Source organism: Zosterops lateralis, assembly GCF_965231275.1.
Source record: "Zosterops lateralis genome assembly, chromosome: 1".
NCBI lineage: Eukaryota > Metazoa > Chordata > Aves > Passeriformes > Zosteropidae > Zosterops > Zosterops lateralis.
The window spans coordinates 112,280,720-112,352,808 of NC_139762.1; the positions used below are offsets into that span (position 1 = coordinate 112,280,720).

Genomic DNA, 72,089 nt, shown 5'->3' on the forward strand with positions numbered 1-72,089 from the left:
GGCCCCCAAACTGAGGCTGGGGCCAAGGGACAGGGGAACTGGAAAGGCTAGGGAGAATATCCAGCTAAAAAGAAATGCTGAAGAAAAGGTGAGGCTGGAAGGCAAGTCTGAAATATTACAGTTCTAGGAACAGGGTATTTCATTGTGTCTGACCATTTATCTTCATTGAAACTGAAAGGGCTGAGCATTCACCTGATAGAGGCTTGTACTGCTCCTTTCTCATGAAAAAAAAAGTGCAAATGTCAGCACTTTCTTTCCTCAGTAGTTGAATTACCGCAGGAACAATTTTCTAATATTTTCTCTGCTGCCCTGCGGGAAATATGCTATACTGGTGTGAGATATGGTGTGGTCACTCTGAGCCTTGGCTAGGGAAGGGCTGGCCAGACCCCATGACAAAGCAGGAAATGGTGGTCAAACCGGCACTTGGTGACTGTGAGTTCATCCCAATCCTCTTTGGGGGCAACCACAGCCCTTCCTTTCCCCTGATCTCTGCTCCTTTTAGCCCCCCACCTGTTACCTTTTGCCTGTTTGCAGTCAGGAGGCAACAGCAGAGTCCTTATTGACTTGAAGGGAATCAGGACTTCATCTTTTTCAAATACTCTTAAGTAGACTGTTGCTTTTTGTTCTAGTATCATTGATGTTATAGGTAAAATCCAATTTAGAAATTTCTATTCAGTCTATTCTACTCTGAGGGAAAGTTTCTAAAATATTTACTTCTAGGATGTCAGAGAACAATACAGTGAGAAGCTTACTGTTCACTTATTTTCAATAAAGATTTTATCATCTCTTCTTAGCCATATCCCCAAGTTCTAATTAGGAAATGGCTTTGACACAGAGCTTTAAAAACTGTCAAAGCAGCATAGTTGGTGTTTTTGCCATTCTTGTTTGTGACTAAATACTTTCAACAGCTTTTTCAACCTCTCTTTTTTAATATTGATCCTGAAATCTCCAAACAGCTTAGCAGCAAAGCAAGGTTGCATCATTAAAGGAAATTGACTTTCAAACACTACAATCTCTGGAGAGAGGAAAAAAGAAAAAGATTAAATTTGAACCTAACACAGGACATGCGAGCAAAGTTTTGCTCTGTGGTGCCAAGACCATAGTGGGGTTTCTTTTCCTCAGAAGGATTAAATAGACGAACTGAGACCTGGTGTCCTGCTACCTGTCCATTCCACATCCAAGATAATTTGTTGGGACAGCACAGGATTCAAGACAGTCAGCATGATGGCATGGGAACTACTAAAACCAGCCCCATATATTGAAGCCTAAGAGAGGAAAAGATGGTTGCCATTCACTTCCATAAATTCTCCCAGCACTGAATTTAGATTTCTTACCTGTCACAAGGGAACTTCCACTGAAATTCTTTGTCTTCCTGGTTTTGTGAGAGCACTTGCACCAGTATCTTGTGTTGTTTGCAACAGCTTCAATCACCTTCTCCAAGGCCTAACCCAGCAGGAGTGTTTTGAGCTTTCAGGACAAAGTAAACCAGGGGACAGCTACTGCATGATCCCTTGCTGAGACTTGGGTGAAATTTAAGTTACGTTAAGCTCCAAAGCAGGAAGGAGGGAATTGGAGAAGGTATGGACATGCAGTATTTTACTTGAGGTACCTCAAGAGGCAACTGGACTCTTGAACACCATTGTGGACCTTTGCCTATATGATTTATTAATCTTTAAATCCCGAGTTAGTATCATTATCACTACCTTATCCACAAAAAAAGAAAAAAACTTTTATAATGGGATATACTTCTGTGATAAAAGGGAAAATAGTCTGCTTTATATTTAAACCAAATTACTTGAAGTGAGATCAGGTCCAGGAGCTACATCCTGCATGTCATAATTAAGGAAATTTAGGAAGAATTAAACCAAATCTAAAATCCTGGTTCTTCAGTGTGGAGAAGTCACTTAGCAAAAGTACTTAAAATTATGATCCTGTAACACCTTTCTACAACACATTCACACAATCTGTATTTTGGGGAATAGAAAAGAAGAGCTGTGGAATGAAGCACTGGAGGTTTTCACAAGGAGATAGCTCATTACCCATTTTCCACATCCCACATGTTGTTTACTGGCATTTTGTGTTATTTGGACTAACAAGCCTGACATTTGTGCCCATGCAAATCCCCTCTCTGGCCTTTGAACATTCAGTATGTCCTTCCTCTGCTATTACAATTGTTTAGAAATATGCTGGTTTCATAGCTTTTTTCAAGAAAAGTTGAAACTGCACCTGAGCAAGATTGTTGCCAATACTCATCTCAGCACTGGTATCATTGGCAAGCCGAAATCAAGCTGTGGAAACATGATGATAGATCTGGTTTATGCCTTAAATATGACACTTGCTTTTTTGCCCACCATTTCATATTTTGCCCAATTTTCTGCAAGTAAATCAACAACTGCCAGAAACTATAAACTCTCAGGACTGAAAAGCTGCCAGTTTGCTGGATAGTGAGGTTAGTTGTTGCTGCAAATACTGAAGCTAGGGGCTGGGATCTGTTTGTGGCACAGCTTGAGTATCTGGAATGGACACAAAAGTCTTGCTGGGGCCCTAGGCAGCAGAGCAGCAAGCATGGCTCTGAAGCACTTTCCTTCAGGTTACACCTCTGTCTCTGAGAATGTCCTGCAGGGGCCAGGCTACAGAGCCACAGGCTTCAGAACATATAATGTGTATTTGTTCCACAACTCTGGCCTCCCAGTGTATGCCTCTGCTCCAGGCAGGGAATGAGCAGCAGCACTGTGCAGCAGGAAGAACAGCTACTGTGTTACATGTAAGTAAGTCATGCACAGGCATGGCCTGTGTCAGCCACGGCAGTTTTCTGCACAGCTGTGCTTTCCTCATGTGCCTGATACCCAGTTCTCAACACAAAGTCTCAAGTAAGCATTAGGATGAAGTCCAAAGTAACTATGGCAGCTGAAGACATCAAATGCCCAATTACACAGCTAGTCAAACCCTTACTGACCCTTTTACAGTGTGGCACCTTGAAGGGTTATGAATGAAAAGCTTTATCCACACCATCAGTTCTGGAAAAGTCTCGGATTGCATTAAAGCACAACTTAGAAGAAAACCTCTTATACTATACACCTAACACCAGAATTTCAGAAAATTATTTGGAAAAATCATAAAGACTCTTCTGAGACTGACCCTACATTTTACAAATATGTATTGGTATCTAAGCAAGTTACTCAAAGAAGTATTTCACCATAAAAACATCAATGTAGATCTTTTTGTCTTTCCTAACAGTTGCCAGCACCCAGCCTTTGTTCCCAAAAGGCAATGCTGCCCTCTTCTGGTATCCTTACACACGTTTTAGATAAAATTCTTCAGCAAGGTAAAAAAGCGTTTTTTAAGGATGTGTTACTTTTGACTGTGTAGAAAATAGACACATCAAAGTTTGAGAAAAACAAGACAAAACAAGAAAAATGCCACAAATAAAAAACTAATTTCTGTAGGTTGTTGATCTGGGCTCTACTGTTAAGAGATTACTGAAAATCAGTTGTAGAGATTTGTTAGATGTGGAGCAAAGAATACAAAAGGAGTACTTTACAGTATTGCTTTTACTGACTACAGCACAAAATCACACTGTGCCATTCAGTAAAGGGAAGGCCAAGACAGACAATAAGGTTAGAAAGATTAAACCAGATATTAAAAGGGTTAAAACACAGAGCAGAATCTCCTTACAAGCTAACATATACAAAGAACGGATTGTACAGACCTGGTAAATGGCAGAAATGAAAGATTTTTAAAGTGGAATCAAAACTCGCACCTAATTTTATTACATAAGCTGCTCTGTTTATTTTTATTACTGTTCCTCTTTATTTACCAGTAACTTGCCCATGACAAATTATCCATCTCTCCTTTATTCCTGCTTCTGTTCTGACCCTAAATAAATACTTTTTGATCACTGAATTGAGATATGAAAGCTTGTTTTCATGCTTGTGTAGCTCTGTCTCAGTATGTATAGTACTGACATCACCCATGGCACAACAAACACATCAGTCTCTCTGGCTGACCTGTTGTCTATAGGTAACCCATTCACTCATTCATGCTTCTGTGGCATAAGCCTTGTTCTATAAAGGTAATAGTAACATGCTTCCATTGTTGTTAAAAAAGGGCTATTTATAATTCTCAGACAATGCTGTATTGCAGAAAATGGAGCCCCAGTCTGAGAGCAGAAAAGCAGAGACAAAAGGAAGCAGCAAGAGGATCAAGGTGTGGGCCACCCTTGGTACTGAGATTTTCTAGAGCTATGCACAGCTCTAGAACAGTCAGTTTTAAAAATATGCACACCCAAAACTTGAGACAAAATACATATCTAACATATGCAGATTATCACATACAGATAATCTGAGTACAAGCTGGAGATGCAGAACAACAAATGAAGATGCAAAAAGCACATTATCTGACATACAAATGACTCCCAAGGTGGTCCCAGGAGGGTAAGAAGGAACCATCAATGTGAATATTCTGCTCATGAAAAATGGCAGAAGTGCAGAATGCTGTGTTACCCTCTCTAGGTGCGGATTTAAAACTCAAGGGAAACAAAGGGAGATTGAGCTTAACTCCAAGAGGAGGATTAGACATGAAGAGCTTCTGCTACAGTTTTAATTGTATGACTGTAATATAAAGAATGCAATTTAACTCTTCATATCTATTTGCCTGCAAAGAACATTTTTCAGTTTGCGGAGATTATCCATGGAACACATCCATGGAAGCAGTAGAGCAGCAGGAAACCTTAATGAATTATTTTTCAGCCAGGATAAAAAGTTACCAAAATGGAAAGAAAATGTTTATAAAACAAAAACTGTCAGCATTTAGCATGTACTGATATCTACAGTTTTGCTGTTTTCTCTTTATGCTAAAATCATCTCTAGTCATGAATGCATGAAGAAACCAATGCAGTGCCTTTGCTTCTCTCTAGCATGGAGGTATTTTGTAAAATATCCCAGCAAGATACTACATAGATTCCTTGCTTGCAGTAGAAAAGGATAGAGCTTTAAAAAGGATCTGCAAGTTTCCTTTGCACCCCTGACAATCCTCTGTAAAGCAATTCAGAATACGAAGGATGACAAAATTCTAGAAAGAAAATGTTACCATCATGCTGATAAGCACTGATAAATGAACATTAGATTCTTGCTTTCATACTGACCATAAACATGGTGTAAGGCTTGTGGTTAAACAACCCAGCTTTACTTGAACAGAATAACTCAACAAGTTGACAAGTACACTGGGAAGCTAGAGAAGAGAGACGGGCACTGATCAAGCCAGTCATCTAGATTTTACTGAAGTTGTTTTACTAAAACATCTCAAAAAACATATGCCTTTAAAGCCTCACTGTTCCAGTTACCCCCCAATGACCATCTCAGAATAAGTTTATAGAAAATGCCTCATACATGATTCAAGCGTTGTCAAAATAAGTAGCAGCTCAATTAAGTGAAGTTCAGTATATACACCTCTAAGAACACAGACCACACCACTCCTTTATCTTTTATAATTGATTAGTAAATCACAAAGCCTTCAGTTTTATTCAATTACATGAATGATGGAAGGAGACACTCTTGAGGACATATGGGTAAATATTTAATGAGCTAAAACAGCTTTAATCAGAACATAGCATATTTGATTACATTCCCTATTTGTTTTCAAATTGACAGGCAAGGATGCATTTTAAAAAGTAGTTTAGAGAAAAAAATTACAGGATTAAAAAAAAAAAAAAAAAAAAAAAAAGAAAAAGGAAGACAGACTTAAGTTGCCAGCACATGAACAAGCAACAGAGTGCTTAGCCAAGCACAGCTGTTCAGGCTCACTGCAATGAAAACTGCTCTTTTCAAGTTTTTGGGAGGCAGCTGCTCAGTTTTTCCTGAATGACAGGGGATTAAAAATTCACATCTTTTGAAAAGACTGCACTGGTCTTGGGTCTTTGTCCAGAAGACAGAAGATAAACCCCCCTGAGGTTCCAATTCATCACACCCATTCTCATAGTAGCCACAATTATAACACTGCTCATCAGCCTACCTGACCCAGCTTGAATCTTTCCTCTAATGGCAATAAAATGAAGCTGCCTCAAGAAGGAGTTGCAGTAGGAAGTGTGACTCACTGGTTGCTCACTACCCTTACAGCTATTACCTCCAAGTTCTCCTTATTTGTTTTGACCCATTTATTTGAGGATAAAAATAATAACAAAGAAAAAATTTCAATACTTTGGAGAAAAACCAAAACATGGAAATGGTCTTTAGTATATAGCTCAAGTTTAGCTTCTGGGCTCTACAGAGGAAACTCTCCACCCAAGTACTTCAAAAGTAGTGCTGGGACCAAAATAGCCTGCCCAGTGTCATGAATAACATCTCATCTTTCAACCTTTGCAAAAATTCAAAATTTACTGAGAATATATACTTCTGAAATTCAAGAATAGCCTTTATTAAGAGATTACTGACCTAATTATGAAGCAACTTGTACCTGAATTTCCAAATAACTGAAAATACGTCCACAGAAACACAGAAATTCAAGCAAGCAGAAACCACAAAAAAACATTTTATTGCAACAATGTCCCCATCATCAAGTGAGATGGCAAAAATTAAATTTTAATTAATTTTGCGTTTCTACCTTTTTATTTATGTAAATATAAATTCAAGAGTGTAAAATAAATCCACATATAAAACACAGAGGAAACATTCTCTTTCAGTAACTCCAAAAAAAACTTACATACTGAAGATTCATGACAAGTCATCCACTGTCCATTTTTCCAAGTATACAGGCAGGAAAGAATGCAGAAATTTATTCTCAAAAAGCATCCTGTATAAAGTCCTTAAAGTACTTAAGTAATATTTAGTAATCTCATTCTTGAACTCATGGATGTAGATTCCAAGAAAAGAAGAGACAAACATCGCAAACTTCAGATTATTTAACCTCCATCTAAAATAACCCATTTAAAACAAGATTATGTTCAATTCTTATAGCTGAAGCATCACAATTACTTTATTAGTATTGTTATTTTGGAAAACTATTTCCTATAAGGTTTTCCTGCTTTTAAAATAAAGTCAGAATATTTATTTCAAATACTTTAGCTTACTGATACGGTAAATATATTGCGGAAAGTAACTCCACATGCTGGTACAACAGGCCTTCATGAAATTCCATTTAAACATTACTATGATGTACCTTAAAAACAGGGACTACAGCATGAAATGCACCAAAAAGAGTCAGTGTCCTGGGATTGTGTCTGACATTCCTTCTCAGATGCAAAAAAATGCTAATGCAATTTAAAGTGAACATTGGACTGCTAGACCATATGAATACTAGTTGCTTATAAATATTTGGAATAGGAACATTACTGCTTTAGAAATATGTGATTATTTTGTTCATTGTTTTACACAAAAAGAAGTGTCACCAGTGTTATAAAATGTATCACGGGGGATATTTTAATGGGAATGTTTTTCATTGGGTCTAACAGGCATACATTTCCACATTTCCTATGATTGTGGTTTTTAATACATATCATGCCAAATTCTTAATGAACTGTTTACCCTCATGGTTATGTTACAACAGAATGAAGAAATTAAGATGGTAAAACCAAAGTTAAAAATGAGAACTGCAAATAACTTCACAACTAGAAGAGGAAAAATCATTGAAGGATTTAAATCAGCACTATCGTGGGTCCCCACAGTTGCACTGCTACTCTTAGGTTTCCAAAAGATGCATATGATTTTATAAATACTTTTGTGCTAAGAGCCATGCTCAGAAACAAAATATAGGCTGGCACAAGTCTACCTTCCTGGAGATGCATGTTAAGTATAAAATTCACTTACTAAAGTGCATTTGCTGAACAAATTCTAAGTTCTACTATTATAGCTATCCCAATAAGCAATACAAACTAAACTTTGTTGAAATTCTACTTCTACTTAAAAGCAGTAAATATAGATGACTGAAATCTAAATTACAATCCTGAATTACCAAACTTTTTGACTCAATGCTGTGAGCTCTAGAAATAAACAAAATGTATTGTCCTATGCTTCCCACAAATGAGGAATTGCCTCTAGTTAGAAATACTGACAGTGTAGAATGGAGTTAAGTATAAGCAGAGCTGAAGTAAGCATTGCTTTGCTTCCTATTCAATATGGTGTTTCTTTAAGGCTCTGAGAGAAGCTGTTAGTTGTTGCAAGATCTTTTGGCAAAAGATAAATGCAGAAGTAGCAGGGTCATCTGACATTTCAGAACTTGTATTTTCATATTTCACTAAAGCCAGCTCATTCAGTGTCTGTATACATTTATTGCACTTGTGTTGTTGGAATATATCTATACCAACATAGTAATAATGATTGCAACAAAGCCATAGTAAAATAAACTTTAAAAGGGTCAGTTTTGGACATTAGAGGATAAGTGTCTGCATGTTTAAAATGTTTCCCTAATAGTAATAAATACAGACAAATTGCTCATCAATTCAGATGCACATGTTTAACCAATTCTTTAGCATATATAAAATTTCACTCATTCTTTTATCAATACAAATCTGTTAGGGATCCAAAAAAGACTTACCATGCAAAATATTGATTAGTGCTGCATAATGGAATATATATTTCTATTAGAGTTAAAACAGCATTTTCAAAATTTAAAGAAAAATAGACTTTTAAAAAGGGATTCTACTGTCGAATGCAAGTCTTCCTTGTAGCAAAGACAAGATAGAGACAAGTTACCATTTATCGCTGTACTTCAGTCTTGATGAAAGACTAATAATAATTTGTCCACCTACTTCTTAATAAATGCTACATTTTCAAGAATAAAGGAACTATCAGTAGGCATTATTTCTACTTAAAACAAGTTATTTTTCTCTGTAATAGGTCAAGTATGCTTTTAAAGATTCGGGTAATGGTAGACTCATAATTTTCTCTCTCAACAGATTTCGAGGAGGCTCTTCTGGCTTCAAGGCCTCAGTGTGATCTTTTTCCTCCTCCTCTTTGTTATCATCTTCCATTTTTTCATCTTCTTCACTATCTAGAGGCTGAGGAATGAGCTGATTACCAACAAACACGTAGGTGTTAATCCTGCGTCTACGACATCTCCGGCGTTTGCGTTTCGGAGGAGCCTTCTGAGCAATGCCCTTGGCTTTCATCTCCTCGTTTATGAAGTTTCTAAGAGTGCGTCTGATATATATTCGAGCTAGGTCCTGGAGGTTCCTAACAGCACATGGAGCTAAAATGAAATAAAAGTGAGTTATACGAAGTGAAATTTCCCTCTAGCAAAAAAAAAACAAAACCCAAGCTAGCTGCAAGCCAGTGAAACTAATGTTCAAAAATAATTTATTTGGAATTTTAGTAAATGATACACTATGCAAATGACACAAGGTTAGATAGTATCACCTTGACAAACTCTGTGGCACACTCCAGGAAACAGAGAGGTCTTTTGACAGATGTGCAAGAGAGAAGTAGAAAGCATGGGCAGATCACTAAAATAAATTTAAGAAATTATATAACAATTACTGTCACTTTTTAGCACCTGGCATGTCTTGGCACCTACTGCTACCACTGGTAAGATCCTGCTGTGGGAAAACAATTTCTGCCCCTGTGCCACATTTGTTTAGGCAAGTGCCTTTCTTCTGCATCCTTCTTCTGCTCGCTTCCTACTGAATCTTGATGAGGGAGGGACATGTCTAATTCACAGGTGATGAGCCAGATAAGTCACCTGCATCTTTGCAGCAGAAGAGGAATAAAAATTTCTCAAGTCCTTAAAGGAGAAAAACCCAAACCAACAAGTAAGAAAAAAGTCAAAACTTTATCTTTTCCTATAACAGCCAAGTGATGACAAAATACTGCTTGGCTGCTGACATGTGCCCTAAATGAGCTATAGATCTCTAATTCCAAGGAGAACAAAACCAAAAAAGCACACCAGCCACGACTGAAGCTTGTTCAACTTTCTTACTTGTCACTTTCCTTCCTGTACAGAATGCCATAAAATTAACAAGGACTACAGCAAGAAAGAAGTTACTGAAAAAATAATTTCAAAAATTACACTTCCAGAAAATCCATTCAGCTATAAAAGCTCCGGATGTAGTTTAAACAAGATCTGTTGCTATATAATGACTCCAGTTGCAGACTAATTAATTTATCTGAGACAGAAAGGATATTAAGACTGACAAAATTGATTTCAGGTCATGCCAATGAGAGGCGGGGGGGAAGAGTCACATTTCTTTAATAAAAAATCAGCTCAAAATTCAAGAACAAAACCCTATCTAACTACCCAAAACACATTTATAAGTTCATGGAAACAAACTATGATTGCAGATTGTATGCTAATTTTAACACATGTAAGCATTTTTTAACGGGAGGAACAGGATGCAAAACTTTGGATATTTACTGTCCATATATTTCCATTTGCCTACTTTCAGTGAACTGCATCCTAAACAATAACTACATTGATAAAATGAACCTTTTAACATCATCTCTAGTTTTCTACAAAAAAAAAAGTCTCTACTTTGAGCATTGGCTGACAGATATTTTACATGTGAGAGTTATTTTAGTCTATATATAACACTACATATGTGTCAGAAAGCATTCAAGGGTTTTCCAAAGTAAGGCACAGACTCTATGCTTACTTAATAATGACATCTTCAACCTCTGACTAAAGTTTACATAAGAAACATGTTCACTAGACTGCTTTGAACTAAGATAAATTATAGGCCTGTGGATTTGAAACGAATAGAGAATGTTACTATAAAAGAGAAATTAGCTAAAAATTTAATTCACTGAACTTCAGCACACTCCTTTTTTACACTCCCACCTCTTCTATGTACACCCAACACACCCACAAGAACACTTTTACTTTAAGTTTTCAAATAAAACCAGATCTGCCTAAGCAGTGGAAAGAAGTCTATCTCACTGATCTCATTTTATAGTGTAACTTCAAGACTCTAACACTTTTTTCTTTTAAATATGAACAATAGCACATTTGGTTATTTTTTCTTCTTCTCACTAAAAACACATTTTGAAATTATAACACAGGAAACACCTTTCTTGTACTACCATTCAGCTCTGAATGTCCATGGTCTGCACTCCTCATTGTGAAAATTTAAGAATGTTGACAGAAAAATCTTCTTTTGTTCTAGGGGATTAGACTGTATCATAAATCATCATAAAGTTTGCCTAGTCTGTATTTCATTGTTACATTTGACATAATCCATGTATTATGGATGTAACAGAGGAAAAAAATCTTGAATTAGTAAGTTAATTTCAGGAAATTACTTCTGAGGGCTCAAAACAAGTATTAAAACAACAAAAATTAATTATTTCTGCATAGGAATAGATTACATAAGGAAATGATCTTTTATACTGTGTATAAAAAACGTAAAAGTACCTATCATAGCAAGCTCACACATACTCAAAATTAATAGCCAGATCAGTAGTTACAGGCAACAGGACATCCTGGACTCCTGAAAGTCTTATTACCATCTTCACAGTTAAAACATGTTATCTTTTAGGCTCTTTGTTGGGCTTATTTAATTTCCCACATGCTACCATAGCTCTGTGTTCTACTACTAGCACCCTGACAACTCTGACAGAAAACTTCAACTCTACGCTTTTCTTTGTCACCTTTTTCTCCACCCCTGTTATCATCCTATCTTACCATTTGGCAACAGGTGTACTTCCAAAGACTCCCTAAATACCTTTACTACCTCTGCTCAAAGCATTGCAGCTAGAAAGCCAATCCTGATGACTAATAGCAAACAGCAAGGTATGACTACAGCCACTGCAGAGAGACATAAAGCACTACTTGGGTTTATTAATATCCTACAATACCACAGCCCCAGTTTAGACCTCTTCCTTCCAGTTCAGGGGAAAGAGAAAAAAAAAATTCTCTGGTAAACCATGAGAAAATCAGCACTGTGAAGGACCTAATATTAGCTAGCTATTTGATCTATAATGCTGTAATAGAGAAGCTGAACTTAAAAGGAAAAGGTGGCTGGAAAAACAAGCTGGAAATATTCTATCATCTAAAATCAGAATATTAACTATGAAGCAACACAGACCATGCACCAGAACACAAAAACGTATTGGTGAGCTACTGCTTTGTTAAATGGAATGTTTCTACAGCACAGCCTCTCAACTTCCAGACCTCCAACATCAGGCACTGTAACATCCCCACATGCCAAAGGGAGGGAGCATGAACTTACGCAGTCCTACAGTGTCATGTTTGCCGTTGTCATTTCTGTTTGGTTGCACTAGTGGAGCAAACGAAACAGCAAGGATGTTCTTACTTTCCCATGTGTTCTGTCCTGTTCTCAAGATCTGTGTTAGCTGCAAAACAAAACCAAAATAAATCAGTGGTTACAATTTTGTCATAGTCAATACTATTCAGATTGGTTTCAAACACACTGCTATTTTGTTTTGCTTCAAAATTAATGAATTAAGGCTGTTTTATGAACAGGAAGGACTTTGATAATCCTTGAAATATCACTCGGCCACTAGAGTACTGAATAAGGCTTTTTGGTAATGGGAAGAGATGCAGCTGGGAAAACCAAGGCCCTAATATAAAAACTAAGGTAAGCTGGGTTTTCCTCTCATTTTTTCAAAAGATCAAAGAATATTTTAGATTGGAAGCAACCTCTGGAGTCCTACCCTCCTCCTTGAACACGGCCAACTTCAAAGTGACATCAGAATATTTTCCGATTAAGTGAAAAAAGATCTAGGACTCAGATTCCCCACCTGTCTAGGTAACCTGCTGTGGTGTTCAAGCATTCTTACTATGAAAAACTGCTTTCCTTATCTGCAAGCAGAAATCTCCCTTGCTGCCAATTTGTAACACTCATTCCAGTATACTGTGCACCTGTGAGGAGAATTGGACTCCTGTTTACCAGGTAAATTCTCCACCCCTTCAGAAGACAACAGGAATTAAGCATTCCCTTGGCGTTTTTCTGCAAGCTAGATTATCTTATATCTTGCAGCTGCTCTTCATACTTTACATGCTCTAAGCCCCTATCCATTTGTATGTAAGGTAAAAATAGTCAGAGTTTTAATTTTTCTCTTGAATTGTGACTACTTTTAAGTTGGATTCCATCAGTTTCAACTGACAATATCCTAGTTGAATAAATAATAAAATTATGGAACAGAATCATGCAGGCTATGCTTAAATCCCTTTGGTATTTTAAGAAAGCAGATAGATAACATGAGACCGCTTTTTTTGAAAGTAAAGTAACTAACATGCTTATCAACAAGCATTTTAGTGATTATCTGTATTTAGGAGGACATCGACTTAAGTCACATGATGTGCCTTTCTCAATTTCCCTATTAGTAAAATAGGGAGAATAATACTTACCATTGAGAAGCCTTTTGAGGTCTAAGGATGAAAAGTGATAAAAGTGCGAAGTATTATTAAAATAATATGCTCCTGTCTGCAAAGCATTAAATCTAACATGGAAAAGCAACACTGAAAACTGCTGCGAATACAGACATATTTTTCCCTCATTTTTTTCTTCTCCTTCCAATATCCCACTAATCATAGTTATTTTGTATTCTTTGAAATCAATTCTCCTGGTTTAGAGGCAGTTTCTTTGTTTTGAAGTACTGACTGAAAATGTCTGTGTGGCAGGGAGATTTCAAAGCAGTTCTGCTATAACGAACAGGAAATAGTATGAAACACACATTGTTAAAAGCAGGATATTGATACTTTCCTACAAATATAAGAGAAAAATTTCAAGACTTCACTAAAAGGATTAGTATCTGCTTAACTGCAACAGTACACCAAATCAAGGCATTGTTAGTTGAACATTAACTTAGTCAAATATATATTCAAAAGCATTCTTTAAATTACGTATTTCTTATACTAGAAGATAAAAAGGGGAAATTGTCACTAAGTCACCTGATCTTCTATAGGCATTACTAAAATGCCTCCAACTTTCAATAAAATTTTCATGTAGTTTTCATGGTCTTTCTGGACTCCAGCTCCACAGTAAATCCGGTCATATTGATGACTGTCTGAGGCTATTTCCAAACAATTACCAACCACAAAGGCAGGTTCACAGAATTCAAATCTAAGGGGAAGAAGAAAAAAGGAAAGAGGGAACACATTTCAAATTAGGATTTTCAAGAAAAAGCAGTCCAGATAAAACCAGAAAAAATATATTTCATATCTTCCCTTATATAACAAAGAATGATTAGCAAACATAATTTAAAAATTTGTATTAAGACATTACTTCGAAAGTAATCTGTTTTTTTTCTGCCGCATCAGGGACCACTGAAGAAAAACTCGTAAGTAGTTACAATTATACCTTATGCAAAACAGAGAAAGCTTCAAAACATCACCTTCCTAACTACAAGCAAGTAAATCCATCCAAAGAAATCTTAAGCCATACGGTACAAGTGCCACTAAAACAGTATGTTTACCAATGAGTGATATCCAGGCTGTTGAATAAACATAGAAAAGTTTCATTTCATAGTAGCTCTCCTCCATTTTCTATTAGTTAGGATCTTTTTAAAGACTCATTTTTCTCTACCTCCCCCAATTTTCCACCTTTAGCCCAATCCACTTTTCCCCAAAAAGGAATTAAATGGAAAAGTCTGACTTTTTTTTGACCACACACAAAGAAAAAAAAAGAAAAGTATTTGTTATCTCAGAAACACCTCATTTTCATCATTAAATGGAAGTTATACAACTGCATTTTAGTGGACCTATTTTATAACACAAGTTACAAGGACTGTAAGTGTTCTCTGTCACTGCATAAAATACCAAAGGAAAAATGTACAAGGCAGTACTTTATTGCTAAAGCTGCATATGCTCTCCACAACACTGTTATTTTCTGACATTTTTTAAATCTCTGAAGCATGTTACTGCTTCAGCTGTTAACACCATAATAAAATTTACTCTTTGGTAAAAAAATTCCTTGAGTGAATAACTGTACATCTTACCCAAGCACTTTATATATAAGAAGAGAGGTTACAAAGTAGCTCATAGAAAAGAATTTATCGTTTTCTTTGAAAAAAATATTACATAAAACCTAACAGCCTTGTCGTTGCATGAAAAAGTCCATAAACTTCATCTGGCAGTATTAAAGTCCAGTGCATCTCAAACAGCATCCAGATGGAATGAATTTTTCTAAGAACTTCAAATACATGTAGCCATTTTATGAACTTTATGGCTGTCAATGGAAAGTAATTCTTCTTTTTGCTTGGCTAGCATTAGCAAATCCCAGTACAATACCTGACAACATTTAAATCAATATTTTTTCAGTTACAGTAAAGTTGGCATCTTTCACTGCTTGGGGATGAAGCCTGTAAGGCTTGGCTGACTTTGTGATCTAGAGTGCTGACATTAACAAATCAGGAAATTGAAGTTTTAGCTGGAAGTATATTTTTCCCCTCAAAGATGAGATGCTTGATCTTGAAAATACTTCAGTGCTTCTTTATTTGACTAGTCAAGATAGAATCTAGAATCTTTTAAGAACTACTGCATGGTTCTCTCTCATGCTCTTCTTGTGGTCAACAGTCCATGTTTTCTCTTCCAAATCCAGAGGGGGGAAGGAAAAAAAAAAAAAAAAAAAAAAAGCTACAAATAACACTGGTCGATTGAAGAGAAAAACTGGAGGTGGAATCAGAGTGGGGATAAATGGTCTTGTTGCACAAAACTGAGCAAGTGAAGTTTGACTGGCCTGAACCATGGTTGAAATAATTCCAGATTAACACAAAACTATCTAGAAATACATTAGACAAGGCTAAATACTGGAAAGAAAATGAAATCCAAGACACTGATCAATCTGCTGAAGAAGCACATCTCATTTTAAAAGCACTTGTGCTATTGCGTTATTTGCTACATTTTCTACATTCCACACATAGGTCAATCAGGCAGATTACACTATAGTTTTCATTTCAGATTGCCTACAGTTTAAATCAAGCATTACCACACCAATTTAATTTGAAAATTTGAGCAAAGTACTTTTGAGGGCTTAAAAAGTAAAGGAGGAAGGCAGAGGAGGCAGGGAGAAAATGAATATGGTACTTTTCCAAAATGCAGTGTTAGATCTTGACAGAGTCCCTGGTTAGTTTCAGAAAAATGAAGATAGCCTCCCTGCCCGCCTGCCCCCACAGCTTTCACCACTTCTCACCTTTTCCAAATGCTCCTCTAAAACCTACCAAATTTATTATCCAAAATCTTGTTTCCTGTACTAGAAATTACCCTAAAAACTCATGAATACACTGGTCACACCCTCTTAAAACAAGGAGGAACACCAAACTGTCCAAGGAATATAAGACACAACAAAACCCCACAAAACATTCCCCAGACACAAAATACTTTATGCATAAGCTGAGGACAAAAATCCACTATAGTCTTTACTAATATAGTAAAAGCTGAAGATAATTTATCATTTAGAGCTGCAGCTAGCAACTGGAAGAGAACAAAGTGCAAATAAAGACAGAGAAACAACTTGTTAATGCACTTGTAAGAATAAGATGGGTTAAAGAACTAGAGATCAGATCTGTCCATAGGCACTTGAAATTGTCTGGACTGTGCTCCCTCCAGCAGAGTTTTGTGAAGACACAAACTTCATGACCAGAACAGCTGTTCATTTATTATTCCATTTACTTCAAAAAATACCTTCTTCCTCCACATAGTTTTTCAGCTAGTTTCAACCCAGTCTGTCAACAGGTGGTCTTCCTGACAGACTCATTTCCCACAGCAAAACTAAACACTTTATGGACTAGGTTACATATAATTTCTGAAGACACCTCTTTAATCCTTGTCAGATGAAAAATGAAGTCTAATCAGCTCACCTGGCCATGCAATGCTCACCCCCAGCTGGCCTGAATTAACGTACTAGCTGCTGGTGTGCTGCTAGTTCAGGAACTGCCACATGTTACCCAGAAACGTAGAAGGTGGTAGAAGAAACGGGAAGAAAAGGTGATAAACTGTCTCTGGTAACAGCAACATGCCTGTTTAAAAGCCAATCTCTCTTCATTTGGGCTTCTCATGAAATTACTCAGAAATAACTGCTTCATGTGTTAAGAGTATGAACAGTGACTCATAGCAGATATACCTGAAATACAAGAAAAGTGTACTGCTTTCCTCTTTAGTAGAAAACCATGGACTTTTCATGGACTAGTCAAGTTGTAGAACAGTGAATTTTGCTCTTCCACACTCCCATGAAACATAGATCTCATTAGTTATGCAACAAGACTCTCCCAGATCCCCGAGTCTTAAGATGATTTTCATTATGCACACACCACTGAATCAGAAAAAGCTGATAAAGGTATGTACCAATTTCTTGCATTTATCCGATCCAGTAATACGAGACAACCTTTGAACACAGACTGAAATATAATTCTGAAAATTCTTTCTGCTAACTTGCTTAAGTAATTTTCAAAAAAAGAGTAAAGTTTAGATTGGTTTTACTCAAGTATATGAGACCCACTCAATGACGAGGAAATTATTTAAAACTTAAATACAAAGGTTCTAAAAATACAAGGAAGTATTAGATATTAAGAATACCTACCAGGCGCATCACAAGCATGTTAGTCTTACAGCAGGAAAGAAGTATCAACCATATTAGGTCAAGTTCCATTTTAGAACAATCAAACCCCAGTTCTTTTAGAACTAATTGTCCTTACATCCAAAAGATTTTATTTTATTCCTGTTGCATCTGGGGTATCAAAACAGACCAGATATTACACTTCATTCTGTGTTACACGGAGTTACCTTTTATTAATATTGATGAAAATAAATTTGTTTATTGCTTTAACATGCGGTATAGATAAACATGTAATATAACTATCAAGGAGAGCTAATATTTCACTTAAATATTTTGTTTATTTCCAAGCTGAAATGGAACTAAGAATTGCCAAGTGTTCTTTAATGTCTGTTCACCTCTACCATGTGACTAGGGTGGCTTTACAGAGCATTATATTGGTAACATGAAAAAATCCAATTTCACACATCAAACATAACATAAAGAAGGGAATAAAGTGCTCGAACTATCTGGAAAAGTTTAGTCACTTCAGGTTCTTCAGTTGAATCTGCTATCTTGATTACAAGAGAACCAACAGCCAAGAACACAGAAATTAAGAGTTCTCATTACAGATAACATGACAACAGAAAATCTCTCTTTAAACAAACACTTGCCACAGAATAAATTTAAGCACACACAAATCACATGTAGCAATGCCCCAGGATAACCAAGCAGTTTCAAGCACATAAGACTTTTGCATGGGATGGGCATTTCAAGTTCGTACTTAGCGTGGCCAAGGTACTTTTCTTCCAGCTAAATTAAAAAAACAAAAAACAAACCAAAACTGTAGAATTTAAAGTGAGTTTTTGCCTTTGCTGCAGAAACTTAAGAAAATTATCAAGTAATAGATTGTAACTGCCCATGTTTTTAAGTTAGATTCTCTATAGATAACAACATAGCAAAGTATTACTACTGTAATAAAATAAACAAGCAACCATTTAAAACATTTACAGCAAAGACCTAAGGTTAAGTTTGTTGTTCTTGTATCCATATCCACCAATCTAGCATATGTGTCATAGCAAAACACTAAATAAAGAAGCAGGAGAGTATGGCACTAACCTACCCTAGTGGCTGGGATTTTTTACAAGGGGATTCACTGGTTGATCTTAATTTCAAACCCACTTATGAACCATACCTTTAATTACTTCTAGCTCTGAATATGTACAGGTCACTTCTTGGGCTAAGCTCTTCTACCTATACAACCTCCATGTGTGCAGGATGTTATGCTGATGTCTTGTAAAGATGAAACTAGGTGCAAAGAGGTATGGATTGTCTCCTTTTTTATTATTTTAAGTGGTAAACATAACTGATTTTTTTTTAAAAGAACAAGGTCAATAAAATTGGAGAAAAATATCAAGTAATTCGAAGGAAAAAAAAAACCTGTCAGCATCCACAGATTTGTATCTGAAGGACACAGTAAAATGTGTTATAAGATTAAAAAAGGCAATACTAGTGGACCACTTAAAGCTGTTTTTACTAAAAGAAGAATTATTTCGTTCTTAAAACCAGCACCACTCTAGCTACTTTTTACACCTCTCAACTACTACATTCACATCAAAATATCATCTGACAGTACACTTCTGCCTATCCTCATAATTACTAACCACACTCCCATCTCTCAGCTTACATACAGCTGTAAAGAAAGAAAATCCATGTCAGCATGAATTTAGTATGCATTTTCCAACCCACATACATTTCCTTTAGTTGGTCACCTCAAAGATCTAAAAGGCCTGAATTCACATTCAGTACCATCAAACTGTTTTAAGCATTTCCCTTCCAATGGGAAATTTATTTAAATTTATTTAAATTTGGGGCACAAAGGACTACCATTCAACTTTAATAATGTATAAGAAAAGGTTGGCAAGTTGTTAACATTTGTCATGTGAACTGCAGTGACACTACATTAGAAGAAAGAATTTCATACAAGTCTTTGTGGGGAAAAAAACCCCCAAAACATAACATATCTTAATAAATATTTCAAAACAGAAGAGTAAATCCAGCATAAGAACTCAGGGAATTGGCTTTATATCAAACTACCCTTAAACCATCAAATACATTAATAACCAGGCACTGAAATAAATCTGCAAAACATGTACAGTCTGAAAATATGTGATAAAACATTAAACAATTTTCCTTATTGTGATGAGGAAGTAACACTTTTGGCCTATACTAATGCACTTTTGTCCTAGCTCTAATATACTGCTGGCGATACTTTCCAAAAATGGACTCCTCAGGATTGTGGAACGAGAGAGGAAAGAAGGAAACAAAACCCCCACCAGTTCTGGCACATTTTTTGGCAAAGAGAAACAAACCCAAAAAGTGGTGTATAAAGCTACAGCAGATGTAAAATGAGCTCCCATGCTGACTTAAAGACACAGACTAAAAAGCTACGCACCATTTAGCCTAGAAAGGTGTGGGTTCTTTGTGCAGTTGCATTAAGAATACCATCTCAGAGCTTCCATTATATCAAACAAAAATTTCCTAAATCAGTAGTCTTACTCCAAGCATTCCTAGAACCTACTGTTTAAACACTAATGTATTCACTGAAAACTACTTTGAAGATGTTTCCAAATAATTTATTAAATTTGTCAGGTTTTAAAACTTTTCTTCTTTGAAAACAACAGATGAATGTGAATATTCACACAGCTTTATGTCATATAACATGCCACAAGAACATGCAACAGATTAATTAAATAATTTTTGATTTCTATGACTCCTTAGTGTCTCTCATTTCACTGGACTGTGAAAGTGCTTTAGAGCTAACACCAGTCAGATATAAAGGTAAACGATTTTTACAGTGTTAATTCTTTTTGTATTAAGTAGGACAGTATCAGATCAAGATTGCAAGTTCTTTACGCCTTTTCTCTAGTTCTTTCTCCATTGTTCATTCCATCTCATTTAAGTATTTTTCCAAGCTCTCTGAACTAGTCTTTGGTTCCTGTATAAATACATAAATATGTATTTCTAGCATGCTTTGCTGAAAAGTTACACACCTTTCACCCACTAGTATAGTTGATAACTTTTGCATGTATACTAGAAATACTAGAAAACAAATTAAAATATTAAATCTTTGAAAAGCTCTCATTGTAGACTTCATTTAAAGACCCTTACATCCAACTACAACAGTAATTTAATCAGCATTACAGAAATAGCCAAAAGTGATGCTGGCAAAATTTCTATTCAATACTTTTGTTGCTACAGTCCTGGACATTTTTTCAGTTTCCAGGCAATGCTATAGGGATGGTGGGAAATCTGTATCTCTGCCTCACTTGTACTTGTCATTTTTCTATCTCTGAATAAAACTGTCTTGCTTCTTAGCTATCTTGTCCATGATTTTTGATATTCTCATCTGTTTCACTGAGTGGACCAAAGCACATTATTCAATCAATTCTGAAGAAAAGAAGCCAAACACTTTTTTTGGCTCTTAAAAATACTTACAACTCATGACACTCTTCCTTCAACATGGATTTACAAAATTTAACCTTAATAATATAACTTCATTATATTATCTCTAAACTTTGGTAGTAAAGAAAAAAGTAATACTGAAGGAATACATTTTAGCAATTCCACAGAGAATCTTTAAGAAAAATGAACGGGCATAGGGAAGCAAGAAAAAGTTTGTCATTTCAGTTTACTGTCAAGGTCCTATGATACCCATGGAAAAAGTCAAGAGAAAGATTTGTCTATTAACAAAAGCTAGAGAAGCATTTTCTTTCTATTTTTAGTGAAGCAGAAAATGATTTTATAGGTTGAAAGTTGTATTTTCTATTGTGGATTTTTGTGAAACAACAGCTTTCATGGGAGCCACACACCAAGTATTGTCATCACTTGTTTTAATGTAAGAAAAATTTTAAGTACTATCAAAACTTGTAGACATAAGACATTTCCAAAGGCAGTGTCCACCACAGGATTTATTTTTAAAAGGTATTGTATTTGTTGTTCTAAGGGCAAGAATGTCTATTTTTCATACTATCAAATACTTGGAAAATGAAGGTTTAGTTCCTCCCCAGGTAAGAGTAGATTCAATTGTCTTTGACACTTTCTGGTTTACAAGGTAAAGAATGAGACGTAGTATTTCCCTCATACCTCCAAATAAAAAAAAAAAAAAAAAAAATTGCTATACTTCAAACTCCTGTTTTCCTTCCCTTTTTGTTTAACATAACCTCTGGCATCAAAGAGCCCACTGCCTGTGCTGCTCTGATTAGATTAAACCTCAACAAGAATTCACTCACCACTAAGTAAGCATTATTTACATTATCTGAAATTAAGCTATCAGTAAGATTTAAACTGAGAAAGCCATCAGTAAGGTTTGGAGACAGTTTGCTTTTCCTGCTTAGATTTTTAGTGCAATCACTAGCCAGCTGACCAGCAAGAAGGATCTCTTATTTTTCTTTGTGTGTACACTAGGGACTTGCCTTTCAAATCTATTTAATCTAAAAAGTGAGCCTTATAGTCCTACCAGTAGCCTTACATTTCAATGAAGAAAAATACTCTGCTGGAAGATGTTCTCTCCTTTTCTATAATGCCAACACAATCTACTGCACAACTTCAGGAAGAAGTTTCACTCATAACAGTTATCCAAGAATTAGTACTAGGGTTCTTGTCACTTACCATTGAAGTGGATTCTTTTGATCCTGAGAAGGGTTGGTGATTTTCTTTCACAGCAGGGACTTCACCAGCTTACCCAGGTTTGGGTTTTGATAGGGTGCTAGAAGATGGGCAACCTAGCCTTGCCCTGTGGCTCTCTCTCCGAGCTGGATATTCTAGGTCTAGAAGTTGAATGGGAGCAGAAAAGACAACACATTCCCCTTCAATAAACAGGTGAAGCGGGGCCTGGTACTTGAACATACGTGTTTTAGATAGAGCCATCTTAAGGAATGATTCTTTTCCCCTTAATTGGCATGCATTATCTGAAGGTTTCAAGAATGAAAGAGCCTTACATATATTTCAGGCCCAAAGAATTTAGTCGATATCTAAAATCTTTGTACCTCAACCATCATGACACTTTCAGATGTTTTCAAGACACAACTTCTCTGTTGCTTTTACTGGCAAACACATATCAAGTACATCAATGCAGCATTTTATCTTTCAGAATGCACAACTCCACCTCCATTTAGAAGAAAACTATTTTTAATAGATTGGTGGGATATGGATACAGATACAAGTAATTACTGAAATTATTTGAAACAGGTATCTGAGAGATCTTCTTCTAATGAACAACTCCAGAGACCGAAACTGAGATAAGACCAGCTATCAAAGATAGAGAAGCCTCCCTTCAGGCTGAGAGTCTCAAGTCCTTCTGGACATGCTAATTTTATATACTGTCAGGTCTCTGGTGAAGTACCTTACCTGAATCATAGAAAAATAAACTTTCAATTCTACTTCAACAACATTATTATCAGGAATCAAAAAAGCAAGTTAAACTGTATCACACAGCACTGCAACATTTCCCCCTACAAAGGGCATCAAAACAATATTCCATCTTGTTTTATTAGGCAAGAATCCACCTAAACCATCATGACCCAGGACCACACAAAAGTCAGGTGCAAAACCAATGGCCTATTACTCCAAGCAAAGGAAAAAAGTTAAAGTGTTTAGGTACGATCCATGCTGAAGCTCTCCAAGTACCTACCCATAATTTTCAAGTCACAGTTTTTGCTTCAAAAGCAGAATGCTTAGAACATTCAGATCAGACTGCAGGACTTAATACACTAAAGTAAGAAAGCAGGGAAGTGGCAAAGCAAAGCTTTACTGAATTTTCCATTTGCATAACTCCATTATTTCCAGGAACACACTTTTTGGTCTCTGTGCTCCTTATTTTTCCCTGGGTACCTTGTTAGAGCTGCTGGTCAAGTGAAAGTTATTTTTCACACACACATCCACTGAGACAATTAACTTCATTCATACCAGTCTGCCATGCAATCTATTCTCAAACAGTGAGAAGTCCTGCTTGGAATACACCAGTGTTCAGCAGCAGACAGATACCACACACATCTTCCCTGGGTAGTCTTTCAGCCAAATAACAAGCTGACCAAAGTAGCAGTTAAGTTCAGATGCTGCAGTCCTGTAACTTTGGGTAAAAATCTTTTCACTTATAAATGAAGATGCAGGAAGAAGTCACTGAAACAAGAAGCAAAACCAGACTTACTGAGTCAGAGCACATTACTTTGAGAGACAGATTAAAATTCAAGATATGATTTTTAATACTTACAGTAAAAACAAATGGAAAAAGAACCCTATCACAGAAAAACCCCACACATCATCTTCATTACCTACATTAAAATACAGAATATCTACAAAGAAAGCAGTCAGCCAGAATCAGCTATGCAGACAACTTGGAAATTCCCCCCGAACCACAAAATCCAACCAGGCAACCATTATCGTATCAGCTGCACTGCAGCTATTACAGGGGGATTTGTATCAAAAAGCACTTTCACAAAAGTGTAATTTTTGTTATGTTGATGAGGAGAGTCATATTTCCTTGGAACACATACAACACTGACATTTGCTTACATCATGCTTCACAGTTTTGTTTTGTTTGTCTCAAGTTCTTGCATGTTTTGAAGTGTAACCAACCCCCACAATGTTCTGCTATTCATTTACTAAACTATCATAATCAAATTTTGTTTCAATAATGACAAAACTTCATTGGTACCCTGATTTCATTTCACTTCTATACATGAACCTATCACTTGATTGGAAAGACATTCCAATCAAAGCCAGCTTTTGTATGTCTTGTACAGACACTTACAGTAATGCACAAGTACAGATACGTGGAGGAATTCACTAGCTAGCAGGTATATCTAACTTAACACAGTCATTAATGCACTATTAGTGGTGATCACAAGTGACCGTATTTCACACGCATTTTTTTAAGACACATAAATTGCATCATAAAGCTGCTCACTGAATCCATTTTTATTTGTTCTAGCTTGTGTTATAGATTAACCTCAGCCAACATAAATGCTTGTATTAAGACAATAGTAATGAAAGATATGCATATTCTCCTACATAATTTATTTTACTGGGCTAACACAGTACTAACAATCTAGCCAGTATCAGAATTACAAAATTAACTTCAGACACAGGTAACACTAAGATGATACTCTTCTGTTACTTAGGAGCTTGAAGAGAAAGGCTTGTGGTCAGACATGAGCTCCTGAAGTTTGGGGTATGGGAAAAAGTGGATTGAGCTCCAGCCAAAATAATCAAGAACATGGCAGTTATAAAGCATATTATACAGGTAAAAGGATAGGAAGAATTTTCTTTTCTGCATTTCCAGAAGGTACCTTATAATCATGTTTGGAGAATTCATTGCCTGCAAGGAAAAAAAGTCTTTACGAAGAACCGCCCTAGCCAGAACCTTGCCTTCCCTTCCACAGAGGCAGAGATACCCAATACTCTTACATGCCAACTTAAAATAATAAGCAATTGTTAAGTGGGTAGAAACAAACAGGTTCAGAGCCCTGGAACCCAGAGTTATACCCAGAAGTAAAGATGAGTAGTGCTACGAGCATAGATGACTACTTTTTAAGTCCATGTCTTCAGGAAGTAAACATGAAGGCAATCAGAAAAAATTACTCATGTCCAGATCAACGGGGTAGATTAGAAAATAGTTAATACTGTACAGAGACATGATGTAAAATTACCTAATAAAAACCGACTTAATGGATAAAAATTACTCCATACATGCAAAGACACCCACACATCATGTCACTTTCCTAAAGGCAGGTATGCATGTACGTGCACACACACACATGTGCCCATGTATGTAAACACATCGCCGAAATGCAGGGAAATCCACTCTGCTAAGCACTGCACAGCAGAAATATGTCCATACTTCCTAAGAGTGGTTTCTTAAGCCTCAACTTACCTCATGAAATAGAGCCACAGACTGAAAGTTTTAGGTTTTGGTTGTGTGACACTATTCTTCTCCCCTCCCTAAGCTCATAAGCAATGACAAGCTGAGTTTAAAACCAAAAATGTTACTGCAAAGCAAGCTAGAAAAATTAGATACTTACTTATCAAAGCTATCACTGTATTTTATGAAGCTTTCCAATTTTTCCTTGGCGTATTCTACCACATCTGAATGAAGCTCTATTCCATGATTTATCCCAAAAGGTCCTGTAAATAAAAATAGCATGGTGTATTTTTGTGATGTTTCTTTTCTAAGCATAGCAAAACTGGATGGAACAGCACTATAGTATGAAAACACTAAAAACACATAAAATAAAAAACACTGCTAGACAAAGTTATTTTTTGCATCTGCATTACCAGTGCTTAAAGAGGAAGGTAAAAGGCTAAAGGTTCAATAAAAGAACAGGGACAGAACTACAACAAAACAATTACAGAACAAATTTTCTTTGTAAGCATGCAGAAAACAAGTTGACCAACTACACTGAAATCAGTCTGAACAAATTCTTTTTCAAAACATTACTTACCTGGAAAACAACAAATAAAAATCATAATTTTGTCTGTATTTTGATATTTAGATTTTTGAAGCTTTCTTATGGCACACTTTTCATCTTTTGACAATTAGAGATGGAGATTATACCCTTTAGCCACATATGCTCTTCTATTTTGCAGGTTGCAAAATCATAAATTTGTTCCTGATATAGTTATGTGTAATTAATTCCCACCTAGAACAGTGAAATTGCCCACACATTATGTTCACTCATCACGACCCCATCTCAACTGCATTGCCTTCCTGAGATCAAATTCAAGTATAATTTCAAGTTAAACTGTGTGCCAAAAGTTAATGCTATATTTCAGGAACAAGAAGAAATCATGAGACAGTATTATGAGGATTATCCACATCAGGAAGGAATGTGAATCAGACAGTCACATTTGCTGTAAGGATTCTAAATTTAACATGCACTCATAGCCCAGGGTCCTTAGTCATTGGAGCATAGAATTGGAAAAGGGAGAGGGAAGGGGAAGAGGGAAAGTAAACATCAATAAGATTGGACAAAACTTATATTTATATCCTCTACTGCATTCTAAATCTTTCCTAAATATTTAGCTCCATGATGTTACTCCAGTGAAACAGAATTCAATTTGTCTTTTCTAGGACACAGATTAACAAATAGACCTGGGGTTAATAAGAGAAATTATTATTATGCAACAAAAATATAGCATATAGCTATATACCATTAACCTGATCAATAACTGCAACTCTTAACATAGTGTAGAACATTTTCTGCTGGGTGAAATAAAAGCAATCCACTAGGTTCCACTGGCTTGTACGATCTCATTAAATGCAGGTAAGAGGCAGCTATCATCTGAGGGATGTTCTTACAACTTGTGAAATCATTTACTGCCTGCTGACATTAATTTTCACTGCAAATTCATTTTATTGTTGGCCACTTTAAGAAAAGCACTGGCATAGGTAATCCCTTTCAAGCTGTTTGTTTAATATTCTCTTGTACCATAATAGGCTATGATGTTTCTTACAGCTCTACAGCATGCAGCAGCATTTAAGGTATGTTGTCTTTACCCAAAAATTAATTACAATTTCTTTAACCTCATAATTTCAAATAAATTAATAATGCATAAATATTATCTGTCCAAAAATTCACAGGTACATTCCTTCAAGTACCTAACTTCGAAAACAATTAAAACATCCTGCAAGTGTCAGTTGCTCCAACAATCTGAAATTAAAACTATGAATGCAGAACACCACCATACACCACAGTATCTGTAATTTAAATAGAAACATGAGAAACATATTTTCTTCTTTCACTGAGAAAGTCACTGCTGGACATGTAAGCAGAGTCAGCTATTCTAAAAATAGGAGAAAAAAAAAACAAACCAACTTCTCCACTACTCTGAAATCAACTGGCCTCTTTCAGCATAATGAGATAGCAATTCCATCACCTAGTCTGAACTTCATTTACATTTTAACAGTATCAGCAACAGTTAATTTTATCTCTGTGGATTGGTGTACAATCTTTTTAGTATGTTGCTATACTCAGGAGTGATTATCAGTTTCAGATTATTTGATAATTTAACATAGTCATTTTGACACTGCCAATGTGGCAGAACCATTACTCACTACATTGTCAAGTTGAAAGATACCCAACTGCTTTCAAAACCCACACGGTTCTGCTCCTCACTGCAGTGTCCACTGAAATTGGTTTGAAAAAAAAAGTGAGCTTTTAAAAATTAATATGGTTTATTTGTCAGAAAATTACATCTGTTTATTTTTCTTTGTTAAAGCAATTGTTCCCTGGTTTAAAACAAACACTAAAGTAGAATCATTATATGTATCTAATTTTATCAGAAGGAGTATAGTAAGAAAATGAAGGCACATAAACTGCCTCAGCCTAGAACTCAACATATTACAACACTAAGACTTTGGTGACAGGGTACAGCACTCCAAAAACATGGAAAGTCGACCTCTCTATGTAGCTGGGCAACTTCTGCTCCAGGCTGCTCCAGCCCTGCTAGGGACTATCAGCACCTGAGCTGCCTTTTTGGGAACATCTGCAGGGTAACTGTGCTCCTCAGGGGCTGTCAGCCAACCTCACCCTCTTGTAGGAGACAAGTCTTTTCCTGTTTAATTCCCTCAAGTCGGCATATAATATTCTGAAGGATGGGAATTCTGCTTGATGCAGAGAGGTCAAACCCAGGAGTATTCAACAGCACGGAGATACAAATGCAATATACAGAATCAAGTGCAATAAACATAAATATCTTTTTTTTTAAACATAGAAATTAAGAAAGAATAATGAAGTAGCAAAGCTTTCCACAATACAGAAATAAACAAGTACATTAGTCACTACCGTGAAGAAACATTTTAGAGAAAAAAAAAATGCTGCAAAAATTACTGTGTTAATACTTAACTTAAAATATTACAATCTAATATAAAATATCTACTCTCAATTAGAAACACTCCCAAACAGAGAAAAGCAACACTTAGAATAGATAGCTTTACCTTATTTTCACCTGTAAATGACCATAATTCCTGTTTCCACAAAACAGCGGAATCTCTTTTATTTATTAGTATTAGTTAGAACAAAAGATACTGCAGATACCAAAAAATGATGGGTTTTATGCACTATTAGCAATAATTTCTTCCTTCCCATAAATAAGAACTGATGACAGAAAGTAACTAAATTAATTGAAAATGAACAAACCAACTCTTGACTCCTTAGTTTTATATATGAATAAGTGTAAGCAAAATCTGTAAATTACCTGTCAGCAAGATTTTTGCGACCAAAGAAAAAGTGCATGTAATATGGTCAAAGAAAACTGTATCTATTAAAAAAATACACATTAAAATAGCTACAGCTGTAAAAAATTTGTAAAAAAACACAGTTGTTGGTGCATGTGCTTTGTAATCTAAATGCTGGGCATGAGGAGATTTAATGCATTTTTCTCCCCAGGTTTCAAAATTTAATTTAGGCAACAATATTTAGTTCCATCTTTTTTCATATAGGAAATGTATTTGAAAACAAGAAAAAACACAGTGCTAGTGTGTTAAAATTCTTTTGAAAACCTACAGACCTGATTGAAAGGTCTCATCAGTCTACATCCCAAAATTTTCTCACTAAAAAACTGATTAAATGTATTTTAAAATAACTATTTGGATACTGACACAGATTTATTTTTCAGTTAAGTTTCTTCAAGAGAAATTAGCCTTTACAATTTAGATTTTCCTTTCCACAAACTGAAGATCAAAACAGTAACCTACAGTAAAGGTAGAAAGAAAGTGCAAATGGAGATGAAAATTTTAGTCTTCAAGAATTGTTCCACACTATCTTTCCCTTTTAAACAAAAATAAGGATTGTTTCCTTTCAAATGAGAATTTTAGATTATAGAATATAGGAAGAATGGCCTCTTCCAAAACACCCATGAAATGCTACATGAAACTACAGCACCAGTGAACTGCTTGTAGATAACAAACAACATTTTAACAACACATGTCAAAGAGCCAGCCTTATGTATGGCACTGTCATTGTTAAAGAGGTAAAAGTAAAAAAGGTTTTACAGGGCTTGCCACCCTCTTCTAAAATAAGCAAACCTACCATATTTGAATAAAAACATTCAGGTCACCTAATATTAATAATTACCTAATATTAATCCCACCATTGTACTCAAGTATCCGGTTCCACTACCCAGATTTAGAAAAGACAATCCAGGCTGAAGTTTCAGTGCTTCCATGACTTCAGAATAAATGCAAGGTGCTGACAAGTGTATATTTCCATGCTTCCAGGCCAAGTCTTTGTAAGCATTGTCCCTGTATCCTTCCAGGTAATAATCACCACGATCAATCGCTCTGAAGGCTTGCTCCACACTCTCGGTGCGAATGTACTGAGCTTCTTTCAAGTTATCGATTAAGTCATCGTTGTCTTCTCCAGCACTCACAGCTCCTCCCATGCTGAACTTCTGTGGTAATTCAATTAATTTGCAAAATACATTAGGAGGAGAGTTTTCCCAAAAGTGTATGTATGTAATGGAGTCTCAGCTGTTTTTTCAGAAGAACATCACAAGTGAATCCTGCAAAACAGATATATTCAGATAACTTGAGTTTTGAAAGACAAAGAAATTAACAGGCGATGAAATATTGTTAGTACTAGGTAACTTTATGAAGCAAAACTAAGAGTCAGGACATCTAGTATTCAACCAAAATTCTGCCCCACAGATTTTAACACAGAACTGGCTTAATATCAACATGGGCTGTCCACCTTATGCAAACCCTTCTGCTGTGTGACTTGCTAGACACTGCATACACTGCAGTGCTAAGAACCTATTGCTCATGTTATAAATTTGAGGGGGCATGGATGGGACAGAAACTGCCCTTGGCTGAGCTCTAGTCCCATCCTGAGAAATAAGTGTCCAACAGCAGTTGGAGCATGTACCAACTTAGGAAATTTTGAAAGAAAATTGGTTTCCATGCTCTAAGATCATCCCATGGGGGGAAACAAAGCCCAGTAATAGATGATGTCCAGGAGATGCTTTTCAGATGTTCACTTTTCAGCTGCAACTAGTGCAGATATGATGGCACACTGCTCTCTTCTGAAATCAAAACAGGAAAGTATCTGAGCACCTCCTAATGCCTGCCATATTCACTAGAGGAACAAAAACTCCTGAAGTACCTAGAAATTCTTAATAGTTTGCCAGCCAACAAACACAACGCTATAAGTCATATTAACTTCAAAATTATTCCTCCAGATCTGTATTTTATCTGCAGTTATTTCATTATGAATTACTAAACTCAAAACCCAGATGTTAACATTTTTAATGTTGAGTGAATTACCAGTAAAAAAGCAACAGAAGACTAAAAAACCAGGAGACAAAAAACCAGGAAGTTTGATGCACCACTTCTTGGTGAATAGAGTAAACAATGAGTATCAGAATAAAGTTGATAAAACACTGAAGTTTTAGTTATTGCTCAGTAGTGTTTACACTAAGCCAAGGACTTTTCCATTTCCTACACTCTGCAGTGAGCAGGCACACAAAAAGCCAAGAGAAAGCATGGCCAAGAGAGCTGATCTGAACTGGCTGAAGAGATATCCCATATCATAGGGTGTCATAACCAGTATATAAACTGGGGATGAGGGTGGAATGTAGGGGCTGTTAAGGCTCTGGTAAGTAAGTGGTGAAATGATGAATGGTCACCATTCAGCTGTGCGCTTTCCTCTGAAGCAAAACCAATTCCCACTGACATTCAGGAATGGAAAGAAGTAAAAAGTCACCACATGCAATTATCCAGCAACAAAACCTTTGATTAAAGTAGAAAAAACAGACTTCTGAACACCTTAGTATGTGTCCAACGGCACAGGAATATATCTATTTACTTGTGAAAGAACTTACAGGACAACTTAGACAGAAAATATGAAACTTGAGACTTAAATATAGTTTATAAAAATATTCCAGCCCTATTTGTTTGTACTTGTAGCACACCTGAAAGTTCAATGAATCAAATGATGATACTTAAGTTAAATAATCCACAGTGAGTAAAACAATAGTTTCTGCCTTCCTCCATACTAAAAAGTTCATTATTATCTTTAGATATGTTTGGAAATGAATTTAACTAAAACTACAAAGATAAGCACTGAGTTTCCTAAAGACTAAATTCAGCTGCTACATTTGGAAATGGGAATGCCACTTTCAGCTCCTCTTATGCAGGGTGCATCCACCACCTCGCACCAGCAGATGGAGAACTCGGTCAGGAATCAGCAGAGTGTCAGAGCCCGCAGATGGGAAAATGTGAAGCTTTAGCATTTCCATCAACAAGCGTCTTCACTCCTTTCACATAACATTTATTTTCTGTAAATAACTTTTTTCTGTTTTTCAGCACTCACAACACTGAAACAGAATTATTTTAGGTATTTGGTAATTTTGTATTCTTGGCATTATATGATAGCTGAAGTTATTGCAATATCACAACATTTTCTACTGATGACACCCACCAAGTGTCTCAGCTTCAATAATGGTTATCACACACAATCTCAAAGGCAAGAACAGAAAAGGTGTGGTTGACACTGTGACACTGAGGTAAAAAGAGGAGAGGAGAAATGGAGTCTCCTCTCAAGAATGAGACACAGCAAAAACAGTGGCTATTTGGCAGCGCAGTTGAAGGCTACATCTCATTCCATATACACTGCCCCTGTCTGAAGAAGGCAACATTAGGTCGATGACCATGATGGTGTTTGCTTTTTAGGCATCTTGTTTTGGTTTGCTTTCATTAGTACTCTACTCTGCACACTACAGCTACAGGAAGGCAAAAATGCTGCTCAAATGGAAAGTATTTTTGTTCAAAAACAAAAAATGCCCTGGGATGTGAAAGAAATAGATCTTTTCATGAGGAGTCTCCTTTTGTACTGCAGAGGAATACTTTTTGATAGTTCATTTTCCTCCAATGTTTTTATGTTCATAAACTTTTACTTATTTAGTAAAAATACTACTACTAGCAGAGGTGATAGGTATTTTAAGCACACAAAAGAAAACATCTCAGAAGCCATTTTAGCACAGCTGGAGAAGAATGGTAAGTTAGTCAAATCTTTCTTGTGACAGTTGACCCAGGACCAAGATAAAAACAGCAGAGCATACTATGATAAAACTTTCTACATAGCTAAATGCTCACCAGAAATCCTGGGAAGCTCCCTCATGTAAAAACTGAAACTCGTGCAGTTCACAAAGAGAACAAGCAGAATTCTGATGCCTACAATACCAAGAGGTATAGCAACTTCAAAAAAGATGAAGGTTTGTCAAGTTAACAAAAAGCAGCTATTGGTTTTAGGCTTAAGCAACCTCTGGAATACAGAAGCCAACAGAAATTATAGTGTAGGAGTTAAAATTCCAGTATAATCTTTATAAAAAAGCTAATTCACTTAGTAAAACCAACAATCTTCATTTCTCATTCTGCACTACTCATGAATTTATTTTCAGAAGTTGAAACTCTATCTTGAAGTTTCTTATGTTCACAATAAAAATGAAATGGAAACACACTTTACAATCTCTGTAACAATCCACACTAGTATGTAACACCACCTCTGACCTGCTTCTCACCTAAATGTAACCAATTTCAGCAAAATATCTTAAATCATTTCTGGGTGGTTTTTGATGTTTTTTCATGATATTTTTTGGCTATGTGGCTAAGAAATATGACAAAATTTGAGTACATTTTGATTCTTCATTATTTTATAAGATAAGCAAAACTCTTAGCTGAGAAGTTAGTAACAAGGTATAAGGTTACCCAAGTTTTTTTGCCAGCTTTTACAGAGATGTAAGTTTTGCACGTTTCAGAATTTCTACAAATGTATTTGCACTTCATGTTAATTTCCTGGGCCACTAAGGACTTGCCCACTCTCTTAAATACAGTTTAAATACTGTCCTAGCAGTATTAATTTGCCAGACAGAACCTCAATGACATTGCTACATGCATATGATGTCAAGTATCTTAAAATTTAGTATCTTGTAATACCAACACAACCTGTCTCCATATAGATAACTACTCAGAAAGACTTGAGCCAACTGACTTGATCCTTACTTTGTTTTAAAGAATGGAAAATAGAAAATAGAATAACATATGTAATCAGGCATATTTGCAGTCTCCTCACAACTATTTTCACTAACACATCAGGTTGGAGAAGCATGACACTGAATCAGGAGTGTGATACATTACTGTAAACTGATACACAGAATACAGCTTGGTGAATCCTCTCTCTTCCCTTTGAGAGGGAGAAGACAACAAGAAGTCACTGATCTGTCCATTAATATTAGGATCCATGGTTCAGTTTCCTCAAAAAGGAAAATTCTGTGACTGGCAGTAGAGGGGAAATAACCATGGATGCACACACACAGGCCTGAAACACTTCAGCCAATTTAACAGTTTCAGTTTACTCATGGCAAACATCAGCAACATCGCTCTAATCAGCGGGGATTTAAAGTTCCCCAGGCTACCAATCAAGTATCAGACATACTCCTTTCTGTCCACACTCAATACATGACACCCCTGCAGCTGTTATGAACTCAAGATTGCGTTTTGCCTGTCGTCATCCCATCCAATGACTCCTACAACCACAGAACTCCATTTTCAGTTACCTTCCCTTCTTCTCCCAAGTATTATAATAGTGACTCACACAAGGAAATTCAAACTCAAACTGCAGAGCTGAGTTTAAGATTTCAGCAGGAGCTTTCAAACAAACAATATGACTGATGAGGATGTGAAAGGAAAAGAATAATTCTAATATTACTTTCACCCATTAAAGCCTAGAGAAAACCAAAACATGATGTATGTGCAGACAGTAACTGCAATAGGTGACTACAAAATTAAGAATAAAATACGGGACACACAGATATTTTGGAATTAAGTCTCCATAAACATTTTTTTAAAAGTTTAACACCCATACCTTGCTGCTAAACTGATACTAAAGGCAGCAAAAACTATAAGTGCTTTGGCAACTCCCCTACTAGAACCACCTTCTCTCCCACAGCTATTTGTTTTGTCACTCCAAGCAGCTATGAAAGAAGACCTGTTGTTTTTAGGCTATATGATGCTACTTGGTGCATTAAGGAAAACTCTACTGAGAATGCTGCATGTTTTTGAAGTCTATACTCTAAACTAATCTTACTTAAAAACATTCACTTCTAAACTGCTGTTGAGTGGGTCACTTCAAGAAGCTCTTCCAGTTAAACAGACACAAGTACAAAACCAAGTACAGTCGGCTCCAGTGCAGTGCACACCACAGAGAATACTTCAAAGATCTTTGCAATAATGCAATGGAACAAAAAATAGACCCCAGGATTAGTGTTAAGTCAAATGAATGTAAACAGCCACAACTACTGACTTAACCTGAATTGCATTGACCTACTTGGGCAGAAAATGTTTGTCAAGTCTGATGTAAGCTTAAGCCCTGATCTTCCTGTTAGAGCTTTCAACAGCTGTTTATACAAGATTCCAGGTATCTGCCTGCTCTCACTTCCTCCACCTGCCTTCACCTGAACATGCTGAACAGCAGACATGGGGCTGCATTTCTCTCAAAAGAGGTACTGAGACTTATGGAACTCCACAAACGTATGAGCAGTGACAAGCATATAAGCACATGATCAAATGAATTTAACCTTGGTAGCTACACAAGGGCATGATTTTGGACTAACTTGCTGAGTAGCTACTGATTTTTTTTATTTTTTTTAATATTGAGACAGTTCACAGGAATTTGAGTAAAATAAATAATAAAACAACATAAAATTTTGTTAGGTTTTTTTGTGTTTGTTTATTTTTCTCTGTTTTTTGAACTAGGAGACATTCCTTTCTTGGTCTACGCTGTCTCTTGTATTTTGTTCTTGTTATCTGAAATTTTACCTACCCTCTTCAAACCATACCAAGGACTGAATGCTGAAAGGAACATTTTTCTATACATAGTTCTGTATGTCAGACCTGTTCTCAGGTATGTTGATAGAGGCCTGAAAATCCATTACCTTTTATTACAAAGCAAAGCAAACAATCCTACATACTTCTTGGACTAAAATTTTTATGTGCAGCTTAACCTCACATCCTGACTTAGCTCTCTTTATTGCTTAAATTCTGGGCAACCAAAAACTTTTCCAGAAGCTGAGCCTCTCAGGCTTCAGGAGCAGTTTCTTCTTCAAACAGACTCGTTAATTGCTATAGGTAAACTGGTGATTACCTCTCAACAGGTTGCATGTAAACCTTTATGGCTCAATGAACATTAGCTCTGCCCTGATTCTGAGTGCCATGTAGTGTACCATCAATTCAGACTTCAAAGTAACAAATGTTTTTCTTCCCAAAACATTTCCTGTTTCTTAGTTGTAAGAGAATGCGCAAAATGCTCTCATCTCTGGGGAGCCTAAGATGGCTTCATGACCTTTCAAAGTTCCATTAAAGATCTAAGCAAAGGATATCAGTTTAACCCAATGTCTAACACGCAGAAGGATCACCTATCCTTCCTCTGATACTGCTGTCCATGGCAGAACCTGGCAGGCCTCTTCTAGCATATTTTGTAAAGGTCTCAGCTCCTGAGAGGTGTGCCTACAGCTCTGCCTATTCCCAGGCCACAACTATTTTTAGTTTGTCCGGTATAAAGTAGCCAAAGAGCTTTACCACAGACTGGTTGGGAGAAAGGGGAAAAATGAAAAGCCTCTCTTGAGGGCCTAACAGACCCATAGAAACAGGAGGTACCAGGTAATAGCTCTGTGTTCACTGCCTAAAGTATCAGGACTTCAAAAGAGATATGAATCAATGTTGTTTCATACATACAGATGTCTGATATTCACTGAGCCTGTCTCAGGCACCTGTTTTGCATATGAGAAACTGCTGCCTGTGCACATATTTCACAAATTAGTAGGCTGCAAAATGACCAGGCTGCAAAAGTCATTGCCACAATACACAGCTTTGTGGAAGGATATTTAACAGAGAGTATTCATTTCAACAGGTTCATATGAGCCAGAACAGGTAAATGTTAAGAATCAGAAGAGCTGCAGAGTGGAGTATGAAAAGAACTGGTTCTTGTAGATCTAATTCTGTTTAGCCTGAAAAGGCAAAAGGCAGAGAAGTGACACAAACATTTCTGCACATTTTAAAATTGTGATCACTTTCCATCCAAGATATCTTAACATTTAAAGAACAAGTGAAATAGTCAATTTTTTTAAAACAAAACTTGTTTCTCTTCATGAAAGAAGATGGTTAATAATTTAGTTTGGGTGATTGGAACATAAAAACAATGCTCCTTTACTTGGAGTAACCTTAAGAGAGTAACCAGTAACAACTGGGGGATGGGGAGAGAGAATCCTCTTTTACAATGAAGTACCAAGCAGGTTTTATATGAGAACTGAAACATATTTTCCTAACTTTTTACCATAAAAGTTATAGTTCTTAAGCAGATCAAGTCACACTTCATGTAACTTTGACTAAGCAAAATGTAGCCCATGACAAAATTTTCACTGTTTCAGCCAGTACTAAAGTTCAAAAACTTACTGCACATAAACATTTCAAGTTATTTAAATAACTCACTTCTTGCAGTAACAGAACAACATACGCCTGTTGCCTTTAGCAAAAGAAAATAGAAATGAGGTCAAGTGTAAAAATAGAATATAGTTGCATTCCTGACACTTGAAACCTCATCTTGGAGCTATGCATTTACTTCAGTCTCTACAAAAAAAAAAAAAAAAAAAAAAAAAAAAAAGGCTGAATTGAAAACCAAAAATATCAACCAATTTTACCAACCTCCAAGTACACTAAAATATTTTGGTTTCTAATTTTCAGAAGTTTATCTAAAATCTTCAAAATAGCACACAATAATCACAGCATAAATAACTTAAATACTGTATTAGCATGAAGTTTACCTTCACAGCCTGAGAATCTCAACTTTTATCTATTATACATCCTCTTCTTATGAGATGCTAAATAAATACAATTTAAGGAAAAAATAAACCCCTACTCTTCTTTGCTTGATTCTTAAAACATTATAGTGCAATATGACAGTATGCTTTGAGAAGTTATTTTATCATAAATTACATTTTAATTACAAAATAACATTTTTATCTTATAATTCTCAAGAGAGAAGAATGAGTAAAGTCTACTCCTGTTTCCTGCTTCTGTTCCTTAGAACCATTAAACAAAATTCTTTCACTGATGCAATCTTCCAGAAACATCACACTGAAATCACGATTTTTTTCAAATATAACTTGTTTACTAACACTTGTACACTGAGATAGAACTGAGTTAGTTCTATCTTGTCAAAGAAGGCAGTGGATATCTACCCCACTTTCTTCTTTTTAATCCCCAAATCCTGCATATCCAAAAGCTTTAGACTTTAAGGATCTATATCATAATTTGTCTCAGTCTCCACACATACCATGAATCCATGAACAGCGCAATCTAAAAATTATGTGACTTTGTCCATAAATCTCTATCACTTAAGACTTCCACTACTTACTTTATATAAACCAGAGATCAACATTCCTTTCATGGTTCTAACCAAAAGAGAGTGATGATTTATCAAAACTTTCAAAACATACGAAACAAATACAAACTATACCTCTATTAAAATTCTACCAAAAAGTCTCCAGTCATCCAGGGAAAAAAAAAAAATCAACACTTTAGTTTACAATATAAAAGGTTACAGCATTAATACTGCTATCAAAGTCTGTTTCACAAAGCTTCATGCAGATATTCTCCCTGCATTGAGGTAATGTTTCAAAGTATTGCATTTGTAACAGTATCACTAATTTATACCTCTGTGGCCAGTTAGTACCTTCTACTTTAAATTTTCTACACAGATGGCAAATGATTAAACAGATTACTTGCTTGCACATATCAAAGTTAACCTTGTTGGGGTACATGATAGGAAACTGTTCTGCACACAAAGGAGCAGGGGTGCACTTACCAGTGGGGGAAACACACGTGAACACCCTGACCCAGGCTACCATCGGCTCCCTCCACACTCCCACCACCGCCATCTATCTCCAAGGCATTTCTCAGATCCAAAGGTGTGACACACACAGAGCTACAAAAGTTATCATGGAGTGCAGGGGAAAGAGACTTGGGGACGGCACAAGTCCTGTGAGAGGATGCTTGGGGGAGGAACCAGAGGTGAGGAAAGGGAAAAATCACAGTGACCAGAGGAGAAACAAGCCTGGAAAAGCCAAGGCTATGGTGACAAGAGAGACAGGTCACCTGTAAGCAAGCTGCAGGTCAGTATGTGTGTCCAGCTGTGCCCTGCCTATCCTGACTGTTAATCTCTGTTTGCAACTCCTTCTTGGGCCTCTGCCTGGTTCCCACGTGCATCTACAAGACATGAGCCACAAGGGCTGGTGGGTCTGTGGTGCCAGCAAAGCAGGGTGTGACCTTCTGCAGGTCCAGGTGTAATCCACAAGCTGGACTGGCCAGCAAACTGAAAGAGTGGCCTTGGAACTGGGACAGGACACTCTGGCTGAGTGAGGCAGCTGAGAGAGCTGGCTGCTGGACGAACAAAGAACGGTCCAAGGTGAGCTGCTGGACAATCTGTGGTGTTTGGGATTGGCAGCTGAGCATGTGCACATGTGCAAGAGCTAATGGGGCACAAACAGGCCAAAGAGCTCCAGGGTAGAATGAGTGCCTAAACCCAGCAACTGGGAAGATTCATAATATATACACCTATGTGTTTGCAGACATTCAGCTTGGCCATCCACAAAGAGGAACAGGATGAGGCTGTTTGTGCTTGCATTAGTGCTGTTTCCAGTGTTGGTGTAGAGGCAAATTATATATATACATGTTGAATACACGTGTTTGCTGCTGAGAATACGTGCTTAGCCTCACAACTGGCAGCAACTAACAGAGAGGACAGTCTTAAGCTGTGCCAATGGAAATATAGGTTGGATATAAGGAAAAAAATTTTTAGAAAGAGTAATAACAAACTGGAATGGCCTGCCTGGGAGGTGGTGGAGTCACATCCCTGGATGTGTTTAAAGAAGGACTGGATGTGGCACTCATGGTTTAGGTGTTAGGGCTGGGTTGGACTCGATGATCTTGAAAGTCTCTCTCAACCTGGTGATTCTGTGTGTGCAACTCATTGGACCTGAGGCCATGGGCACCTAAACTAAAAACTAGAAAGACTTGAACAAAACTACTTACAGGCCTCCTTTAAAAGCACAAACCAAAATACATAAGCACATTTTAAACTTGAAAATGTTTCTGAATTACTGGTTTTGTCTTGAGGTATGAATCAAGTACTACTGTAAATGTGGCTGCAAAGTTATAATTTACTTACAGCACCAACAATGGCAGATGTCATCTGGAAGGGATTTGGAGCATTTGTGAAAGCTTGAAGCATTCCAAGGTATTCATGCAAACACTCCAGGAAGAAATGGAACTTGAGAATCTTTTATCATGGCCTATACAGCAGCTGTGCACTTGCACAGCTCAAGATAATCATCATTCCCACAACGTTACTGTATCAGGTTTTTTGCAGTCATACAAAGCACATGGTTTTCACCTGACAGAAGTGTAGTTTACAGATATAACACAAGAGGCTGCTACACTCACACAACCTGATGTAGTTATATCATGGACAACTCGTTTATCCAGAGCATACCAGAATGGAGAAGTCAAATTTTACACTGACTTTTTCTGACAACTGAATTACTTCAGAAAACATCACGGAATCTCAGGAAACTTGGCAGTAATGAGTCTTAGTCATGATGAATGCATAATTAACTGAAGCAAATAATGAGAGACTAAGGCCTATGGGATTTTATAATACTGCAGATGTCAGCTCAGCAGAAGTCAAAGAAACTCAGCAGCTCAATTTTTCTGTGTCCTTCCAATTTCACTGACTCTCTGACCGCAGCAACACCAAATTTAGAGTTTCTTGAAAGAAGAACACAGCAAAGCTTAACAAGCTGGAGTACACTGAATGGAAGGAAAACCACAGTTCATTCCCAAAAGGGTGAAGGAAACAGTTTTGCAAATAAAGAGCAGGATCATGTGCCCAGCAGCAGAAGAGCCAGCGAAACCCCACCCACCAGAATCCAACAAGAACTACAAGAGTAAACAAGAACTTCATGAGTCCTGGGCAAAGATTTTCAAATGAAAATCAAATCCTTTGATGGCAAACTGATGTACCAGTAGAAATACAGCATTCCTGATCAGCTGAAGTTATTAGTACTACAGAAATATTAGCCATTTGTCAAAATTTAACATCTTCTTTAGCAGCTGCTTTGGAGTTCAGTCTTTCAGCAATGCTGACTTGCATTCATTTGAGTCATATCTTTCAAGCAAAAACCACTGTTCTGAAAATATGATTAAGAGGATAGTGGCTCCCACAATCATCTCTTTTGTTAATTTTGATATACAGACAATGATACAACAGCACAATCATCCTGACTGGGTTGAGTAGTATTACTTGTCTTTTTCTTTTATATGTCAAGAAAATCACATGGTAATTCCCAAATACCTGCTAAAAACATTAGCTATTGAAATAAAAAAATCTCTATATAGTAATCACATCTCATTTACTGCCAACCACACTGCCCTAATTCCTCTTTCAATATTAAAACAACCACTTAAAGGAACTAAGCCTTTTGTTTGGGACAGGGATGCCACAGGTATATCAATTGCTGTGATTCACCAGCTGACTTTTAATATAAACAATTCCAATTACTCTCACTTCACTTACAAAAAACACACATTGATACAGAAATCTGCTTTTGGAGAGGCAGATTTGCCTTTGTTAAAATATGAACAAATCAATGTCACCTCTGAGACGATCTCTTTGAACTCTAGTTCCTTTTCACTGCTGAAGAGAGCTCATAACAAATTCTATTTGTTTTGTTTGAAGGATGGTACCAATACACACTTTTAATAGTTACACTCCTTTTGTGTCTACAATATTGCTGAATACTGCCTTTCACTACATCTTAAACTAGTATTTTAGAACAACTCTGATTTGACTCTAACTCTTACCACTAAATCTAAAATGACACTTGTAGACATCAGCTGGGAAAAAAAAAATCTTCCCAGTGACAGATGCCTCCTGGAGGAACATTATCCAGTATTACAAAGTTGTCACTATTCATCCTGAAAATAGTTTTCAAGATTGCTTAATTTGCCGTTAGAAACATGCACCTATCACTTCAGACTTTTAACAAATCGATTGTTAAAAAAAGGGAAGAAATAATTATGATTACTGACAGCTTTAATAGAACTTATCTATTTAGAAATCATGCAAAGGTTTTGTAATAAAAACAGCAAGCTTTTGGTGCTTGCCATGTGACTCGAGTGCTCAAACACAGACCTCTAGTGCTATTTTAGGTGTTCATGCTAACTATTGGCTTCTTGGCCGGTGCTACAGCAACAATTAGTGCTAAATAAAACAGAAAACTCTTCTGCCCACATCCTGTCTTTGCTTCTCTGCAAGCAAGTCAGAGGAGCTGTTCTCTCTGTGTGACTTAAGACCGCTTTGAAAGGAGCCGAACAGTTGGGACTGGTAAAGCAACCAGATAAAAGGCATTATTGGCCAAAAGAGACCAGAAGAGCAAACCTGGAGACACTGACTTGTAACTAGGTCTGTCATCACCATGTTCTAACAGCATTCAGAACAGAGATGCTGTTTACAGTCTTTACACTGCCACAGAATTGATTGGTTGTCCATGTGTGTCCCTGAACACCTGCTATCTCCAGTAAAGCATGCATGTCAGCAACCAGGACAAGGGCTCTCTTCTCTAACTGCTCAGCTACCTCTACTTCAGATTTATCCTATCTGCCATCTGGGGTTTTTTTGATACTTCAAATAATGTAGGCCTTTAGTAAATCCTCTCGTATCTAACAGCTCCATGCTGACAACTCAGATGCCCTACAGCACCTCCATGTAAATGTCTTTCATTCGGGATTCAAAACATCTCACGTCCTTATCAAACCACTTGATATAAAGCCTGCTACCTTTTAAACTTGATTTTAAGGTTTTGTTGTCAAATTCTGAACTGTTTCCTTAAACAAGTTTTTCAACATTAATTCCATTTGTATTCTTTTACACCCTAGAAACACAACAAATCCAACTTTGTTTTGCAACTGTATGCTGAGCAAATACTACTTTGAGAAAATCAAGTGAAATGCAATATTTGAGAGGCATTCCAAACCTCACCGGTTGTCACCTTAACAACACTCAGAGTATCTTAAACCCCCAACTGCCTGCAACTCATGGAGCTTAATACTCTACACTTGTAAAGGAAGATCTTTACATACTTTCTTCACTAAACATCAACAAAACAAAGCCAGAGCTCCAAAGCCAGCCTTCATAAAGCGCATTCTCTAAGCAGAAGGCTCCAAGTATTCTTCTGCCCCAAGACAGCCCCTCTAAGAAGAGCAGTTCTACAGTAATTCCCCACCCTAGAACTTCACCTTAGGAGAACACACCAGAATCTGTAGCCTGAGTTCCCACGGTGAGTCCTGATGTCACATCTAATCTCTTTTAGGGCTGTGGAGTTCATCTTTTTTTGTTTAAGTGCTCTGTAAGGACCTCTAAACCAGTGTCTTTTCCTCACAATAAAGGACAATTTATACTTCTGTGCTTCAATTTAAAGGACTGCTAAAATTAATTAAGAAATATGTCACATACCAACTGTAGCCACGATGTACAAGTGATAAAGACCCTACAGTTGTTTTCCAGGCCCGTTTCCAATCCTAAAGGTTCCAGTTCTTTTCTTCTTTCCAAAACCAAGTTTCTTTGGACTAATTGCCATTTTTAAGGACATCTTTGGTTACAGTTTACTCTTATGTCTTACTTTCAACATTTCCCATAAGCTTCTGTTCAGAAGTATATTCAGCAAGAATCCACACACATACATTCCATCAGTATTCCAAGCTCCTTGAGGTTAACACCACTGGTTTTGACTTAGCAACACTTTTTCTGAAACATGAAGTAGGCAATGACATACCAGGACAAAAAGGACAAAAAACCAACACCACTCTTCCGAATGCCAGCCAGCTATCTTTCAGTTCTGCAAAAAACCATATTCAGCATCCTGAGCTGCTATAAAGTCTATCCTTTCTTCAAGGAACAGAAGTCCAGCCCAAATTTAATAACACAGCAGCCAGAAACTGCTTTAAGAGCTTGCATGAAGGAGGCCTGAAGGCTTTCATTAACATCCAGTGCATACAAATAAGTCCCAAAGGAATTGGAGCACAGTAGTTATTTCCTGATGCTCTCATGTAATTATACCCATAATATTTGATATAACTACCACACTTCAGTCCCTGTAACTCCATAAATCATGAAGCAGAACAGTGCGAACACAGCTCTGCAAAGCAGATACCTTAAAAGAATTCTCCATCCAAAAAATCCACACTTGTTGGTTGGAGAGGATGAAGCATGCAGATCAACTACTGGAAGATTCCTGGAGTGCCTTAGGCCAGTCACATACCTAATTATTCATTTGCAAAGCATAATTGCACATATATTCTACCCACTTTTGCTTTGAGGAGTTTACATTCTAAGTAGATAAAATAAATGAGATTATATTAAACGTCTGCATTCAAGAGTGCCAAGTGCTGGAGACTTCAAGGTATTCTTCTTACACAGAGAGCTGATTAACCATCAGCTACAGAATGTCACTTTCAGTTCAGCAGGGTAGAACAGCAAATCTCTGTGACATTCCTACGGAAAATGGGAACAAAGCGGGGAAATTACAAGAACAGGTACATGTAAAGACACCTCTCATCCAGAAAAAATGACTGTATTCTCAGGTGTTTCTCCCCATGCACCTAAGACTGGCATGAGCATTACCAAAATGCTTAATATTTCAGAACTGCTTTTAATGTATTTGTTCTGGAGAGCTTTTGAAACACCTGACATAAACCTTTCTGAGACACTGCATGGGGAAATTTTATTGCCTGGTTCTGGGAGGAAAAAAACAAGAACCATGCACTACCATGCACCTGCAGTAGGAATTCTGTGCTAACATCTTTTAGCATTAAGAGACATTTGTATTAATGTTTTTAAAATTTGCCCTAAGATTTCCACCTGCACTGGTACCATGCATAAGAAGCCTATTTTTAGCTTCAGAATACACACTTCCCATCTCAAAGCACTTCAAGTTTACAGACACACAGCCAAGCGACTGCTCTGGTATGGTACAGCACAGGCATGGAAAACTACAATACATGCCTGACACTGAGCTCCTATTCTTAGGTCTCCTATTAGGCAGAAGCCTCTTCAAAAGGAGCTGCAGGTTGGGGCAGTCACTGACAAGCGAACAGAAGACTAAACAATAAAAACCACTAAACTGCCAAGATCATGATTATAAAAATGACAACATTTCATAACTTATAAATAGAATGCTGCAAAATTGAAACTGGCCAGTCACATACCTAAAGCAAGTCATGACACAGATTAGATTAAGAAAATCCAGAGAGAAGGCCAATAAGAGAGGTAGGAAGATTTTTACAAGAATTCTAGAGTGAAGATCAGAGATTATGCAGGGAAGGAACCTAACCCTGCACAAACACAGTGATAAAATTTGTCCATCCAGGATTGTTCAGTATTACATACACTTTTCTGTTTCTGCAATTTCATTATATCCTCCCCACTGCAGATCTCCCAACAACATCCAATTGTATTTTCTAGCATTTCTGAGGGACACTGACTGTTGTAAAGAACATCTGGATAAGTGTCCATCTCCAAAGCCCTCATTGTGGCTCTCTGACCTCACTCACATACTTGCAACATTTCTATCATTATATTTATTCTCCCAAAGTCAGTTAAAACACCAACAGATCTGTCACATGTTTTTCCACCTACATATCCAAAATACTTTTCAAACTTTCCCAACAAATCAGGCAGGAGTTCTGCAGAAGACAGCTCCATTTATCCAAGCCTGATTCCTTCCAGAGAACAGCTGCCCAGAGTAAGGTAATGATCCTGCTGGGGGAAGAAAAAGCATATCACACGTTCATTTGCAAGCAAAATGGATTAAGGTTACAAAAACATTCTCACCACACTTCACTGTAATTTACTAACTCTAAGCACTGGATGTTTTGCGTCTTGCATCTTAAAAAGCATTCTCTCTAACACAGAGGTCATATGGTCAAGAGGAATTGGGCAGCTTCATTAATTTGCTGAAATGCTGACTGGCCTTATTCTGGGTATTTTTTGTGTGTGTCACAATGTTTGTTGCCCTTTACGAGAAGAAACCTTAGCTTTTTGCTAAAGTCTGCAGTTCAACTGTGCTTGACTTATTACTTGACAGGAGTAAAAAAAAAAATACCCCGCAGAAGAACACTAACTATGTAGTCACTGGCAAGTACTGCAAGGACACAAGCATTTTCCATACGCAGGAGCAGTTTACTATTTTCATAAAGAATTTCTTATCAAACAGGCAACCCCCCAATTCTTCCACCTTAGGTGCTTGTTTCCATTTTTGGTGTTGTTGATTGGTTGGGTTTTGGGGGAGTTTTTTTGGTTGTTTGTTTGTTTGATTTTTTTTTTTGGGGGGGGGAATGCGCGGGGGGGTTTTTTGCCTTTTTTTTTTTTTTTTTTTTTTTAATGACAGAGCTGCACAAAGCAGGCCCAGGCTGCTGACTGAGTATCAAATAAATGCCAAGATTCCTTCCCCCTCTGCCCTCCCTTCCCTTTCCTGCAACTTCAGAGCGAGCCGCTGACAGCTGCCGAGGCGGGGGGAGGGAGGGCAGCGGACGGAGGGCAGACGGACCCGCACAGGCACTGCAGAAGGTGGCCCGAGGTTTCGGGCCCAGGAGGAATCCCATTAACACCGCAGACCGCAGCTCGGCTACAGACGTGACCCCAGGACGCCTCCTCGAGTAGATAACAACAAAGAAAACAGACGGGAGGAGGTGGCAGCCCCGGAGCCAGTTCCTGCTCCTCCCCTTACTCTTCTCCCAGCCAAAACAGAGAGCACAATATAAACACAGACAAAATGTGCGTTTATGGCCAAGCGGGGGGCAGAGGCAGCTTTCCCCTTTCCCCCGGCGGCTGCGGCCAGGAATGCTCTCCGACCGACTCCCCCCGGCCTGCGGCCCAAAAGCCAAGTTATCGCGCATTTCACACACTTTATTTATGTAAACAAAGTGTCTTCCGCTCGCTGCAGCCGCACCACCTCCTCCACTCCCAAAAGGAGGAATACCCTTCATTAGCCCACGGGTTTTTTCTCGAAACAAAACAAAACGTTGTATCACACACCCCTCAATGATGCCTCGGCCTGGAAGACGCAGCCCCCACAAGACCCTGAGGTTGTAAACAGCGACAGCGAAAAAAGCAACCAAGCCCAAACAAACCAAGCCCAAACAAACCAAGCCCAAACAAATCCCCCAAAACGCAGGCTCCCCTTCTCACAGCGTTTCCTCAAAGGCAAAAGGCACAGCCGTCCTGGGGGGAGGCAGGCGCTGCCCTCACCTTGCCTGTGCCACCATCCCCCGCCTGGATCCCGAGCTGCAACCTTCTCTCCTGTCCCCGTCCTCTCACAGCTGCCCAGGCCCGCGGCAGCTATACCAACCTCCTCTCCTCCTCCCAGCCCGTTTTGGGCCAGAGATTATTTATTACGCAGACGGCGCGAAGGGTGGCAGGGGTCGGGCAGAGGAGGAGGAGGAGGCGGAGGAAGAAGAAGGGGCTGCCAAGGGCGTACGCACAGAGCCTGTCCTGTCTGTCCCCAGGGCGAGCCCTGGCCCTGTCCCGGCTGCACGAAAACAACCCCCCCCGCCCCATCCCCCCATCCCCGCGCCTGCGTGCGGGGCCCGCAGACAATGGGCACCGGAGCGCCCGGGGAGCCGGCCAAGGGCAGGGGCCGGAGGGCAGGGGCCGCAGGGCCGCATTCTCCCCCTCCCCCGCCGCAACCCACCGTCCCGGCCGTCCGACGGGGCCTCCGCGCCGCACAGCGCGGCCGGAGCGCGGTCCTGTCCGCCCCCGCGGAGTGCGGGACACTCACCCGTTCCGCAGCGGGCCCGGACCCTGTGCTGGGCGGCACTGGCGAGACCCGCCTGGGGGATGGTGGGGGGGGCGAGAACTGCAGGCAAGAGAGAGCTCTCCGGCCGGGCGCGGGCGAAGGGCCGAGCGAGCGGAGGTCGGGGCTGCGCGGTGCGTTCGGCGGCGGTGCCGGTGCCAGTGGCGGTGCGAGGGACGGGACGGGACGGGACGGGCGGGGGAGGCGGGGCCCGACAGCTGAGAGGATGTAAACATAGCGTCACGTGACCCCGCCCCCCGCGCGCGGGGCCGCCGGGCGGGGCGAGCGAGCGCTGCGCCGGCTCCGCGCCCGGCCCTGATTGGCCGCTCGTCACCGGCCGCCCCGGGGTCGCGGGGGTCGCGCGCTGCTGCCCTTCCCTCCCCCGCTGTCCCTGTCCCTGTCCCTGGGCGGGAAGCGCTGGCACTGCCGAGCCCCGGCCCTCCTGTCCCCCGCGGGCCGCCCGGCACAGACGGCAGCACCGTGTTCGCTTGCGGGAGGGCCGAGCCGCGGGGGGAGGAGCGGCGGCGGCTCCGCGGGTGGGCGGCGGGGGTCACGCAGCCGCGCCGGAGGCCCGGATTTAAAAACATGCGCAAGGTGCCCCCGGTGCCCGACCGAAATAGCTCCGCTCTCCCCGGGCCTCCGCGCCTTGTGGCGTTCTCGCCTTTCTCAGGGGATGCGGCGGCTCTGCAGGACCCTTGTGTAGGGCCTCTCGTAAGGGGGGCTCGAAAGGTCTCCCCACGCCACGAGAGAATGGCCTCAGGCCGAAAAATAGTTTGGAAAACTACAGGAAGTAAGAGACATCACGGGGAAAGCTCAGAGAAATCATTAGACATGTCAGAAAACATCTAAAGGGGGGCTGAACAGATGGTAAAAGGTCTAGAGGAGATGCCACATGAAGAACAGCTGAGGTCACTTGGCCTGTTCAGCCTGGGGGAGACCAGACAGCACTCGGCAGATTCCATGGGAAGCAGAGGGGGGTCACTTGGTTTCTTTCTGGTCACCGGTGAAGATGTTGTGGAGGTTTTGGTTGGATATTAGGAAAAGTTTTTTCATACTGAAGGTTGTGGAGAACTGGCACGGGCTCCCCAGTTAAGTGGTTAGGGCACTAAGTCTGTCATAAGTGTTTGGACAACACAGTCCAGCCTATGGTGTGATTCTTGGTGTGGGCCTTTGCAGGGCCAGGAGTTTGACTTTGGTAATCCTTGTGTACGCCTTTCAACTCAGGATATTCTATATGATTTTATGAAATTTGGGAAAGGAAGAAGTACTGTGGAAGGAAGTAGACATAAATAAGTGGAAAGTCAGGGAAGCCTGAGGTCCCAGTGCAGGTTTGAAGCCCACGGTGATGAAGTGTTGGGTCATTCTGAGCCCTGGTCTCAGGTGATGTTTCTTAGGCATTGTCTCATATTTGTTTTGGTAAGGATTAATGATGTGGGATTTGGAGAGTCAGTGGAGAAAGTAGGCTTGGCTGGTGTTTGGAAAAATTAAGAGTTATACGGTTATCAGGACTTGTAGTAACTTGGCTAATCTGTTTTCCTTGCAAAAAGGAACAAGAAATGCCTGAGGTCAGTATCAGAAAAGGGATGACATTCACACTTCAGGAACAGTGAGTTCATATTCACCAAACGATCAGGCAAAAGGTGAAGTACTTAGGGATTTCATGCTAGTGCATATGAAACCTGCAGATGTAGAGTGGCTGTTATAATAAAATTAATTTAGACAACTTGTAGACATTTACAATGATAATTTAATCTGGAGTGTTGTAAGCACTGAGTGTTTTGTGAAATGCAACTGAGAGGCATAAAGTTTTGAGCTTTAGCCAAAGTCTGAGTAGTGGTGGAACAGGTTTTCTAACTAAAAGTCCTGAGAATTGAAGAACATGAAAGTGTAGTTGGTAGGAGGCCAGGAGTGAATGTTACTCTGTTGGGGGGCAGGATTAGTTAATCTTGGAGCACACAATGGTTGTAGATATCAATAACTGAGATGAAGAGAATTGGCAGTATAAGGGGTAACGTTTCTGTTAGGCTGGGAGTCAGAAATAATCTCCTGTCAGTTGACCTGAGTGATTCAAATAGTGCTGCAAATTGTCACCCTATTAGGGGTGTAACTGATGGCTCCTTGAATGAGAGAAATAGAAGGGAGAATAAACACATAAATTCAATTTTTACATTGAAATATGCCTTGCATCAATAAACAAATAATTTTTGCTAGCTTTGAGTATTGTAAGTTTATTAAGAATTTTTAGTTAGATGTGATAAGTGTGTGTATATCCCTGCCTATTATATGTGTGAGGGTTTCCTGGTTTTGATTCCTTCTCTTGCCATCACATCCTAGCTATTCTTGTGCCTGAGCAGTATGTAGTAATTGCCTGTCAGACAAGGTGCACTTAATCAGTGTTCAATCAGGACAGAAGTTATGGCCATGTTTTGCTCATTCAGTTTTAAGAGAATTTTTCAGATAACTCTTTTTTCCTCTGTAAATTATCATGCTTGGACTGATGCTGTTTCTTTCCATTTGCAGTTAACATGGACATATATTTAGGAAGGCCATTCTGCCATCTTCTTTCAGAGCTGAAAAGGAGCTTCGCTGTTCAAGTCTAGCAGAAAACTTTACTTGAGCATGCATAGTTCTCCAAATCTGTTCTAACGCCTGTCCATCCATTGTCAAAAAAGAAGTAAGATGTGTATTTTCTGATGCAGTATGTAACTTCTGCATCTTGAGATGAAAGATATTTATTGTCATGTTATTTTGAATTTGAGATGTGCATCATTTAGGCAACCTTTGTTTTCATTTGAATGTAATTTAATAGTCTCAAAAAAAGCTAAAGTGTTATGTGACAGGCCCATCAAAGCTCTGTATAAGCTTGCTGAGTTCAAAACCCATATTTCCCACTTCTTAACTGAATGTAATTGAAATAATGAAACCCAATTCTTAACTGAAGCACAGTGAGCATCCTTTCACCCTAATAAAACAATGGGCTAGGCTGAAGTTCCCCCCAAACTTCATTATTCTGCGCAAGTTTTGTATCTGCAGATTTAAGCATAATTTACTTTTTCAGTATTTTGCCCTGCTGCTTTGTTATTTTTTCCATGATCATTCAGATAAAGTCTGAACTATGTGGAAGATTCCAGTGAATCTTCATTCTGTGCTTCTGGTGATGGTTATAACATTCAGGTATCTAGTAGATAAGTACTCAAGACTGCCATTTTTTAGATAAATTTGAAATTTGCTACCAGGGGTCATTAAGGTTAAGTATTTAGATTTAACTGTTACTGTAGTGAACAGAAAATTGGATATGCACAGCAATTTATAATGAAAACTGTTTCAAATAAAGATCATGTCATAAATACTGAGTAGGTGTTTTATTAGGCATATTTAATTTCTTATTTATGTAGAAAAAAGTTGTCCTTTAGACATATTTGCCTTCATTACAATGGCAATAGCTTAAAAGTAGAGTGCTGCAAATTACATTCCATGAATACACTTCTTTTTGGCATAAAGCTAGCAAATAATGCACCATTTGCATTGCTTATATTTTTTGCACACCTCTAATTAACGAAAACCATTTATATATCATTACATTTAAGGTACTTTGATTTGAATCAGTTTCAACTCTAGATTCTGTTGTTGAATAAGCATTTTCAAATATTTTTAAATGCTACAGGAAACATAAAACAATTATTGAAGTATTTTTCAGTAACATTTAATTTTAGACATATATTCTATTTTCTTAATCTAATAAATTTTTAATTTGTAAAATTTTTGGTGGAGCTTAAGCTGATAGTGTTTAAAATATTTTTTTTTAAGTTCTGCAATGCAATCTAATTTTACTAATGTTGTGACAGGATAACGTTTTGTAGGATTTCTTAAGGTTGGGATTATTCCTACCAAGTAAAGAACTTCTTTACTTCGTTGTTTAGCTCTGGAAAGTCAGTGCAAGGATAAGGATAAGAGACTTACACTTTAGCTCTACATGTAATTAGTTATTTCACACTGTGATGCATACATTTGTATGTTGACACAGCTTTTTAGAAAATATTCATACCTCATTGTCATTTTGAAGTAACTGTTTTATGATTCTGCTTTTTTTTCTTGTTCATTTTGCATGTAACTATTTTTTCTCTAGTTTCCACACTTATTAGATTTCCTTTCCCCAGACAAATTTCATTCTGTACTTTTGTTTCATCTTTAATTATCATGCATTTTAAAATTATAGTGGATTTCCTATCTCTATTTTATATACTCTCATGTTGATAACTTTGTGACACTTACCTTTTATCCACTGAACTCTTTCTTTGTCTTTTTAATTTTTCTTTTGATTGCCTTCTTTTATTCCCTTTGTTTTTGGTAGATTTTCTTTCCTGACAGACTTTGACCAGTTGGTTTTACAGGTGCAGAACTTAAAAGATGTGCTACAGAAGCAGCAGCTCCAGTTTTCAGACGTTGTCCTCTGCTCTCTACAGCAGATACCACTTCTGGCAATTGGATACTCACAGTGAGCACGTACTTCATGCTGTGTCACACATTCCAGTGGTGTAGTTTGTTGCAGGAATGAAATGGAGAAGTGATGCAGTGGCTTCCCCTGTCTTGCAGCCTTGGTCTTCCTGCATAACTGTATTATCTAAGAGAGTAAAAGTACTGTGTTACTGAAAAATAACACAAGTAATGCAAGGGAAAAAATAACGAAATAATTTCTGGAAAGCAGTTTCATTTGCCCTGAATTTTTGGCCTACCTTTCATGTTTTTTAAATGTTCTGGTTTTGCATTCTTTGCTCACAGATGTTGGAATGTACCTTCTGCAGCTTGCATCTGTATCCCAGCAGTTACCACGCCATTTCCAAAGGTTTGTAAGTAACGTTCAAGTTCCCAGGAGCAGAACTAGGTCATCCCTCAGAGAGTGCCAAGCCCAAGCTGAGTCCCCTCAGGCTGCATGTACAGGATGAACACACCCGTAGCTGAGCTGTAATGGACTGGTCAGAGTGTCACCTGCAGTCCCCATGATACAAGCCTGGCAAACGATCATCCATAGGCTGTTGATGTGGGCCTCTGGAGCCAGCAGCTGCACTTCTTTGAGGTGTGGCCTGGCTCTGAAAGCAGTTCAGTCACATTTTTACAATGTTGCTTTGACAGGTGAGACTGGAAAGATTTCACCTGTAAAACTGGTAAGATCTACATGCACAGTGTATAGTGTCTCTGCATCTTTGACCTTGTTAATCTGCAGTTTGGATAAACAAACCCAACATTACTGTCTTAGATAAAAGTGGTTGTATGCTAATTAAGCTTTAGATCAGAACATTTCCCAAAGTTACAGAGCTAGGTGATTGAAGAGAATGCCTTTAAAAGGAGTAAATCAACCTTTACTACAGGCCTTGTCTATGTCCCAGATTCCTTCATTGAGTATTCCTACTGGTCTTTAAGACTTGCCACTTTTTTTTTGAGATCTGCACACCCTTTCTTCTCTCTAGCCTCCTTCAGAGAGGCAGTTTGTTACTGTAACTTGCTAAGGCATTTTGAGTTTTTAGGGGTAGAGATTTTCATTGCTTAGATTTTGAAATGCACTTTTTGCAGATATAAATTGTATTAAGCAATTGAACAATGTTTTTAATGCTGTGCATCACAGTCATACTCCTCTGAATCACACCAAATAAAATGCACTGGGGTTTGAGTTACATGTATTTTTTTGGGATGCCTGTAATCTTATCTGTGCATCCCACCTCTCAAGCCATCTAAGTGGCCACAATTTTTATCAGCTTTGGTTAAAGAAATGTGATACAATGGTAGCAAAAATACCTTCTTTTGATGCCCCGAGTAGGCAGAAGTAGCAGTGATAATCTTCAAAAGTGATATGCCTGCATACAGCTGGTTAGGAGAGTGCATGAGGGTTTTTTGCCTTGCCATGAAATCCTCTGCTAAGGTGGTATTAGCACACTCAGCCCCTCTGCAGTAGGTTTTGGGAGAGCTTCTGGCAGTAGGAAAAGCATGGCATGGAGCTAGAAGTATCTTAGTTGTCAGAACATAAGCTGAGCTTGGTTCAGATTTTAAGACATTGAAAGCATGTACTAGAAAAAGAAAAATATTGAAACAATGAAATCCACATTTTAACTTAAAGATGCAAATGGGTGAATGAAATTAAGAAAGAGATTAAATGGAGTCTATGGCCATAGACACTGCTCTTAAGGATATGTCCCTCATAATCACCTATTTGGCCACCTTCAGATTACTCTTCCAATTTCTTGTGTGTGCCTTCCTGGTTTTTATTTATTCTCTTAAGAGCAAAGCTGAGGTTGTAGCAACAGAAGGGTTCCAGTGGCCTGTAGTCACTGCCAAGTGCTTAACTAAATGTTGCTTGTAAATATAACAAACTGAGCACACCTAGACAATGATTGACATACTACAAAATCCAGTCACACAATCAAATATTAAAATATCTTTTAGAATTTGGTACTAAGGCAAGTGTCAGTTATTTAGATTTCATGTATATTTTTTTTTCCATGACCCATGGTGGAAAAAGGAATGTCTTCCTTCAGCATTTCTGCTTTAAACCATTTGTAACCCATCTCAGAGGTATATTAGGATACAAAATGAATATGTGAGCAAAAAGTGTCATATATTATCACTTGTGTCCTCCTTATTGATTGTAAACTGCAAGCACGAGACATTCTCCATGGAAATATGTTGATTTGTCTCTAGATGTAGCTGACAGTGAGTCAACAACATACTCTTTGTGTCATCCTTTTCTTAAATCAATAGGGTGTTTTTCTAAATTTATGATGTTCTTTTTTTAGAAAGAACACAGTCCTTCAAACCAAGAGAAATTATATGCCTCCATGGTTAATACTTTAAAGACAGTCTGAGCTTTCCTTGAGTGAGTCATATTTAAAGGAGGTTGCTGTATTTATAGCAAATAAACAGCAGAAATACTATTTTGAAAATAAGAATTGTTTTCACTTTATTTTTGCCTGATATTCTTAATCAAATATGGAACAATTTGTAATTTAATTTATATGAATTAAAATTTAACTTGTGGAGGCTCTCCTCTGCATTTGGGCTGGTAATACCCTGTAGTGTATTAGTGTATACTAGTCCTGTTACTGATAGTCAGCTGGGCTACGTTCCATAATTTTGGAGGCTTTTAAGATCAGCTGATTACCAGATACTTGATAGTCTCCAAGTACTCTATTTCTTACATGCAACTTTTATCTTTAAGTAGGAAGGATGATGAAAGCTATCTGCATGTTGTAAATGTGTCAAAAAATGCTTCTAGTTCCATTTCTAACACATTTAATATTTTTGGCAAAGTGAGAAGGTTATGTTTATGTAATTTTTTCCCCTAACAGAATTTAAATCTCTTAATCAGTAGGATTGAGTTGTTAGAAACATAAACTTAGTCTTCTATTTATTTTATTAAAGCATCCTTTATCAACAGACTACCAAAAAGACAAGGAAAACATAATTTATTTTATAGATACTAAAAATATATTAATATTGATTAAGTTCATATTATATAAAATCCTCCAGTTAAATAATCTTTGTGAGACATGGACAAACATTACATTATATCCAACAGGCTTAGGAAAAGATTTGTGCTTAAGATGCAGCATGCAGGTTGCACTTGAAAAGTGTTCTAACAGAACATAATCTTTTCTTTTAGCCTCCTCCAAACTCCTTATGCTTTTAAAAAAAAGTATTATTGATTTTTCTTTTTTTCCAAATTTGGCAGAGGTTTAGCAATATTTTTTCCTTGTTTTTTGCCTTTTTGGATGATGCAGTTGGCTATTGTTAAGTCTTTGATATATGGGCAGATGACAAGGGGACCAGAAGTGTAACTTCATAACTGTGTCTGAGAAGCACATTATTTAGTAAGTTAGATGCAACTTCATTGTTAGGAGAGCTGCAAAGTATCTCTAGAGCAGATCTGTTCTCAGCCAATTAATTAGAGTGTTTTCTTAGAGTCCCTCATCTGCAGTTCTACACCACAGGCTTAGGTATACAGTGAAAGGAATTGAATGGCCTGAGTATTCTCCCATTTTATCCCCTGGCTCTTGGAGCAATTGTGAGAAAGGTAAAAACTTCTAGATGTTAGCTGGGTAAGATATGATCACTGAAATCAATTAATTGCCTATGGAGAACAATATATGTGTCTCTTTTTTGGCTACATGAGTCTCTCTGGCCATTTCTCCAGCTGTTTACCCTAACACGAGTGGCAAGATCTTTTCTGCCTTCAGCTGTTCTCATACAAAGCCATATAGATTGAAGCTTTGTTGTGGGCAGTGGGAGCTTCATACAAAGTTTATTAAAGAAGCCCTCCTATTGAGTCACAGGGTGCAGAAAGGACCCCTTTGCTCTCTAAACTTCTTCTTAGACAGGAGCCTGGATGTGGCTGGATACAAGCTTAGTCCCAGATTTGTCAACAGTTTATGTCTAAAGGATTATGTATGTGTAATTGAACTTTGCCCTGCAAGATTAAGGGTGGCAAACCAGATATATTTATATAAATATATATGATTTATTATGATAACAATTAGACAAAAAGATATTAATCAGAATTATTTATTAGACAGTATAGGAGTTATAGCAACTCTTATAATATAGTGCATTATAAAACAATGTACAAGCAATTATATTAAAGCACTTGTATTAAAGCTAGCAGAAACAATTATTAAATAGAGATTGGTGTTACTCACCCACACCTATGGCTGTGGGCAAATCTCTTTTGCTTAGCCTGGAGAAGTAACCTGGAGGGACATCTCCACTCATGGGAGGAACCTCCACACATACATTCCAAGAAGGAATGTGTTAGAAGACTCTGCTGCTAAAATATGGGACTGGGCTTTTATAGTATAGAGTGACTATCAGTCATATGTCTTCAGGCCAGCTGTGTCAGTTCAGCAGCTTTAGATAAGTTGTTGGTAATATCACTTCTTTATTCCTTTTTCTGGAAGTACTTTACAGTCCTACTACATCTTCATCTCACTATCAGAATGCTTAATTTTGGGATTGATAAGTCAGACTGGTTTCAACTTTATTCAACACCAAAAGCATCATGATGCCCCTTTCTTCATTTACCACTGGTAGCTTTGCAAACAGCATTGTTCAAGTTGCTTTAGCTCATTCTAGGCAGAGCATCCTGCAAGTGCATGTGCATGTTGGAGGAAGAGTTATTAGCAGATTTTGGAAAGGAGTGGCTAAAGTGAGAGAAGAATGCAAGATACTGAAGGCAAATCTTGTAACTGAGTATGCTCATAGTGAGTGGTAGATTTGAGCTGCTCCATGCACAGCTGTTTGCATGATATGCTGAATACTTTCAGAGGTCTCACTTCTAAGAGAGATTCATTTTGACAGGAATAGTGAGTGGCCACTGAGTACCAGCCAGTAGCAAGAGAAGGACTCCAAAGCTAAAGGGGAACCAAGAGCTGAGAGCAGCCACAGCATTGGATGAGCAGTGCTCTCATTGCCAGGGCACAGTCTGATCACACGTGAGCTGGATAAGCAAAGGAGAGTGGTAATAGCAATGGAGTTTATGGAGAGATCACAGAGCAAAAGCAAGGCAGTAAGCCAGAACACTGATGCGGAGGTGGGAGGTAACACCTCTAGGATAGAGCAACCTGAGGCTAACTGAATCTTCTCAGGCCACAGGCAGGGCTTGTGAGTGGACTCCCATAAGGAATATTACAGCCTCTTAGTGCACTGGACCATGACACTGAGCTTTTTAACTGATCAAGCTCAAGTGGAGCTCTTAAAATACATAACTTGGCAGGCCAAACTTTGCAGTGAAGACCTAATCACAGGGTGTAATAACCAGATGAAGGTTGTACTGATTTGTTGCGTTTAAAGTGTGCCAAGTTGAAAAGGTTCTGATAGTTTCAGCAGCCTTAGGTAGGCATTTGGTCTCTTTTGAAAATTATGTCTTACTGTTGTAATAAGAAATAGGTTTATAATCTCTCTCATTTTTTAAAAAATTTGGCCTAATACATCTATATTCATGTGCAAGACAGGGATGAGTAAGCTTGTGTTAAGCCTTGCGCAAATGCTGAAGGCCAGAATTTTCCCCTTAGTGCATACTGGTAGTAGTGGAAGATCTTGTTAAAGTCAGCTTGTTCTTGCATGCAACGACAGGACTGAACATTCTGTTCTCCAGAAGATCTGCATGAGTGCCTAAATCTCCACCCTTTAAATCATATGAAAGATTGTATCAGGGTGAGACAGTGGAAGAAGTTGCCCAGAGAAGCTGCAGATGCCCTGAACTGTTCAGAGCCATGGTGGATGGGGCTCTGAGTAACCTGGTTTTAGTGGGAACTCTGCTTGGCCATGGCAGGGAAGTTGAGCTAAGTCATCTCCAAGTTCGCTTCATTATATTGGTTCTCTGTTTCTTTCATCTTGCTTCTTGGCAATTCTCAATTTTCTACTAACCTAAATAAATAAAAAAACCTAACTAATCAACTCTTTGTCAATAAAAAAACTATAAATCTTCATCAGCCTTTAACTGTACTGCCCAATCTCAATTTTTTTTATACAATTATGTGAAAAGAAAAAGAAAAAAGCCTTGAAAAAACACAGGCATGAGAGAGTGTGAAAATTACTCTGCTGAAGTCTGTGACTTCTCAAGTAAAACGACAGCCTGAAATTAATGGGCAACACACCAGTGTGAGGGTATACCTTACAGAGCCTTTCTTCTTGAGTGCCTGTTGAGACTGTCAGTGGCAAGAAGGTGTTCAGGGAATCTAAGAAAAGCATAAATATTTTCTGCTAACAGTATGCTATGTATTATAATAGTGGCAGAATCTGGTCCTGGAACAATTAAAATCTCAGTATAAGAAAAAGAGCACAATTCTTCATTTTACATGCTAAGTTTGCCTCTGTATGACTTGATAGCTGCTACTGAAGGAGGTAAAAAGACAGTGATAATACAAAACTCATCTTCCTCCCCCAAGGTATGAACTGTATTTAACTCGTGCTTTTTTGCATTTTGTAGCATATAATTAATTGGAATTTGCACTCATGAGAATGTCTTACAGTGTATAGGTAGCAATGCGCTATTGCTAGGAAATGCTCACTAATTTTTATCTTTGGACTTGCTCTTTTTAAAGTCTGTATCTAGGTCATTTTTGGGTGCTTCAGTGCTTCACATAACCATTTCTTATTGAAAAAATAGAACTCAAAGCATACTCTATATCACAGCTAAATCTAGCAGTGGCAGGTAAACATGCATATTTAGATTGTGCCAGCATCAGCTTTGGTCAATGGACGTTTACACTGAAGTCTCACTTTGGCTTCTAAGTAGTTGTAAGTGCAGAACTCTGCTGATTTGATATACTTCTGTTCTCTGAAAATAAGGTTGATACTGTAGAATAGAAAATGAAGCTCAAGAACTTTCTTTTCTGTGAAAAAGTGTAGAAAGGAACAGGCTGCCCAGAGAGGTTGTGGGGTCTCCTGCTGTGGACGTATTCAAAAGCTGTCTGGACACAACATGTTCTAACTAAATGACCTCCAGTGGTCCATTGCAACCTTAACTGTTTGGTGAAAATAAATGGTGCTTTTTCTTGTTGTGTTTTGTTTTACCTGAATAAAGCTACTTGTATTTTTATACGATATAATAGAGAACTGAACCCATAATGTACACAAAGTTAGTAACTAAGACCTATGAATAGAATTATATCCAAATGATTTAAGTCTCTAGAACAACAGAAGTCTTTGGGCACTACCCAGCATGTAAGTAACCACATAGGTCAAACGTGTTTGACAAATGAAATTGTTTGGTATCCAGCTGGGTTCATGAGGATTCTTCAAATACATCTGTATTAAGGGTAAAATTTCATAGATATATATAAAAAAATAGGTGTACGATACAAACAATGACAGAATAAAACCACCCCACAGAACACAGATTATTTAATCTTGCTCCATTTTGTTCATACACATCTTTTAACATTAAAAACTTAGATGAAGGCTACTGTGTAGCTCTTCATATCTTCTATTATAGTGTTCTGCCTTCCAAAAGTTGCCAGAATCTTTAGATGAAGTTTTAGAATATTAAAAAAAAAAAAAATTACAATAATTTCCTGAACCTCAGCTGTGAAGAGGAAAGAGTAGGAGCATCTTATTTTCTGGAATAATTCACAAGAAACAGATTTTAGAAAGCCACAATGGAAAACGCATCCTAGATACCTAAGAGTTGTTCTGAATAATTTTACAAATATCACACTTCCTTGGGTTCTAGTTTAGGATTTTTTCTTCTCTGTTATGCCACAGAAGCAGCTTTTGACTGTTTAATCCTACTTTATCCCAGATACTTAAAATTTCTGTGAAATTTTCTGCTTGGAACTTTTGGGTGCTTTAGACCTTGACTGTCAGAGTTGCTTCAGTTTCTTGTGTACTGTGGGTATGCTTCTGTTAAAAGTTAATTTAGCCAAATGACCCTGAGGCTTTTTTCATTGCCTTTCCTTTGGTACCATCTGCACTATCACTGACATTAATAAAGTCAATGTACTACCTTTCTTTATTCTGATTTTCCAGCTGCAACCAAGAAGGGTCATTTCAGACAAAAACAGTAACTTGTATTATTTCTGGTGTTTAATGTAAGAGATGTCTCACAGACCCCTCATTTAATTCATTCACTGACCTCCTTCAAACATAGGAATTTATTTTGTCACATGTTAAATTAGTTTTCCACAACAAAGACAAACTAAATATATGGTTGTAGTGTTTGCGTGGCTATTTAAAACTGTTTTAGCTGTTGCAGAAGAGTGACACCATTCATTGCAATCAGAACTGGGGAATCAAAACACAATTGGATACTGTGAGTCCAGACTGTAATAAATACTTGTTTTGTGACTCAGAGCTGCAGGTGACTGTAATGTCTGAAGACTCTTATAGTTAGAGAATGAAATACATTCTTCATTTCATAGGAAAAAAAAAAAAAAAAAAAAAAAGACATGGAAACCCAGAAAGGTAAAGACCCAGCATTTGAATAATGTTGCCTTCTTAATGAGTCATAATGTAAACCTTTCAGCATGCTAAGATGTGACCTACTATAACCAGTTTCAAAAATTTCAAACCAACTTACTCAACACCTACATTTTATCCAAAACCATAAAAACTTTAAATATCAATTAAAAAAATAAAATTACTCCTGATAAATTTCTTTCTCGATGGTTACTATTTAAACAACTATAAATATTCTTAGGGTTATTGTAGCACACTTTTTTTTTTTTCCCCAATAGTCACAGTAACACCCAAAGATGGTGTTACTGCAAAGTACAATAACATCCAAAATATCTTCACTATATCCTCTGCCTAAAAAAGAGTGTAAATTCTTGGGGAACCAGGGATGTCTTTGCATGGGTTTATTACTGCATGTCACCTATATGGCTCAAATATCAGAATGTTCCCTTTTAATAGATCATTTAGCTTCTGATGTCACTGTTGTAGTCACCTTTCAGCTGACAGGTCTGATTTTGCAAGAGATGTTTCCACAGTCATTGGTTAGTGCAAAGGAAGGAGGAAGTTATATGGCACTAATAATTGCTACTAATTTTCATTGAGCCCTTAGATCTGGTTTCTGTTTGACAGGAAATTCTCTGAAATACCTTATTTAAGTCAGCACAGTACTGAGGAAATTTTATTAAAGTTCTATAGAGAGATTTGTGTTTAGTCAGCTTCCTAATGTTGTTCTCTTCCCATCTGGGACATTAACACCAGAGAGGCTTGATTTCTTTAGATAATTTTTAGATCATTTTTCTTTGCAGTGTAATTGCTAGAGCAGCATTGTAATGTTCACAGAACCCAAAAGCTCCCAAACCTGAAACACTACAAAATGACTATGAAGAGCCTAAACTAAACTGGTGATATGAGTTTGATATCCTTTAGACAGAAATAGGCTCTGTTTCCTCTACGAAGACTTGACTTTGCCAATCAGTTCATGTAAATACCTTTACCCGTGGAGAAAATAAGGGACTATGGTATTCATTACTTCTGCTCTCTCTTGTTATATTAAATACAGAAGACTTTAATGGAAATTGAAGGTAATTTTTAATACAATTAAATAACAGTGAAGTGATGATACTTTTCATTCCCATACCTTTGAAATGTAAAGATAATTATTTTCCCAGTTCTCTGTAGAATAGGTATGTATCATTAGCCTTCAAGTACAGTGAAGTATAGCAAGGTTAAACATATTTTTCAGAACTAGAAAAAGGTAAGGAAAACCAAGAATAGCACTCTAATTTCTTGTCATCTTGTTCTGTTCTGTTTTCACAAGATCAGCCTTTATTAAGTTGTCATCTGAAGCACCTTTAACAGGTTATACCCATGAAAAATTTAAATTAGAGGCTTCAAAAGTTTATTTAGGAAATTAACTACCAAGACAGGGGATATGAAAAACACTGCACTGATGATGAGTTTTGTCAGACATACACCATTTAAAGTCCTGTCATGCTGCTTGCTTGGATGCAAATTTTTTGTGGGTTTTCTTTACATGGCTGGAATGCTTACCAAAACAAACTCCAAAATGTCATTTTATAGGAGAAACACCTAGGTTGTGGTACTTCTGGGTTCCCTTAAAGCAGAACAAGTTTCCCGCTGTTGTAGGGAACCCAAAATACTGGTTATGTCCTCTGGTAGCTTTTGCACTACAAGCCTTACATTTTTCTCAAGGCGAAGGAGAGTGATCTCTGATTTATGACATGCAAGAACAGAGCTCTTGCTTTTCTTTGTGCCCCACTTTTACTTGCTCCTGTCTGATGATGGGGAGTTGAGCAAAACAGGGATACCCAGCATTTATGGCTTTCTTGTTCTTCGATAGATTTTATCAGATTTTGTAGACTTCAAGGTGAAATTGCTAGAAGCAAAACAGTCTCCTGGCAAATTTGTATGATAGATATCTAGTCTAGGCAGTTTTACAAGAAAAATACGTCTTACAGTGTTTTGTTTGTTTTTCTGTGGGGAAAAAGATCCAACCAAACAAAAAGCAGCTTAATATTGAAGCTGTATAGCCAGTATACCAAATAGGGTTCCTGAAGTGAGTTAAAAACTACAATCCTGACATTTCTATTTAGATTTTTCCTTCGGGAGATCACATTTCAATGAGCTCAAAAGATGTTTTCATGAGTTTTTGCAATTTTCTTCTACAGCAAAATTTAGCTGTTTTCACCAGGCATCACTGCAAGTTGCCAGGAAAGTGTCAGAATTCTTCTCAGTAAATCAGTTTCTACAAATTTGTCCCAGGTAGAAAAAACATTTGCTAAGAAAATGAGTCTTATGACTAAAGGAAAAAAAAGTAACAAATATAGTGATGAGGAAAGAAAAATAGTGTTCTTGCTAAACGCTATTTAATTTTATCTTTGTACATTTTTAAAGACTATTATTTATATCTTTGTAGGACGCTCTCCTGTTTACTGATCTAATCATTAGTAAGAAAAAATGCTTTAGGACCTTCAAAATATTTCTGTGATAAATGAGAATAAAAAGGTTGCTGTGAAAGATAATTTCTTCTGTAACAAAATGTTTCTCTCCCAAATTCTTACTGCCTATTTTTCATCTTGTAGGTTAGCAAGCTCCGTAGTCCGTGCTTAAATAAGTCTGTCCAGTTGCACCTTGAACCCTGAAAACAGTTGTACAAAATCAGTTTTTCCTTCAAGTCTCAAATGCCACTAGTGAGGCACATGCTGCCAGAGTAGACCCCACCTTCCCATAGTGGAAGGAAAGGTCAGAGCTGCCTCCCTATGGAGCTTCATTCCTACACTGGCTCCCCAAAGCGGCAACACTAAGGAATATTACTAGAGTAATTCAGGTAAGACTTGAGAATAAAATCCTTTTTAAATTCATTTTTTCACAAGAGAGTGTGTCATGGTAGTTCAATTTTAGGACTGTAAACAAGTAGTGCTGTTCTGGCACTGGCTCCAGATAGATTAGAGTTTTGTTACCAGACTGTACCTCTTACTTGCCGGAGGTCTTAACACCCTGCTGCTAGAATCCTTGGCACTGGAAGGGATGTCTGGTACTTCAATAAACATGTAGACTGTGCTTGAAACATCTCCAAGATCTAGTCTCAGGTTCAAAGCAAATGCTGCGTTCTTAATCAATAAAGGAATTGTGATGTTGCATTTGCATCTCTGTCTTTGTTGAATAAAGCATTCCTGGGAGGATTCTTATTTTGGGAAAGATGTTTTAAGGGATTTAAGAGAAATCTTGGTGCAAAGAAGAAAATAATTACAAGGTTAGACATCACTTGGAAAGCATGCATTCTATAAGAACACAATTTATAGAAGAAAAAAACCGGCACTTCTTATTGGGATTTGTTATATCTACATCTAACATTACAGACCTCAGTCCAGACTGGACTCAGAGGATACAAAACCTCTGCTGCTGGGCTGTTTCCTGATAGAATTGATGTTGGGGTTTTCTGCAAATTTATGCAGTGATCTTCCCATTTTCCATTAATGCACAAGCCCACACTCGGAGCTGGCAGTTCTAGAGCTAGTCAGGCCTCTTGCGCAGGGACTTAATGAAGGTCAGTATCTGGGTCTATAAAACATGTCACAGATGAGAAGAAATATGTAGACATTGCTGTTCATTTAGAAAAGGATTGTGTCTGCAAGCATAATGCCATTAGTTTTCTTTCTGAGATGTTTTCAAAGTAGAGAAATGTCAAAAGGCAAAGCCCTGAGGGAACCATTGTGCTATGATTTCTTTTATATTTAAAGATAGTGTTCAGGAGAAGCACTACACTTGTTAAAAGGGTAGGTGTTTTAATCTGAAGTGAAAAATGGAAGGCATTCTGTAAAAGACTTGAAAACAAATTCATCACTTCACACATTAGCCTATCTAGAGATGAAATTTTGGCACAGTGTTTGAGGATAAATGGCATGTCTTTTTGATCAAAGTTTTTGGAGATTAGCTGAATATTAAATATGTAAATATACTCGCCTCTAAGAGGTATGTAATTGGCAAGAATGATCAAAGTATCTTTTCAACTCTCTAGACAGATACCAAGTATGGATTTTCCTGTGTTCAGAATTTTACTTTTTCTTTTTTTTCTTTTTTTTTTTTTTTTTACAAGAGCCTCTTCATCTGCCCTTCTTCAGGAAAAAAAAATCATACTGACAAAGAAGAGGAGCATTTGCTATGACATATTGATCGTTTGGAAGCGGCTGATAGTGGCAAAGCCCACTCCATCACTTACTTAGGAGTCTGACAACCCTGGAAACAGGCTGGCCAAACTGCATGAATCTGATTTTTGCATTGCTTACATCCCTGTGGTAGCAGCTGTTATCATAGTATTAGCCTTACGTAGTCCTCATGTAACCTCTTGAAACTTATATGGGCTCCATGCTCTGAGATTACCTGCCAAATACTTAAAAAAAGAATCATCATCACCTCTCTCTTTCTTTTCATTTTCCACCTGGGGAGAAAATAGCTTGATTAGTTTGGGTGATGATAGGAAGCTGGAGGAAATCCAATCATGATTTTTCAATCTGAAGGGTTTATTTCCTTTCATTTCATTCATTTCCATTCAGCTGGAGGTAATGAGGTTATGCAGGTCTGATTTCAAAGGGCACAATTTTGAAATGATGGGTTTTGCTTAGGTACATTATAGCTTTATATTGGTGATTTTGATGAAATTGCATAAACTAGAATATAATGCAGTTTCTTCCATCCCCACCCCAACCCCCCCTCCAAGGTATGGTGGCTCAGCAGTGAAGACATGCAGTGGTTTGTTGGGTTTTGGTGTTGTTTTTTTTTTTTCTCCCTACTAAAGCATACAAGAACAGATCTGCTGAGTAGGAAGTGCTATTTTTACATAATCACTTTTCAAACCAGAGCCTCCCTGTAGACATTTTGAAGACACCAAACTAAGCATTCAAGCAGTCACTTCTCCTCCAGCTGCAAAACTGCATATAAGAAGCTGTATTGTAGGTCATTTAATAATTAAGTAGTAAATCTCCTCTTTATCTATTCTGCTGTCAACTAGCTGAAGTATTTCCCAATAAGTGTTCTTCACATTTCTGGAGTTAGCCATCCAGAGATTTCTTACTTATGTCCAAACAACTTAGGATTTCCAAAAAATTTTTTTGAAATCAAGGTATCTAAAAATAACTCAAATGTGGTTATTTTGTTTTGAAAATTCTTTTTAATTTGCTGGGATTTGCTGCTATAACATCTGAGCATCTAATTTATTTTCATAATCAGCCCTTTGAGATGGAGAAATGTTATTGTTATCCTCATCATTCAGATGAGAACTGTTTTGCTTAAAGCTGTCCAGTGCCTGCATTAAAGAGAAGGGAGATAAAACCATCTTTCATATTTCAATCTGAATTGTTCAAATGCTAATGAAATAGCAAATTAATGTGCTTGTTTACAAGTTGTTGCAGAGGCATCTCTTCCTTGACCATGTGACTTCCATTCTCTCTCTCTCTCTTTTTTTGACTCCTTTCAGCTGCTGCCATTGACTTGCACTTTTTATTCTTTGCACCAGTGATAGGAGCAATGTAACTTCCCCCTTCTGACTGAGGCTAAATTTCTCTTTTTTCCAGGCTTTGCTATAATCTGGGATGACTCTTAGCAATTCCCTTCTATCAGTTGTTTTCAAAAAGAAAAAAAAAAAAACTGTTACATGAAACACAAACATAGCCACTCCAAAGACACTCAGAAATCATAGATCCAGTAAGCATGTAGTAACCATAACGATTCAAAACATTTGTTGAAAGCCAACCTTGTGGCTAGAGAGGATACCTTTTCAGTTACTTAATTACTAGTTAAGATGTGGATGCATCCATAAACTTCCTTTATAATTTCTGCAGAAGTTTTTATTTAAGAACATCTGGCTCACTTGAGGCAAATTAATCTCTTTGCATCCCAATTGGGTTACCCTGTGTTTGTAATAAACAGGTGGCATTAAAAAAAAAAAAGTGTCAGAAAAAACTGTAAGAAATATAACATATTTTGAAAGCTTTCTGCCACCCATTCCTTCCAACATGAAACAGAAGAGGATTTTTTTTAATTCCTGAGAGCAGTCTCCTTGACTTTGATAGCTCAAATTTCAGAGCACCTGCCTAGGTTTTTATAGCACCATAGCAAGGGACTGCTGGGCCATATCCAGAAATGGGCTTTGAGTCAGGTTGTAGTTCAGTGACTTATGGACTTTTTGGGTAGAAATCAGTGTGCTTAAACTCAAAGCACTTTTTATTTGTGTTAAGAGACTTTCACAACTCAAATACTGTCCTTATTAACCTTAGAGTTTGAATTAATATTGTCCTATAGTTTCCAGTTCATATATATTCTGCCTAGCAGAACATCTGCTGTTCAGACAAATTAGCCTTTGCTTCCTAGCACAGTCCTTCCTGTTCACAGAGGAGCCTAGATGATGCTGAAAGTTGAGATCATTTTAGGCTTAGCTGGACAAGGACTTCTCTCATCTGTGACCAACAAGGTATTTTGCTGAGTTCTAAAACAACCAGAAGGAAAATATACAGAAAGTGTCAGTGAGTCATTTGTATACATGCCTCTGGGCATTTATCCTTCTCTTGGAAGGGCGTTTTTCCTCTGATCCACTGAAGCAGAATGAAATAATATTGTAAATTTAGGACTGGAGTTACATGTAAACAGTGTACTTTCAAATTGTAGAATTCTGCTATAGACATTATTATAAGCTAGTAATTAGCTATGCCAGTATTCAAGGAAGGAAGCAAACTCACACGAGATGAACAGGCAAGTGAGGGCATCCTACGCTGTAATGATATTCTGAAAATCACTTTGAAAATGACCCAATGGGCTTCTTGTTATCCAAGGAATGGATTTAAGTCACTGCACACCCTTGCCTTGTAAACACACAAACAATTATTACGTTATGTTTACGTTCTGACATCTGAAGTTAGGTGCTTATCTACAAACCTGAAAAGCTGGATGCTTTGTATAATATGAAGATTATTGGCTGCTATATCCTTTATATCCTTGTGTAAAAATAAGTCTTGTGCTGAAGAAAATACTTTCCATTCTTACTATTTGATGACTTACCCACATTTTAGATATTTATCTTTACTTACATAACAAAGTTTAATCAATGACCTCGATGATAATTCAGTATTTTTGTAAAAATAAATGTATTATTTCACATAGTTTATTTGATGATCTTTCATTTTACTGCATTTCAGAAATATGGATGATTCCAGACTTTGTCTGATGGGTCGAATTAAAAAAGAAAAAAAATTAACTCCATTTCTTTTTTTTTTAAGAACACTAGAAAATTTCTAGTATGGTACTGTGGTGGTGCTTAAATTCAATTCCAGTTGGGTTTTCACTGCTCCAGTTTGGTTTTATAATTTGTGTTTTATAATTTTGTAATTATTACTATTGTTTAAGATGGCCTCTCCTTCCCTCTCCTTCTCTCCTTCCCTCTCCTTCTCTCCTTCTCTCCTTCCCCCAGACTTTCCCGCCAAAACCTTGGTTGTCCTGGTAACCCTATCCCATAATAGTTGTTTACCACTTTTCTGTTAAGTGTCAATCTTTAAGTTATATAACTTCCCCACCCCCTCATCATGTATTCCTCCTCCCCAAGTTACTTATTATTGGTTCAAAAGTTGTGCATTCCCTCATTATACGTTGGCAAAAGGTTGTGATTGGTCCCACGCAATCCCACCCCTGTAACCCACTCAATAAAGAGCTGTGGCATTCCGAGGTCAGCGTCTCTCCTCGGAGCGCTGCCTTGGGGACCATGCACCCCTTGGTTGCACACCCTGAGAGTCCCGCCTTTCTATTCTGCGCACTATCCGCACCGTGGTCGGGTTTGCCCACGCCTCTGGCAAAGTGGCCCCCTGGTTGTAGTGGCAGCAGGGCTGGCCGGAGCTGCACCCATTGGAGAAGCCGAACCACTGCATGGTACACTGAAGAAGTGGCTATTAGAGTATCTGGTAACACATAAAACATATAATTATGCATTGATCATTAGTATGTGAACTCTACTGTTGTGTTGCTTTCCCTGAAGACCCTATTTCTACCTGAAGAGCAGAAATGCAGTAATGCTTCAAAGTAGCAAGACACTATTTGGTAAAAAAGAGTTTTTGTGATAACTTAGTTTTGAATCTTGATGTGGACTATAAAGTTATTTTCATATGTGAAACTAAGGGATCATTACAAGTGCTGCTAAAATTATCAGACTTTGAAAAAAATGCAAATATTAAGCCAATTGCAATGAAAAGCTGCACAGAAGTATGAGAAATGCTGTTTTCTTTGTCTTTTCCTCAGTTTTCTTTCAGTTTTAGTGGCAGCATTCATTTTGCTTGATTTATGGAAAATTAGAATTTATAGGTATCAATTTAGAGGCTGTCTACATATTAAGTTTTTTAGATGGAAAAAATGTTCAGAATCCTTATACGAGATTGCAGACTTGTAAAATGAAAGCATATTTTTTCTAATAAAATTTTTAAAGGACAAATGTACTTCCAGCTGTGCCATATTTCTGTAGCTAATAATATGCAAAACCCTGGCTCCTCAGCTGATGGAATTCGGTATTACTTGACACTAATAAGGCAAAATCCACATATACACATGGCTCACTAACTAGAAAAAAGTCTGCATTGTGTTAGCTAAGTATTAGGAGAAATGAAACCTAGAACTATGCAATTAATATCTGAAAAATCTGAAAACATACTCTTAAGTTTTTCTTCATATTAATTTGTTGTGAAGGGAATATATGTTTTCAGTTCTAATAGTTTATTTTCCATCTTTGTTTACAAGTGAGAACTAATTACTATTTTTCCCAGTAAAGGAGCTACTGGAATTAAACAGCAGAGAAATACCTGATAGATGCTGCACTTGGGATAGTTCAGTTTGCAGTAGGCTTTTGATTACTAATATGAAATGTCCAGTATCCTAAGAAGACTCGAGAAATTATTTCCCCTTGCTTTCTTAAAAGTTTTTACCGATCTGCATTTTTTATTGAGGCATGGAATGCCCTCTGGTGGCGCACAAGCTTTATGGCAAGTTAAAGTACTGGAAAAGTGGGAATTAAGAGTTGAGTGTGCAGCCTCTCTTCTGCTTTGTTTTTTAGCTCAGTGACAGAGCTTTTCCAGCGATCTGCAGTTGTGATAACTTCTGGCAAGTGGCTGAGGTTAGTACTGAGGCTTTATTCAGAGATGCCTCAAAGAGCTACAAAGCTCCTGCAGCCCTGCCATGAGCAACTGGCACTGCCCTTGGAATAGGTGAGAATCCTGCCAATTCTGAAGCAGAGTTACAGTCAGATTGTGCTCTGAATTGCTCTAGCATAGGACTAGAAATAAAACACATATGTTACTCAGAATTTAGTCCTGTGCATCTTTATTGCACACAGAAGACTATATAGCAAAGAAAGAATTTATCTTGGTAATATGCACAGGGGCCTGTCTTAAGCATTTTTTAAAAGCTCATCACAACCTGGAGCATAGAAATTGAACAGTTTTGTTACTGCCAGAGATAAGAAATTTTTCAAATTGTTTTCTAAACCTTATACACTGATACATTTTCTTAAAATCACCTGTTCTGAATCTGTATCAGTCTTTTTTTAGCAAAGTTACTGGAATCAGATAGTGTAAATATTTCTTCACCCCAACAGGTAGACACATGGGAAGAAGAGTAATCTAGCTTGTGTTTTTGTGAAGATTCCCATTTTTTTAGGAGATGAAAAGATGATTGAAAAGATGATAAATAGAGAATGGATATAGGCAGTCGCTTCCCCTATCCTTCCTCCCACTACCCACCCCCCAACCCTTTCTACTTGATACTGCCTTTCTTTGAAAAACCGTAAGTAGAAATAGTAATGGAAAAAGTAAAAAAATTATATATATAAAGTGGTAACTGGAAATGAGCTGCAAGTAAAACTACTATCTCAGGCTGTTTTATTCTTTCAGTGTTCCAAAAGACAGTAGGGTTTTTTTGCTCTATCTATCAAAAGGATAACAGAGACATACATGCTAGAAAATATTTTTTCTTGACTCAAGTTATTAAATAAAGAATTTTTATATAACTTTATAAATACTGGCTTTCTAATGGAGGACTCACTTTCCTATGGCAAAGACCATCAACCTTCAAAGTTGTTAACCTTTACATCCAAGGCAAAAGACCAAGTATTAGCAAGACATAGAGGAGGAAAAGAGCCCTCAACATTTATAACTTACATGATTCCAGGAGGAAGGAAAGAAGCATGGATGTATAAGGCTTTTTAAATATTCAGGCATTCTCTTTTGTTCCACTCCAGCTGTATTTATATACATCTGCTGCTGAAAGGTGTTGATATTATTCAACATAAACTGATCTAGACATTAAAGAAATTTTTGCCTTTGGTTAGATTGCTAGTGACAGTGTTGTGGGTTGCAAAGGGCTGATTGTGAAATCAGGCGAACAACAATAATTCAGAAAGTTCATTTTAACATGACAGAGCTGACTGGAGGCTCATTATAAATACCAGTTCCATATAAAGAAAGGCAGAAGGGAATTGACTGCAGTGTTTTTATTCCTGGAGGTGACAGACACTTACACGCAAAGTGAAAATAAACAAAGAATAAATAAAAGCAACTTTGCTTTGTAAAAGGTCAAGCTTGTTTCACTCAATTTTGATTTAAACTTGTTTAAAAAACCCACAACATTCAGTTTACTTCAACTTTTACATCCCTTTGACTGAATACCATTCCATATATCCAGAGACCAGTCTTATTTCAGATCACAACTGCTCTGTCTTTTAAGACCTCTCAAGGAAATTTCTGTGAAAGCTCTATTTTGTCATTTAACCCGAGATATGTCAACTGGATGAGAAAACTATAGTCCATTTTTAAGTGGCTGATTGTACTTCAATTTTTAAAAGCCTTGAGGTAGTTCTTTGCCAGAACAGTAAGTGTAGATAGCTTGCCCCTTACAGCACATCTTCAGGTATTTTAGGGGAGGCACAAGTTCAGTCTGGCTGCTCTGAGCAGAGTAAAAGCTGCATAGCCCATAAGGTGAAGAGAATTCCAACAGTGTACAATTCCAGAGCCAACGTAAATAAATTCTCTCTGCATGTTCTCTACACATGGCACCTGAATAGTTAATTCTTGTTACTCAATGCTGGCACAGTAACACTGGATGATGCTTTCTCCCTCCTGAAAGCCTTCAGTGATTTTGTAAATGTGGAGACATCAAGTAAAAAATGTACTGAATGATCCATCTAGCACACTCCCAAGCCATTAACTCAGCTTATTTGTGGGAATGAAGACAGGAGGATCTAGAACTTCCTACCTGGAAAGTGTAAAACATGTCAGGAGATGTATGTGACAGGTGTTTGTTACTATCTACCGTGGGCATGAGGCCCCAGAAATCAAAGGTATGTCTTCCAGAGTGATGTGGATGCCATTTAGCATGGCAATTTGAACAGAACCTGGAAACTCGGGAAGCTACTAGGATAGCAGAGCAGTGACAGATTGATGGTATGGTAAATCCTTTAGTCAAAGGCAATCCTAATAAGTGCTGAAGAGACTAACTCAGAAAGGGTTAGGGGAAACAGAAACCCGTGGCACACATTAAAGTTCAAATGAGTAATTTTCATGTGGGTTCTGTTTTGTGGCTTACCAGCCTCTCAGATTTGTAGCAGAGCATTTATTTTTTGAAAAAGCTGGTTGCATTTATAGGGCATTCTGTCCCTGGATAATTTTGTTGACAACAGGTATGCAGTTAAATCTGCAATTTCTCAGACAGTACTGTATTGATTACCTTTCAC

At 37.7% G+C, this 72,089-nt stretch overlaps 1 protein-coding gene across 3 annotated transcripts; it reads right to left on the reverse strand.

The window, feature by feature from the left end:
• Positions 1–6,495: 6,495 nt before the first annotated feature.
• On the reverse strand, positions 6,496–47,495 carry PCMTD1 (protein-L-isoaspartate (D-aspartate) O-methyltransferase domain containing 1). Of its 3 annotated transcripts, none has more exons than XM_083862598.1 (6): positions 47,360–47,495; positions 29,551–29,977; positions 25,498–25,600; positions 13,840–14,011; positions 12,155–12,278; positions 6,496–9,180 (listed from the first exon to the last, which is right to left on the reverse strand). In XM_083862598.1, the coding sequence occupies exons 2-6, from the start codon at positions 29,855–29,857 to the stop codon at positions 8,810–8,812; spliced, it is 1,077 nt and encodes a 358-aa protein (XP_083718724.1). In that variant the 5' UTR covers positions 29,858–29,977; positions 47,360–47,495; the 3' UTR covers positions 6,496–8,809. The 3 variants fall into 3 exon arrangements, with proteins under 3 accessions (XP_083718724.1, XP_083718726.1, XP_083718725.1); XM_083862600.1 differs by lacking the exon at positions 47,360–47,495 and adding an exon at positions 46,931–47,040; XM_083862599.1 differs by lacking the exon at positions 47,360–47,495 and adding an exon at positions 46,831–46,945.
• Between the last annotated feature and the right edge of the window lie 24,594 nt (positions 47,496–72,089).

Coding starts and splice junctions, on each gene's coding strand:
- PCMTD1 (XM_083862598.1), bottom strand. CDS start 29,857: ATGGGAGGAGCTGTGAGTGCTGGAGAAGACAACGATGACTTAATCGAT. Junction 14,012..25,497: donor TACAGTGATAGCTTTGATAA/GTAAGTATCTAA, acceptor TCTTCCCCTTAG/ATTTGAATTCTGTGAACCTG. Junction 9,181..12,154: donor ACATGACACTGTAGGACTGC/GTAAGTTCATGC, acceptor ATTTCATTTTAG/CTCCATGTGCTGTTAGGAAC.